Source organism: Vidua macroura, chromosome Z, assembly GCF_024509145.1.
Source record: "Vidua macroura isolate BioBank_ID:100142 chromosome Z, ASM2450914v1, whole genome shotgun sequence".
NCBI classification, from domain to species: Eukaryota; Metazoa; Chordata; class Aves; order Passeriformes; family Viduidae; genus Vidua; species Vidua macroura.
In genome coordinates, this window is record NC_071611.1 from 32,111,849 (window position 1) to 32,183,937 (window position 72,089).

At 41.4% G+C, this 72,089-nt stretch overlaps 1 protein-coding gene and 1 long non-coding RNA gene across 2 annotated transcripts; one reads left to right on the forward strand and one right to left on the reverse strand.

Annotated features, from left to right (window-relative positions):
- The first annotated feature begins 29,559 nt into the window (after positions 1–29,559).
- On the forward strand, positions 29,560–35,363 carry PLK2 (polo like kinase 2). Its single transcript, XM_054003942.1, has 14 exons — positions 29,560–29,816; positions 30,243–30,350; positions 30,508–30,624; positions 30,815–30,944; positions 31,229–31,316; positions 31,574–31,669; positions 31,874–32,072; positions 32,166–32,313; positions 32,712–32,809; positions 33,443–33,566; positions 33,808–34,048; positions 34,140–34,269; positions 34,358–34,468; positions 34,590–35,363. Exons 1-14 carry the CDS (start codon positions 29,604–29,606, stop codon positions 34,779–34,781), a joined length of 1,995 nt encoding a protein of 664 aa, XP_053859917.1. The 5' UTR covers positions 29,560–29,603; the 3' UTR covers positions 34,782–35,363.
- On the reverse strand, positions 33,948–38,160 carry LOC128822271 (uncharacterized). The gene is made up of 3 exons (XR_008441426.1): positions 37,909–38,160; positions 34,655–34,727; positions 33,948–34,034 (listed from the first exon to the last, which is right to left on the reverse strand). It is a non-coding gene; the product is annotated as an uncharacterized LOC128822271 (long non-coding RNA).
- Positions 38,161–72,089: the final 33,929 nt, after the last annotated feature.

The window sequence follows — 72,089 nt, forward strand, 5'->3', positions numbered from 1 at the left end:
CTGCCTCCTCAGGCCAGTGTCATGTGGCAACTGACCAAGCATGCTTGCATTTAAATCTTTGATGCTTACACAGAAAATTCCTTGACTTAAATTATGTACTACATTTAAGAGACTCAAAGGAGCAAGAGGCTTGCATGGATGAAAAAGGAGCTCCTGTCAAAGCTTAGACATAAGCATGGGATATATATGAAGGGGAAGCAGGGACAGACCACCTGGGATGAATATAGGGATATGTTCAGAGTATGCAGAAATGCAATGAAGAAGACCCAGTCCAGTCTGGAATTAAATCTGGCAAAGAATATCAAGGATCACAAGTACGGTTTATTCAAATAGAATTATGGAGTGATTTGGGTTAGACAGGACCTAGAAGAACATCTAGTTCCAACCCTCCTGCTATGAGTAGGGATATCTTCTGCTAGACCAGGCCGGTGAAAGCCCCATCTATCCTTGTCTGAACACTCCCAAGGATGGGACGTCCACAGCTTCTCTCAGCAGCCTGTTCCTTTCCATCACCACCCTTGCAGTAAAAAATGTCTTTCTAATATCCAATATAAGCTGACCTCTTTCAGTTTAAAGCCCTTCCCCCTTGTCCTGTCACTACATGACCTTGTAAAATAGCACTCTCCATCTTCTTTGTAGGTTCCCTTCAAGTACTGGAAGGTTACAACTGGATCACACTGAAGCTTTCTCTTTTCCAGGCTGAACAACTATAACTTTCAGTCTTTCCTCATAGGAGAGTTGTTCTATCCCTCTGGGGTTTTTTCAGGCCCTCCTCTAGACTTGCTCCAACAGGTCCCTGTCCTTCCTGTGCTGCAGACCCCAGAGCTGATGCAGCACTGCAGGTGGTGTCTCACCAGAGCAGAGCAGAGCAGATGGGCAGAATCCCCTCCCACACCCTGCTGGTTACACTGCTTTGGATGGAACCTTTTTTAAATACGGGTACAATGTTCCCCTTTTTCAGTCACCTGGGACTTCACCATTGGACTGTCATGAATTTTCAGATATGGGGAATGGCTTGGCACCTACAGCTGCCCTTTCCCTCAGGACTCTGGGATGACCATCTCACCAGGTCCCATTGACTTATATACAATCAGGTTCTTCAGGTGGTCACCAATCTGATCTTTACTTACAGTGGGAGGGATTTTGCTCCCCAAGTCCCCATCCTCCTGTCCATCCACTTGAGAAGTGTGGGAAGAGAGGCTATCACTGAAGCCCAAGGCAAAAATATTGTTGAGTATCTCAGCCTTTTCCTCATCCTTGTTACCAGTTTTACAGCCTTGCTCAATAGGGGCCATTACTCCTTCTTTGACCTTCCTTTTCTGGTTAACATAGCCATAGGAGCCCTTCTTGGTGTTCTTTGTGTTCCTTGCCAAGTTCAGCTCCAGCTTTGCCTTGGTCTTTCTGACCCCATCCCTACACAATTGTACCTCATGTCTATACTTTTTCCAGGACAATTGTCCTAGCTTCAATGCCTGTGCATTTGCTTCTTTCCTTTCAGTTTCTCCAGTAGGTCCTTACTCAGTCATGCTCTCTTTCCTTCCTTGCTCAATTTGTTCCTGGGGATTGTTAACTTTTGCACTCTGTGCAAGATCTCCTTAAAGATTTGTCAGCTCTGTTCCACTCCCTTGTATCTGAGGGCAGTGTCCTAAGAGATCCCACTGACTATCTCCTGGGAAAGCTGGAAACCTGCTTTCCTAAGGTTCAAGGACCTAATTTTACACCTCATCTGACCCATATCCCTCAGGACTGCAGACTCCACCAGTGCATGATCGCTGCAGCCCAGGCTGCCTCCAGTCTTGATGTCCCCAGTTCACTCACTGGCACTGGTGACCCTCAGGTCCAGTAATGCAACCCCTCCAGTCAAACTGTCTATTACCTGGGTCAAGAAGTCGTGCTTCATGCATTCCAGCAGTCCCCTGGGTTGTCTGCAGCTCACAATGCTTCTTTTTTAGCAGATGTTGGGGTAGTTGAAGTCCCCCACAGGACAAGGGCCTGTGAACAGGATCCTCCTGTCACTGGAGCAGGAGCACTTCATCCATAGGCTCCCCTTGGGCAGGCAGACCGTAGGGGATGCTGACCACAAGGTTCCCTTTTTTGCCTTGGTCTCTGATTCTTACCACAGGCTTTCAATCTGCTCATGGCTGCTCTTCAGTGCAGCGTGGGTTTTTGCTCTCCCCGGCCACACGCGGCTCTTGGGAGCCCGGCTGTGGCGTAGCTTCTACGTGCTACCGGGGTTTGCTGCCGCGGGTTCCCGGACACGGCTCCGTGTCTCGGGTGCGTGGGCTGGCCAACCGCTGTTACCATGCGCTAGGGACCCGGCAAAGAGGAAGGAATTTGTCCATTTACTCCGTGCTTGGCAGGAACGGTTTATTGGTCACGTGGCGCGGTTCGATGGAAAGACGCGACCGCTCCCAGCACTCGCATGGGAGAAAATGGCCTCTGACTGCCAGCGGGATAGGGCTTTATGGAGGGGCGGGGCGAGAGGATCCACGGCCTGCCGCCCAATAGGGGCGGCTGCCGTGGCGGTGACGCCAGCAACCGCGACCAACCAGAGAACCCCGCAGGGGCGGGCACCGAGCCGCGGGCTGAGCGGGATCGTGTGGCCAGCACGGGGTTTCCCGGGGCCGGATGGCAGGGTGGTTACAGGAGCGGCAGAGGGGTAAGAGCCGGCAGCAGGCAACATGGGGGCAGAAACCACGGGGGGGGACAACACGGGGGAAACGCGGGATTACAGAACTTGACTTATTTTAACATAAATTAAAAACCCTAATCTAAACCCAAACTCCGGGATGCAACATCTCCCCGCTTAATAAAATATAAAAAGAAAGCAGTGGTGCTGATTCAGTCTCTCAAGCGGTGGCCTCTTCTCCCAGCTTCTGCTGCTGCTGCAACTGCGGTGACTGCTACGCAGGTGGAGAGGGCCTGGAGATGGTGCTGGGGCTGGTTCTTCTTAGGGTGTTTAGGGATAGGGAAACTGGGACAACTTTATTACAAACATGGGGATTTGGGACACACAGACTGGGGCTTTGGGGAAAAACATTTTTTAAGAAGATTGTAGGGTCCTTTTTCTTTTGCGTCGCCTGCGGTTTGATGCAACCTCCCAATTGGTGGGGTCATCTGCCGCACTCAAAGGCACCCTGATGTTCTGAACTACCACCTGCACAGTTACTTGATAATTCACAACTCCCCTTAAGGTGCTGTGGCCTGCCTTACTTTTATCTTCACACGAGGCAGGTGCGCGTTGTTTCTTCAGTTTTTTGGGGGAATGGGATCTCCCTCCCCCCCTCTCCCCCCTCCCACTGTCCCTGGGGGTGCCCTGCCCAGAAACGGACATTGAACTACAAAATGTCCTCTTTGATTGCAGTGGAAGCACTGGCGTCTTGCTGGAGGCTGCTTCGGAACAGCATTCTTTGGAGGCACGGCATCCAAGGCAGCAGTGTTCATGGATGCCGCTTCCAGGACAAACTTGTCCTGAACCTCCGATCCCTCTACATGCCTCTCATCTGTCGGCTCGACCCATTCCACGGAATCTGGAAAATGCTCAGAAACCCACATCCCCCTGCTTCCCTCCCTCCCGGGTCTCCGGGAACTATGGGACTGCAGAGGCAGGGGCTCCGATTCCCCCCCCCCTCCTTTTCCCTCCCGCCCAGACGTCTGGGGCCCTGGGAACTTGGAGGTAGGGGTTCCCGTCCCCCCCCCTCTCCTCTTCCCTCCCGCCTGGCTCTCCGGGGCCCATGGGAAGATGGGGATAGGGGTTCCCGCTCCTCCCTCCCCCCTCTTCCCTCCCGCCCGGATCTCCGGGACCCATGGGAAGATGGGGACAGGGTACGGGCAATAGGACGGGGGCTGACTCCCTCAGGCAGCGGGGTGGAGATGGCAGAGCTCTCCCCGGTGGAGGAGGGTGGAGTCGATGACTCAGCAGGGACAACATGCATAGGACTGGAGGGAACACCCACTCGAGGGGGAACAATGGGTGAGGGAGTAACCTGACCTCCCGAGGGGGCGGCGCCCACGCCCACAGGGAGGCAGGTGGGGGTTGGGTCAAAGGCGGGGACACCAGGAACAAAGAACAGAAAGGGGTTGTGGGAAGAAGAGACCCTGCCATGTGGCCGCCCTCCATCTTGGGAAGACAAAGGGATCGACCATGTGGCCTCGGCCTCCTCAGAGGAACAAAGAAAGGGGTTTAAAGAAACAGAACTGCGCGGGGTAGCGCCGAAACTGGGATTTTCAACTGGGAAAAAGGGATTGGAAAAGGGGTTTAGGGTCGTGGCCTCAGCGAATCGACCGATCTCGCTAAGGCAGGGACGCCGGGGTGGCTTGGGGGAGCCAGAAGCACGATCCACGTTTGTGGAGCTGCCCTGCGTCTCAGACTGACGGGGTGCCCCCCCTCGCCCACCCGGGTTAGGGGAAGAAGGGGTAGGAGAAGGGGATGGGGAAACAGATTCAGAGGGAGTAACAGATTTTCCGGATGGTTCTTTCCTTTCCCCAACCGAGTTTCGCGTGGGGGCTGATTTTACTACATCTGTGATCAACAAATGGAATTTAGGGAAGCAGTCATCTATGGAGGGATCCCTACCGATCCCCTCTGCTAACCTTTTTCCCACTTGCTCCCAAAATTCTGTTTTGCGCGCGTCCTCGGTAGACAGACGGGGGAAAGCAAAGAACAACCACCGGACAAATTTCTTAACTAAATTTTTTGGGTATCGGCCCTTCACCAAAAGGATTTCTTTAACTTGGGAATAAAATTCCTTTTGCTGGGCAGATAGCACGGTCCCCATGCTTCTTCCACCCAAACCACCTCACCCCTGGGGCAGTAAAAAAGAGAAAAAAAAGCAAAAAAATGCAGGCGACTCCAGCGGCTGCCGTTCGTGCTGCGCGCCACACGTCCCAACCTCGGGAACACGGCCAGCCCTCCCCGTATTAGCTGGACACGTTTCCATGACTAATACTTACCAGACTGAAGTCTCTGCAAAGAAAAGCTGCCACCAGGGTCCGGGAGTCCCGGGAAGTGTTCTTTCTTCTGCCCTCCTGGCTGCGAAAGTTTGCACTTCCTGTCCCACGCAGGACACACTGTCTGGTCCCTCGTGGGCGACGGAGACTTCACTGACGTACTTTGGAGAGCCCCTGCTCTCGGTTTCCGTCCGGCACGGAGCGGTGATCCGGCGCGGATCGCTGCCCGCTCTGGCTTGGCGGCGGCGCTCCCCCCTTGGCGGCAGTGCGGCCCCTGGCCGGCGGCGGCGGCTCCCGGCGCTGTTCCTGAAGCTCCGCAGTGAACCTCCGTCCACGCGATCAGCTCAGCGCTGGCCTCGGCCCCACGTTCGGGCGCCAATTGCGGCGTGGGTTTTCGCTCTCCCCGGCTGCACACGGCTCTTGGGAGCCCGGCTGTGGCATAGCTTCCACGTGCTGCTGGGGTTTGCTGCCGCGGGTTCCCGGACACGGCTCCGTGTCTTGGGTGCGTGGGCTGGCCAACCGCTGGTACCGTGCGCTAGGGACCCGGCAAAGAGGAAGGAATTTGTCCATTTACTCCGTGCTTGGCAGGAACGGTTTATTGGTCACGTGGCGCGGTTCGATGGAAAGACGCAACCGCTCCCGGCACTCGCATGGGAGAAAATGGCCTCTGACTGCCGGCGGGATAGGGCTTTATGGAGGGGCGGGGCGAGAGGATCCACGGCCTGCCGCCCAATAGGGGCGGCTGCCGTGGCGGTGACGCCAGCAACCGCGACCAACCAGAGAACCCCGCAGGGGCGGGCACCGAGCCGCAGGCTGAGTGGGATCGTGTGGCCAGCATGGGGTTTCCCGGGGCCAGATGGCAGGGTGGTTACAGGAGCGGCAGAGGGGTAAGAGCCGGCAGCAGGCAACATGGGGGCAGAAACCGCGGGGGGGGACAACACGGGGGAAACGCGGGATTACAGAACTTGACTTATTTTAACATAAATTAAAAACCCTAATCTAAACCCAAACTCCGGGATGCAACACTTCAGACACAATTTTCAATCTCAGTCTTGATGTAGAGGGCAACCCTTCTGCCTCTCTGTCAGGATCCGGTTATTAAAGTTCTTAGAAATGCCTCTCCAAATTAAGGTGCAAATGAGACCATATGCCAGTGACAATAGTATGGGTTTTATTTGATAGTAAACACAAGAGAGAGGAAGAAGGAAAGAAATAGAAAATGTGGGGAGCAGGGGGAGACAGAAAAGGATTGACAGAGACAGAATAAGAAAAATATCACCATTCCATGAATCCAAATGATGCTGCATTAATCCTCTCCAGCTGGTCTTCTTGGTGGTGGAGGTACCCCTCCAAAAAGCATAGGATCTGACAGGTTAATATGCACTCAGGCCAGGTAGGAAAATCCAGGCACCACTCTGGGGGGCAGGGGGGAGTTTGCCATTGTCTCTTACAACAGACCCTGGGTTTGTTGCATCACCTGCAGTCCTGTGGTGCAAGGCCTCAGGAATGACTCTGAGGGCACTCTGGGGGGCCTTTGATGGATTCAATCCCCTCATCTGCCCCTCATGTCAATGTCCCATGGATGTGGCTTTCCCAGGATTGGGAGTTCCACAGCAGTTTGGGTAAGGGAGGATGCGTTCACAGCCCCTAAACAGAGGTTACAACACACTGAAACTTCCTCCCCCCACCTCAGCTGGGGGGGAAATCTGTGCAAACCTGCTCCCAGCAAATGGGTCTGTGGGCTACGGCCTCCCCGAGCCTGAAGCAAGGCAAAGATGATTCTTAGCATGCCTGCTGGGTTTGACTCACATTCTTGTCCTTGTTTATTTGTTTGTTTCAGGTGATGGAAGAATGGGTTTTCTCTTTGTCTAATCTCAGCAGTTTGACTCAGTCCAAAGTCCCAGTCAGGTATCTTCAGGGAGGCTTCTTTGGTTGTAGCTTCTTTGTACAGTTTTTGTTACAATGAGCAAAATTTTATATCAATGTTTGAGGCATGAACAATTTCAGTCTCTGAAACTCTCCTTCCTCTCCTATCTCTTCTGAACAGCCTGTACTCATTGGTATCACATTCCAGTGATGGGCCTCATCCCACCAGGTTTCAGTAATGGCAAGAAGATCATAGCTTTCTAGCAACATGGTGTCTTCCAGCTTGCACTGGCAACTGCACCTCAGCTGGGCTTCTCAACCTCAGCTGGGCTGTCACCTTCCTAGAGGAACATCTCTTAATCCCTTTGATATGTTTCCCTGATCTTTCCCTGTTGGCTTCTGTTAACTTGGGAGCCCTTGGCTCATCTCCATAAGTGTGTTCCAGTGTGGCCAGCAAATTTCAGAGTCACTGACAGAGGAACCCCACTAGCACCCTGTCTCTCTAACCTTTGCATATCATCCCACAGACTGCCAGGGACAAGTCTGATATTGTCCCCCTCCCCCATCACACCTGATTTAAAGTTCTGCCATGAGCCCTGCTAGTTTCTGAGCAAAGACTCTCCTCTCTTAGTGAGTAAAGTGAGTTCAGTCTGAAAATCAGCATGCATTGTGCTACATAGACCATTCCATTGTTAAAAAAACCCAATTTTTTTCCAGTGACACCAGCCACAGAGCCATTTATTAATAGATTCAGCCCATCTGTTTCTTTCTGTGTTGCTGCCTTCAAATGGAAATACAGAAGAGAGTATAACTGGTGTTCCAAATTCCCTTACCCACCCAACAAATGGCATAAGGAATACCAGAGAAAGTGTGGACTGGAAGTTGAATGGAACATGGTCCCTCTCAACAGAGGTTGCAGAGAAGGCTGAGATACTGAATAGATTCCTTCTTTCAGTCTTCATTGCCAAGGCCAGCCCTTGGTAATCCATGCCTCAGAAGACTGGGAAGAAGGCTTGGAGCAAGAGGACGTCTACAAGTCCATGGGCCCTAATGGAATGCATTCAGGTGTGTCATTGCTAGACCACTCTCAATCATCATTGAAAGGTCATAGCAGTCAGGAGATGTGTCTAAAGACTACAAGAAAGAAAATGTCACCTCAGTTTTAAAAAATGGCAGGACAGAAGACCCAGGGTACTACTGGCCAGTCAGTCACTTGAAAGTGATGGAATGGTTCATAGCAGCCATCTCTAAGCTCAGGGAAGACAGGAAGGTGGTCAGGAATAGTCCACCTGAACTTGAGGGAGCCCTTCTTTACTGTGAGGGTGACTGAGCATTGGGACAGATTGCCCCAAGGGGCTGTCTCCCTCCCTGTAGATACTCAAAAGCCATCTGGACACACTTCTGAGTCATGTTCTCTGAGGGACCCTGTGGCAAGCACATTCTCTCTCTTTCAGGATTTTTATTAGAGGAGCACAGAGGAAAGAAAGAGAAAACAATTTCTATTTCTGCTCCTTGTTTTTCTCATGTGGAATGTGTTTGGAGAATTTTTTACCTGGGATGATTACTTGATTGGATTCTGGTGAGGATTGTTTGAGCCTGATGGCCAATCAGATCCACCTGTGTCTGGACTCTCAGAGAGGGTCACAAGTTGTTAGTAGTTAGATATGGTAGTTAGAAAAAGTAGGTATGTAGTTTTAGTATCTCATTTAAATAGTATATTAATGTATTATAATATAGTAGTAATAAGGAAATCATTCAGCCTTCTGAACTGGAGTCAGACATCATCATTTCTTCCCACTGGGTTCGCCTACACTTACAATAGGACCCCATTTGAGAAGGAAGGTTGGACCAGATGACCTACAGTAGTCCCTTCTAACCTTGTCCCTTCTGTGAGTATGTACAGAGAGAACAGAGTAGCTGTTTTGTACATACTGTGTTTCTGGAGCATCATCTAAACTGCCTTTTCTTACTGCAAATTACATCAGAAAGATATGTATATTCCTTCTTTCTTAACAAAGCAAGATGTAGTCTTCAGTAATAAGACATTGATCATTTTTAGGCCTGCTTTGTTTCTTATTTCTCTAGAGCAGCAATCTGCTGGACATCACTAACAGTCATGCAAAATAGGGGGAATGTTGTTACCAGGAGGGTGGTTGATGACTGGAAATTGTTCTTTGTGTTGTTGGGCTTTTATCGATTTCAATTATGATTGATAACAGATAAAATTGTGAAGGAAAGAGCTGAGAAAAACAAGCTGGAAAATGTTATTTTAAAATGCAGATGTTAAACATTTTGAAGCCTGATAAGGAACATTGTGCAATGAATATTAGTGTATATCTCCTAACAACAGGTTCTTATATCAGTGTCCAAATGTTTGCCTGCTAAAAATAGTTTTCTTCTGCCTTAGCTTTCTTATAACAAAAAGGATGTTAACTTTATTTTTACTTTCCCCTCCTACCACTGATGGAGCAGCACATTTCCTTCACAGGTATGCCATCTTGACTGCCTCTGTGCTGGTTGCTTCAGGGAGGGAAAGATGGGGGTGGCAGTTCCCAGAAGGTCTTAGCAGATAGGAATCACTGAGCTCATCCTCCCGGGGAAGATGTATTTAGTCATGCTGAGATAAATAGAATTTTCTCTAAAATGGCATAATGTTTGCTGCTAGTTTTTGATCAAAACACAAGGAAATAATTAAAAAAAAGAAAAACCCAAAACAAAACAAACAAAAAAAAAACACATCAGGGCACTGGAGCTTTGATTAATGTTTGTATGAGGCAAAACATTGCATTCAATAGCTCACCAAAACTGGACACCCAAAAGCAGATGGTTATGCTCCAGTCCTCATTCTCATTTATAATCCACCTCAATAAACAAGATTGCACACATCAAACTGTGATTATCTTCTCAGATAACACCATTTAACGACATGCATTGAAACTGCTCTGTTTTGGCAAACAACGGTCATTACATGAACATTGCAAGTTTATGTTAGTCAGTGTTTTCCAAAGTGCTTGAGAACACTGGTGAAAAAAAGCTGTTAAAGTCATTATGTGTAGGAAGAGTTGTTGTGACTGCTATGATTGCTTTGGGCCCAGATTAAAAGGTAATCCCTTTTAATGCTACCTACTCCAGTTTCACATGGAGACTCCAGACATGGGGTCCCTTAGTCCACCATCCTTCTCCATCTGTGCCATGTCTTCCTGATGCCAATATTCAAATATTGTATCAGGTCCTCTAAATCTTGCATGTATTTTTTTCTCCTGGTATATGTTAAACTGTATGAGATCTATTGGAGCACCAATATGTTCAGACAGACAGATATTCAAAACAGAACTAGAAGTTAGCCCTGCTACTATCTTCATGTATTAAGAAACATAAGTGTGGTCAATTATGAGCCAAAAGTACAGCTGTAACACTATGCTACACCTTTTAATACTGATGATTGTAAAAATTTCCTTTAGTATTCTGCGGGGATTGCTGGACTCCAGGACGGTTTGGGTGGGTGCTAACGAAGGATCTCTGAGGCCCGGTCTTTAGAGCATAGGGTTTATTATAAAGGATGAAGGGCCCTGCTTAGAGTTGCTAGCCGCAACTCGTGGCAGGCCCGGGGAGAGCGGGGGGAGAGAGAGAGATGGTGCCAGGTGGGTGTCCCAGCAGGAAGGTCCGAGAGAGAGAGCGTCCGGTCCCTCGGCCACACCTTATCAGGGGGCTTCAAGGTGGGCTGGGACAGGACTTGGGCCAATGGGGTTACAGACATCGGATACTTCAGGGGAGGGTTACAGGTATGGGATGAACCATACATTGGGGGGTGAGACAGGACATTCCATTTGACCTTAGGATCTATCAGAAAGGGGGGATTGCATTATTGTTTTCGGGATGCTCAGTAATGAAGGTTTGGTATTTCAAACCTCGTTTTCATCTCGATATCTGTATTCTCTGATTCTTTTGCCAGGCCCTCATATTTATAGGGCCTTGCTATTTCATCTTCCCCAACATCTCCCCCGTTCTGATGAACAACTAAGATGCTAGATACTGTCTTACTCATTATGTTCTGCACACACTGAAGTATACAGGGTACTGCTACTAAAACTACAATTATCACTATCAGAATAATCAAACCTACTTTACAGAGTTCCTTTAGCCAAGGTGCAAAGCTCTAACCATCAAACAAATCGTCTAGCCAGGATGGATAGACAGATGGTATCAGAGCCTGAAGACTTGGCTAAAGCAACCCAGACATTCGTATTTGATTGACTTACAGGTAAAGCTTCACTACAAGAACTAAAACAAAAGAACAAAAGCAACATGTACGCGCGCAAACAATAAAACTTCATTCTTTTCTTGAGCTGTTCTTGGCAGATCACTTTCTCCTGATGATTCTGCGCAGCTCAGGTCTGGATGCTTGCTTCTTGGTTTGTACTTGTGGAAGTACTGGCTGATGTGAGGGTGTCAACGGGCTTCACGCTTTTTGCTGGGACCTTAGATGCAAGGCAGTTAGGATTTCAGTAAGTTTTTGGTCTCGTGCTTCTGCTCGTGCTGCCTGTGCTTTTGCTTGCGCTACTTGTGCTGTAAGAGCCCTTTCAATTTTCTCTCCTAGAGTTTCTCCAAGTTCATTTACTCGAACTGTTGCTACATGCTGTGGGCTCTCAATTTTGCTGCAGGCATCAATCATTTCAGGCACTGTAGGTCTTTCTTTTCCCAGGGCTTTGATGACTCTCTTGCATTCCACGTTTGCATTATTTTCAATGATGTCCCGTATCACTATTGGACGGGCTATATCATCACCGCATTGTCTTTCTGCTGCTTGGATCACCCGGTCCACAAATGAGGTGAATGGTTCAGATGACTCTTGACTAATTAGATTGTAGGCTTTTTCAAAAGTTCCTGCAGGCTGAACTTGCAAAAAAGCTTTGCGAGCCATCTTTTTTATGTCATCTAACACCATTCTGGGTAAATTCACTTGATTTTCATTCTGGTCATCAGGTGGATCACCTATTAGCTTAGACAGGGTGAGGGCACGAAGGTCTGCATCAGTACATTGTCTATAAGTGTTTAGTACCCCTGTAAGCAGTCTCTTCCATTTAAGTTCCCATAGTATATACTGTGAGTCTGTAAGAATTATAGCAGCAAGATTTTCACAGTCATTTGGTGTGAGTGTATGTCCTTCCAGGGTGCTTTTCAGCAGTTGTCTAAAATATGGAGAGGAGATACCATTGTCCTTTATTGCTTTTCGCAATTCTTTCATCTCATGAGATGGGATAGCTGTCCAAGTTCTGGGACCACCGGCTTGCTGGCTGAATATCACAGGCAGTGCTATAGGGTTTAGGCTTTCCTCTTTGCAAATGTCACGTGTTATTTGATTCCAGTCTGTCAGTTGAAGATTGTCAGAACTTTTCTGGGGATTTTCTAAATTTGTGATTGATGCTGGTGACTTTTCAGCATTAAGAGGGTTGGCATTTGGAAATGCAATACAGTTCTCCATGTGTGTCACATTCGACCCTCCCCCTTCTCGTTGCACGGTTTGTGTGCTTGGTTGTAGTCCAGTCCTGCTTGGTCCAGGTGCAGGATGCGGTGGCTGCAGCACGGTACCCGGTGGCGATGGAGGCAGGTGAAGGGTGGCTGGAGGCTGCGTCTGCGCAGGAACTGCTGGTGGCTGTAGCGTTGGGGTTTCCAGAGGCTGTGCGAGGCGCGCTGCAGTGGGGGCCACTTGTGATGAGGCTGTAACAGGCTCCGGCTGGGCTGGTGGTGTGGGCGGAGACACTTGTAGATGCGGTGATCCCGGAAGTTCTGGCAACGCAGGCTGGTGTCCTGCGGCTGGAATTGGGAGCGATGGTGCTGGCGTGGGAGGGCACGGTGATGTCGGCTGGGGGTGGACTGCAGCATGGAGCGTGTGGGTGCCGGGAGGCTGGATCAAAGGCGCGGCGGAGGCGGCGTGGGGGGGCGGCGGTGGTGTCGCGGCGTGAGGCAGGACTTCCGAGGGTCGCAGGGACTGCGCATGCGGGGGGCGTGTCACGGGGTCCGCGTGGTGAGGCATCATGGCGGCCGCCTCGGGGAGCGCAGCAGGGACCGTCTCTGTGGCCACAGAAGGGAACGGCAGGGCGCCGCCGCCCGCAGGAGGTGGCAGCGCCGTGGCGTGTAGCCCCAGGGCACCCCTACGCGATGGGGGCGGGTCGGGCCACGGCGGCGCCGCGGCGCTCCGAGCCGGCAGCGGCGCCGCAAACAGCGGTGCACTGGGGGGCTCAGAAGCAGGGGGCTGGGCTGCTGTCGCGGTTCCGGCGGTGGCCGCGGTCCCCGGCGCAGCTGCAGCGGTGGTAGGAAGGGGGGGGCTGGCCAGGGATCGCCGCGGAGCGGGGACAGGGCGCTGGGGGCAAGCCGGCGTCTGTGCCGCGGAGCTCAGCCGCTGGTAGCTCGCAAGCTGGGCTGGAGCAGGGGCCGGGCGGTCGGGGAGGCACGGGACCATGGCGGTGGGCGTGTCTGAGGGGGGCAGTGACAACGGTGGGGGAGCCACCGCGCGGGAGGCGCGGGGCGGCTTGGCGGGCTGGACCGCTCCGTCCCGCGGCACAAAGGACGCTGCCGTGTCAGCCTGCGCCGCGGCAGCGACGGTAGCATGAGCTGCTTGCAGAAACGTGGCCGCGTGACTCTGCAGGAGGCCGGCGATGGCTGTAGCCACAGAGACACAGCACATGGCTGGGGGAGCGGCGGGACTCGCGGGGGGGAGGGGGGGGTACAGTCGGGGCCGCGGGGGGAGGGGGGGCCGGGGCCGGTGCAGCGCCAGCAGCGGGGGGTGTTGCCGCGATCACATTGCTGGGCGGGCTCGCTTAGGCGGAGGAGGGGCCCGACACGGAGCGGGGGGGGGCGAACCGCGCCAACCGGAGCAGCAGAAGTTAGTGGAGTGGGGGGTGCAGGGATGGAGGGGGCGGCGGGAGGGGCCGCGGGGTCCGGTGGGGGGGCTGGGGCAACGGACGCCGCGATCACGAGGGCGGGGGGAGGGGCCGCGGATGCCGCAGCCGCGCGGCGCGGGGGGGAGGCGGGGGGCGTGCCCCGCTGCGGACTCGCGGCAGCGTGGAGGGGATTCTCGGGGACAGCGTGGCCAGGCTGAGCGGCTGCCGCGGGCGTTTGCTGTGCAGCAAAGAGCTCAACCAATGCTCTGCACGCCGGGAGAAGGGGAACGCCAGTCAAATCCCGGCGCGAAATATCATTAAAGAGTCTATTTCCAACTGAGTCCCAAAAGTCTCTGGTAAAGACGGCTGAACGGTCCGCATTCGGGAAATTAAGTACAGTCCATTCTAAAAGGTTTTTTAACTCTTGCTTAGGTAAAGTACTGTTACTGCAGCGTAAAGAATGCTTAAGTTCCTTATAGAGATCCCGATCAGGGGCAGAGTGGGATTGTCCCATTTTTACACCAGTGTAGCTCACCTCGATATCGCAGGGGCAGGGTCCTCACTCAGAACTCCGACGTGGGGGGCTGGCCAGGCACTCCAGTCGGCGCTCAGGACTCTGCTTGAGGTCCCCCTCAGAGCTCCGGTTTCAGGCGTCGCTCAGGAACGTCTTTCCGTGCTCGGGGCCTCCAGACTCCACTCAGAGCTTCAGTGCGGGCAGTGCAGAGCAGTGCTCGCCTGTGCTCGGTGCACGTGGCGGGGTGCCACGGCGAGGTTCCTCAGAGAGCTCTAGGTAGCTGCCGCACAGCAGCAGCCGCCTATGCTCGAGGATTGCCAGGCAAATTCCTCCAAGAGCTAGAGGTACTCGCTACCTTGTAACGAATTCCCCTGCTCGAGGATTGCCTCGGCAAAGTTACAGAGCTCCGGCTTCTACGCTGCTCAGCAACGATACGCCGTGCTCACGACACCGATTAGGAGGCTACAACTGGTTATTTAGTTACCGTCCATGGAGAAATCTCCCACAGGTAGAAAAGCTGAAGAGGTCTTCAGACACGTGGGGTTGCCGGTCTGTGGGGGTCGGTCTTCCTCGTTGGGCGCCAATCTGCGGGGATTGCTGGACTCCAGGACGGTTTGGGTGGGTGCTAACGAAGGATCTCTGAGGCCCGGTCTTTAGAGCATAGGGTTTATTATAAAGGATGAAGGGCCCTGCTTAGATTTGCCAGCCGCAACTCGTGGCAGGCCCGGGGAGAGCGGGGGGAGAGAGAGAGATGGTGCCAGGTGGGTGTCCCAGCAGGAAGGTCCGAGAGAGAGAGCGTCCGGTCCCTCGGCCACACCTCATCAGGGGGCTTCAAGGTGGGCTGGGACAGGACTTGGGCCAATGGGGTTACAGACATCGGATACTTCAGGGGAGGGTTACAGGTATGGGATGAACCATACATTGGGGGGTGAGACAGGACATTCCATTTGACCTTAGGATCTATCAGAAAGGGGGGATTGCATTATTGTTTTCGGGATGCTCAGTAATGAAGGTTTGGTATTTCAAACCTCGTTTTCATCTCGATATCTGTATTCTCTGATTCTTTTGCCAGGCCCTCATATTTATAGGGCCTTGCTATTTCATCTTCCCCAACAGTATTCCTTTAGTATTTCCTTTAGTATTCCACATAAACATTATTGACTAAGAAAAGACAATAAACTATTACACTGCTTTGGCAATAATCAGTCACCGTTTACATAATTCATGTGAAGAGATGGATAACATCAGTTGAACTCTTAGAGGCACTACAATTAGAAACATATCTGACCCATGGGCACTGGGACTATTAATTACATGAGAATGAGCCACTTGTCAAGATTAGGAATATACCTTCATCCCTCAGCCCTGCCAGCCAAGTAGCTGGAAGGCAACTCCCTGCTGCAGGGGGAGCACCACATGTTCTGCCTCTCAGTGCAATGTTCCACTTGAATGTATAGAGGTAGAACTGAAAAAAAGTTAGAATAAAAGGTATTTATTCATGCCTTGAAATGGATTTGAACTCAGGGAATTAAAGATGATAGTTTGACTACTGTTAGTCATGAATGAGTGATCTAGGTAGCTTAAAGAATCACTGGCAAAGGTGACAGTGAAAGGAGGCTTAATAAAGATTTAAGAGGTGTATCAAAGTTCAACAGAAAGTTTCACTGTATTACTTCACAGATGAAGAACACAGGAAAATAGGAGTAGAATCAATTTAGAACAATTTTCACAGAGACCAGGGATGCAAAGGCTGAGGGTAAACTAGGGATTTAGCAGCACTTAATCATTGACTAATTTAACATTTATGAAAAGATTCAATAAGATTTACTATAACCATAGCAGTAATGATCAAAATCTTAGATGACAATAATCATACTAGACTCACCAACTGGCATTTAAATCAATTCACACATGCATGCACAAAGACACAGAGAGATATGTATGTCCAAAATTCCCATCAATTTTAGTGAAATACTTACCTGTGCATTTCTCAGCAGGCAAGGATTGAGCTTTGAGGACTGAGGAGGTATCAGATCTGGCAACAGTCCTCTGAGTATCAAAACACTAAGAGCTGGTAAGCTCTGAGAGGCACCCCAGAAAGATGAGTCCTCATCTTACAGTCCTCTGTGGCCCAAGAGAGTTGGAGGTGCCTACGAGGTTGTGAGATGATTGGCTTTAGTCATCAGTCAATCTGTGCCCTGGCTGCAATCCAAGCCAAAAATTTTACTCACAAGTCAAATAACAGTAACATTGTCCCACTCAGGCTACCATTCAGACAAAAATAACATTCCAAGGCTATCTGTTGGAAAGCAAAAGCCTGTTAGGCAACAGAGGTTCCAGGGAATAGACAGCTTCTGATGAGCTCAAGGGGAGCTACCTGTCTGGGTGCTTGTGAGGCCTCCCCTGATTAATAGCTCTAAATCAGAGAAGGCCTCACAAGCAGTCCTGACATCACAGAGTGGGGGAGAAGATGCACGTCCACACCATCATAGGAGTATTTTTTCATTTCGTGGATTCCCTAAGGCATTCCTCCAGCCCTGGACTGACAGTTGTTCATGTATCTGTGCTGCACAGCATGGAGAAACATTGGGCTCCATCTTGGAAATAGGCATCTGAAAATACTCAAGCTTTGCTTAAGCTGCCTACCTTTCTTTACTGTTTCTTGGAGCCAGAGAGGGAGAATTAAGTCTGGCTCTCTTGCTCAGAGGCAAGTGCTGAGAAAGAGAAATTTCTAGTGTCCTCACCTTGAACATACCTATGATCTCTGATGAACTTACGAAAGGGAGGGTGGGCTAACAGAGGTACTCAACATCTCTTTCAAATGAATAATGGCAAGACATTTTTTAGAAGATTACTAGTAGCTCTGTTTGGTGCACTTAGTCCTAGGAAAAAAAAATAAAGAAGTATATTAATCATATTGGTGGGAGAGAAAATACTGGTTCACATTTGGAGTTATGGTTTTGAAAAGAATTTGTATGTTCTTTGGAGCTGAGCACAGATTAAATTCTTGTACCTGGGTGAGTTTATGCAAATGTACAGTTTTGTGGCATGCTTTGATGGCTTTTTAGTTACATGTTAAAGGTAATGTTAATGCTGAGCTTTTAAATGGTAGATGGATGTATTTATGATGAATGTAGGACTTGTTGGGAAATAGAATTGCCAAGCTTTATACATCTAGAACTGGAGGCAAAATGTCATACATTCCTCTTAGGTAACACTTAAAAGACATGGCAGATCAGCTGATATTAAAGCCATTAAGTCCAGCATTGGATATTATTGTTAGGAGAGAATCTGCAGAAAAATCAGTATGACTAACTCTCTTGGGGAGTGGGAATTAGTCTTATGGAGATTTTACTCTTATGGAGATTTTCATACCCCAAAAGGGTGGGAGTAAAAATTACAACTATTTACCTTTAAATAAAAACCACAAGCAGAATCTCTTGTTATTCTTTTCTCTTCTTTCCCTTTGTATTATGCATTTTTTATATTTTTCTGCAAAAGCATTTTTCAGTGTGCTTTAAGCAGGCTCTTGGGAGCTGCTGGCCACAGCCTCTTGAGGGAATGAACTATGAACTATGTGGGGAACCAGCTGAATGGTACCAATGTACATCAGTTCACTTGCAGGGAGAGGATGGGGGGGGGGGGTCATAGCTGTGAACCTGGAAGAAGCAATGCCCGAAGGAAAGATCAGACCTTTACCTGGTCTGGAGCTCAAAACAGCTATGGAAAGAATTATCACTAGTTATTCCTAACTCATACAGTTTGAAATAGTGTCCTATTTAATGATAAAACAGAATATTTTTTACTCAGCAAGAAGATCTGTCTTATCTGTCCACTGCTCAGGAAATTAACTCTGCCAATGTTAAATCCAAACAGTGAGAAGTTTCATGATTAATTCTTTTATACCCTCCATGTCTGGGGAGCTGTGCCCCAGTTGCACTGCACACACTCTCTGCCCCTGATGCAATGTATCTTAAATGTCCTGAGCAGATTGGTCAACACAACTCTGCAGGCACAAAGATTTCTCAATATTTTGAGAGGAAAATACTGGTTTAAGTCACTAGGCACACATACAACAAAATGAAATTCTAGATAAGCATCTTTGAACTTTTATTTCTGAAAGAAACTATCTTTTGTAGTCCCTAAGGAAGGACCTGTTCATAATTTCTCATAAGATCATAAAGCAGGTGACAGATTTTTTTACCCCTGTGACTAATTTGAACATTAAAAAATCAAAAATGTTGAGAGAAAATGCAGCTGGTGAGCATTGTCATAACTGTTATCTGGAGAGTCTCAACTCCCTCCCAGGCACTGCTTTGCTCCCTTGATAAAATGGCCATTTCATGAGGAACAGGAGAGAGAAAGCAGCTGCATATTTAGGGTGTTGTCCTGATTTTAAAAATTGTTAAGTTTTGTTTTATAGCTCTTTTGAAAGGTTTAAAGTTATCATAAAAATTCTTTAACCTTCTGATAATGTTTACATATTTCTACTGGAGTTCTCACGCACTGTTCATGTAAATAATGATTTGCATTCTTCTTTGTGGGAGGAGAGAATTGATAGACTATTGGTTTGACCAGTGTGGTTGGAGAGGTGGTAATTCCATCCTCCAATCCACAGTCACCTTTGGAATTGTATAAATACCAGATGTTTGAATGAAACTGTCTCTTTTTTCTCTTTTGAACTTCTGTGTACTGTTCTGTGAACTTCTGAAGCTTCTGTGTACTCATTTCGTGTCCAATAGCGACATTAGGGTTCATAGAACAAAGGGTTTTCCAGTTCCTCAGCCTGTTGCTGCTCACTGAGGTGTGCCCCCTCTCTCATCATAATATTCTTCTCCTTCTAAATCCATTGTAATTCAGTAAATACTGGTTTATACAGTACGACAGGAGGACTGTTGAAAAAATTGTTCCTTCTGAAAGAGCAGTGAGGGAGAAAGCAGTTAGGAGTTACTTCAGGCAAGATGACTGATCACCCATTTGATCCCAAATTTAAGATGCATCTGGCTTAGACTTTGGCATCAAGTTCTTGCAAAGCAACAACTTCTGATACAGTCTCTCTTCTGTATTCATTACATTGTTTTGCTCTTTCCATTGACTATACTATTTGTTACTCGCCCTTCCTCTCACCATAAGCTTAATTTGATGTTTGCTTCTACATGTTCTGTTTCCTGATGCTTGAAAAGTCAGTTCTGATCTTTCTCTCAAGACTCTTCTGAATGTTACTTTCTCTCCAGTAAAAGATAGTGGTTCTTTTCAAACTTTATCCTAGAGCAAAGTGAACAGAATTAATAAAAGTGGAAGAAATCCCAAGGCTCTAGGGAAAGGTTTAGGCTGTAGAGGATGGTTTGAGAGCTGCCTAAGAGGCTGACTCATAGAGGCCATCTTAACCTAAGAAATCAGTGAAGTAGAGAATACCCAACTAAAAATCCTAATAGAGACACAGTGACAAAGAGAAGAGATCAAATTTACAAGAGAGAGACGAGTCTGGGTCTAATGAAGTCCAACAAAGTCTGCAGTTCTTAATGCATATAGATTGGAGCATTTGCACTTCCTCATCAGAGAAACTTGTTAAGTAGTTGATCTGCTCTGTTTCTTTCTGTGCAAAGACATGCTTGGGTCTTACTGAAATCAGGATAACTCTGAATTGTCGAGTCATCAGTGTTGGAAGAGACATTCAAGATCATTCAGCCCAGCTGAGAACCCAGCACTACCGCTGGTTATCTCTAAATCACTGAACTTCACTCACCACTAGATCCAGATACCTCTAAAACACCTCCAGGGATGGTGATTCCACCACGTCTCTGGACAACCTGTTCCAGTGCCTGACCACCCTGACAGTGAAAAAATTGTTTTAATATCTAATCTGAATGTCCCCTGTCTCAGTTTAAGGCTATTTCCTCTTGTCCTCTCACTGCAGGGTTAGTTGAAGGTACTGGGCCCCACCTTACTAACAGCCTCCTTTCAGGCAGTTGTAGAGGGCAGTGAGGATTCCCCTGAGCCTCCACTTCTCGAGGTTAAGCACCCTCAACTCCCTCAGGTGTTTCTCATAAGACATGATCTCTAGATGCTTCATGAGCCTTGTTGTCCCTCTCTGGACATGGTCCAGCACTTCAAAGTCCTTTTTGAGATGAGGGGCTCAGAACTGAGCACAGGACTCTGAGGTGTGACCTCACCAGTACCCAGTTCAGGGAGAAAATCCTTGCCCTGGATCTGCTGGCCACACCATTGCTGATCCAGGCCAGGATGTCATTGGCCTTCTTGGCCACCTGGGCACACCCCAGCTCATGTTCAACTGCTGTCACCAGCACACTCAGGTCCCGTGCTGCTGAACTCTCAAGCCTCAAGTCTGTAAGGCTGCATGGAGTTTGAAAACATTTGTTCTAACCACAAATGCACTTTTTAAAGCACTCTAAGGTACTTAAAAATAACACTCACCACATTGTTTTCATCTTAGATGACCTTTTCCTGTTTTCTTGCAAAGCACATACAAGTGTGAACTGCTTGTCTTACTGCTGAAAGAATAGGAACCAGAGTTTCTCATGACTGCTCACTGTCTGCCTCTCTAAACCAGGACTGCTCTTCTAGAAGCAGCCATGTTTCCTTAACTACCATACATCTAACCAGATGCACCATCACCAAGGAGCCCAAGGGCAGTAAAACAAAATTCTGATTTTTTAAAAAAATATATATTTTATGCGTGTATTGGATGATTTCCTTCATACATCTCAATTATCAATGGGATATTATTTTGAATGCTGATCATACCTCTCTGTCACTACTTGACAGATAAGTAAAAGTTGTCTCTGTCTTTTTAAGTCAGCAGTTGGCTGATTCTATTTGTCTTAAATCTGTAATCTAACACTAACAGTAATGAGATAACTAAGAAAAAAATCAGGAAACTTCTAGTAGCAGAATCTCTGCCATGAGAATCTAAATATATAAACCAGACAGGTAGTATTTTTCATAAACTAGAGCTGACATATCTACAAAGAGAAATAGTTCTTGTAACACACCAGCCCTTCTGAAAGTCAAAAACAGAAGCAGAAACTTTTGAAGCTAAATGCAGACTCTGATAGGAGAAACCTCACAGTTCACTGTGAAGGTCACTGCTATACATTAATTGAAGGAAGTGGTCTCCTTTACTTGAAATGAGAGTTAAAATTAGCTCAGACTCATCCCAAAAATCCAATAATCCATGTTGTAGGCCAAGCTATCACATCCTGTTTCTAAACTTGTATTTGCAATGTTTTACTTCCTTTCCAAAGGCTCATCCCTTGCCAGATACCAAAACTTCTCTTTGCATTGCTGAGCTTCAATAACTACTTGTATTCTTGTTTTTACCTTGTTGTAAATTCTGTTGAGTGTTATCTTTCTATATCATTTTACATTTGCTCTGGGGCATTACTATGCACTTCAGACATGAAAGTGCAATGTATGTGTTACACAATAAATTTTCTATGGTTGATCTGTGCCAATAATAACTGCTTTCAAACCTTAAAACCTGTCCCATGTCAAGTAATACAGAACATTAAAGACTGACTGAGAACCCACAAGACAAAGCAGCATAAAATGTCAATTTGAAATAGAACTAAGGATTTGATAGAACTAAAATTTTTCCCAAATGTCCCCTGTGTTGGACAAAATAACAGTCTGTAGCTGTGGAACTGAATTTTTGTGTTCCCTTTGGGCAGTCCTAACTGCCTCCTCTCAGCACAGATGTGCAGAAAAACATCTGCTGGTGGTGCTGGGAGGTATACAGATTTTTTACTCCCCACTGTGTGTCTATTATGTCAGAGCAGTGACAACACCCAAACAGATACCCCATGGTCAGAGGCAATATTTACCCTTCTGGCTAGTATATTTATCATTTTGCCAGCAGGTTTTTTTCTCATATTTCTGGCTTTGTTTGCATTTGTCAAATATGTTCACCTGTAGGGTTTTTTTCCACTGATGAGTAGCTTTATTCAAGGTACTGGCTTCCATAGTTTAAAAAGCAGATGTCCAGTCTGATGTCTTTGGTCACTGGTGGACCATGCAGCTAAACTCAGGAAAAGGAAAGTACAGCACTGGCCTACCTACCTTCCCTGGGTGGCTGATGTTAACAATAGCTTTAATCAGAAAAGCATGCTGGAATGAAAGGATCAAAGTGAGTTGCTGAAAAAAAAAATCTAGTGGGGATTGTGGGGATTTTCATTTTCACATCTATTTCACATCTAGTTATTTAGGGCATTCTTTTTGTTCATCTTTTCTTTAATCCATTCTGTTTTAAATATCATCTGCTCTCATTTCTATTCTTAAAGAGGCCAGCAGACCAGACTTTATATGTCTCTCTTTCCTACATGTCTTAACTTTCCTTAGAGGCCATTGATCAGTGTGTGATCTATTTTCATTTGGTACACTGACTTTACTAATGACATGCTTCAACTCTTCAGGTCAGCAGTCAGGACAGGTGTAACTCCAATAAACTAAATTTAGCACCATCCACTTTTAAATATTTACATAAATGTAGAAAGCACTTTTACCTGGAAAAACTGGAGATATCAATATATAACACAAGGAAAGAAACACAGAAAAGCTTCTGATGTAAGACAGAAAAGAGCTTATTGAAAAGTGTGGTTCTTGGCTCTCCACAGAATCTCTGAATACATGCCTCTATCATGTCAAAACTTTGATGGTAACATATGGTGTTAAGCCTCCTTACTACATGCTTTTTTTAATCTTACTGTTTTTATCTTAGAGCAGTGTATAGAAGAAATCTATGAAAGAAATCTATGAGTGATTTTTAATTTAGTTTAATAAAGTCCCAATGAGAAAGAGAGGACAGATTAGTTGGTTGCTTCACTTGCCTCTGACAACAGCAGCTTTCAACCTACCTTTTATTCCTGAGCAGACTCTATTCTGCTCTATTCAGAATTGCTTCTGCCACATCTTGCTTTCATAGCAATGAGCTCCTCTTGTACCTACAGTACTAATAAGTGTTCTGGCTTATATCTAATTATGCAGTAACTAATTTTTCTGTAGCTCCTCAACTCTCCTACCTTAAACTTTAATTTTCCAGAGTTGCTGTATATTCAAGCCTTATTAAGACATGCATCACTGTCTTGTTCTGTTTGGACATCAGCTGCAATTGTTGAGGATTAAGAATAATGACTGGTACTCCTGTTTGCCAGAAAATTTGATTCTTTGTGTCTGTTTTGTTCTACAGTCTTAGTTAATTATAGAAAATGAGACACCAAAAGTTTGCAATTTCATAAATGTTCTCCTCTCTTGTGCTTCATGTTTATAACATATAATGAGAAGTAGCCTGTACATATCTAGTTACTAGCAGCATGCACATAAAAAACAAGTATGGTTGTTCTGGATAGAAAAGAGTGTCATAGAGACAGATAACTTATGACATAGACTCTTACATCATGTATCTCATAACTCTGTTCCTGTGTTGTCTGTGTTATCTGAGCCCTAGTAACACTGACTTCTGCCCTTAGGATTCAGGAAGCTGCTATTCTATCCATAGAAAGAAAATAAGCACTTCGTCTAATTGGTAAGCAACTCCCCTGTCCTGTATTCTGCAGTACTTGAAGACTGAAACTGGAAAGGGGAAGGGAGATTAGGAAGGGAAACATACTGACTGAAATACTGACCTCTTTGTTCTGTTTCGAGGATTTTGACAACCCTTTGGCATTATTTCCTTTAACAAGAAAGTTTTATGTGTAAGATATTTGGGCATTGAGAAGGGCTAAATGAAAAGAAAAAAAAAGCCAACACAAAATATTCTAGACAGTTCTTTTAGGGCACAAAACACTACTCCAATTGTTCCTCAATTTTGAAGCTAAGTGTCTCTAATACTGGGCATGAAGCTACCATCACACAGATCTTTGTTCCATCTGCATAATCGATGTAGTTGCATAAGGGACCTAGCAGTCATTTATACAGGAGGCAGGCTAATTCTGGCTATAACAGCTCCATCACCAGCATGTGGTGTCTCTAGACTTACAAAGTTCAAGTACCTTAAATGGGATGAAAAATCACCAGAAGTAGTGGCAGCTTCTGAAAAAAAGATGCTGATTCCAGACCAAGTGGTCACAGTGCCAGGATGTCTCCCTAAATGTCTCATGGATTGATGCTCTTAAACTAAGTAAGCACTTAGGAGCATTTACATTGCAGAAAAAAGCCAGAATGACTGTGATATCTACAGGACACTACATGAAATATTTGCACGTGTTTGTAGTCATTAGGTTTAACAGTTTCTTATGGATGAGTAATACAGTTTGCACTCTTGTTTCTCCTCAGTGCATTTAAAGGTGGCGAATAGTGGCCATAGAGAACTTCACTGAAGGAAGTTATGTATCTGATGATACTCTCTTTTAAAACCTTTAAAGGCAAGAGCTTTAGAGTCTTTTCTTTTGCAGTACTCAACATTGAGGTTAGTATAATCTTTGTTTTGGTTTGACATATGCAAGATAAACAAGCCAAGCTGTGACAAAAACAAAATGAGAAAAATAACACTGTGTGCAAACATGTGGTCTGACTTCACTTTTAGAAGCAGATGCTGTATGAAGCTGTTACTGCACTTTCTGAGGGCAGGGGCTATTGCCTGAAATAAAGCTGTTTGATATTATTCAACCCAGGAAGCACAGGGGAAGAATGAGAGAGTAGTGAGGGTTAAGAGAAAGATGAGTATCTTTGACATTGTCTTCACTTGACACTGACACTTGGCCAGAGCTATATTATTTTCATACTCTATCATTGCATTGGGGGAACACCTTCCAGAGCCATCCATCAATCTTGACCATGTAAGTATGCATTAAATTCAATGAAATAGAGTTTTGTGTCTTTGGGGACCAAATATGGGATCCTATAGCTACCATAACTGCAAGCCTGTCTTCCCGCCAGCCCCAGGGAACTTACACTGAGCAGGCAGGGAGGGAACAGACCTTGGCATCACCCCAGAAGGAACTAAAAGCTAACACAGCCTGTGTGACTGCTGCCCTAAACATCCTCCTCTTTTCTTGGGAGATCTTTCTGGGAAAACATATGATTGCCTTAAGCTCTTGGTAGTCTGCCTGCTTTTTAATTAGTAGATCATTTCAAATGAAACTGCAAAAGAATTTAGATCTTTGGAAACATTGCCAAGCTTCAAACAAAGAAAGTTAAGAGACATGAATTATAGCAGAAACAAATGTTTTGCACTAGCTATGCAGTGATTTAAGGAGAAAAAATGGTATTATACCTGTGTATATGAGCAATCTATGACAGTAAAATCATGTAAGGGAAGTGACAAACTGAAACTGCATGGCAGCATCAGAGCAAATGTTTAATTCTATACCTAGTCCAGCTTTCGTGTGTTTTATACTTTATTTGTAAAGTATGCCTATGCTAGAAACCCTAGAAATTAATACTTTACTGGAAACACAAAAATGAGTGCTCTGGAGAGCAGGGGAAGTGTGGAAAACCAGAGAACATACAGACCCAAATGGGGTGGTAAGGAAAGGCTGATGTGAATATGAAAATTAAGAGGATAAGTTAGGTAATTGTCCTAGTGTGACTTTATGATGCTTGTATCCCCAGTCATCTGTTCTATTTATGGTGGGTGTTAAGTTCTGCACCTTTAAGACTGGTTCGGAGAGCTAAGGGGGGGAGAAGAAGCACAGAGTTTGTTATCAGAAACTGCACTTATTCCCTGCAACCTTCTCACAGACTCTGCTGTCTGCAGCACAGACAGCAGAGAAAGCTCTCCTTTGCTTTTAGTTAGTTTTTAGCTGGCTGGGGCAGAGAAGTTCTCTGGATTGTAGCTTTTCCTTTTCTTGGAGATGCTCTGGACTGAAAACCCAGAAAAACACCAGGAGCTCGCACCTGTGGCCTATCGAGGACCAGGAGACAGCATTGTCCAGCATAGGAGGGACTGATAAGAGACCAAATGAGCCAAGATACATCCCGTGACAAGGACTTTCTGAATTTGCCATCTCTTCAGAACACTGAGAGGTTTTAGTGTTTGATATTATTTATTTTTCATGTTTGTAAGTACTTTGATAGCTAAATAAACAATTTTCTCCACAGAAATCCAAAGAAACCAGTAGAAGGGAGGGGCCACTTGAATTTTCTTTCTAAAAAATACTCATTCAGAAGTTTCCTCCCAAATTCACCCTAAAACAAGACAGTAATAAACTAAGAAGTGAGACTTAGTCAATCACTAAAGACTAAAGTGAAGTAAGATGAGTGATAGAATCAAGACAAGTCACAAAGGATCATGAAGAACGTTGTGTAAGAGCCCCGATTTTAATAACACATTTTCTATAGGGTGATGTTCTAGAAGTAAGCTGCTTATATATGTTGATATGCAATCCAGTGAACACGCTATTCATTGAACTTTGTTGTTTGTCCCATCTTTAAGTAGAATACACTTCTTTTAGGACAGACTGCCATAACCTCTCTTCAACAGCTGAGGGCACTCCATGACCAGCTAAATGAAAAACATGGGTCTACCAAAAGCTAACCTGAAGTAGGAGACCTACCACCTAACCTGACAGCAGAAATCAAATTATTAAGCCAACCAGATGAAAGGTCAGGGCTGCCTGCTAAATAAGTGTCCAGTATGAATTGTGTAGGAGCATATTAAATTAGCTTAGACTGGCATATTGGGTAGGGAAATCATATTACTGGCACCAAATATTCAGAAGGTTCAGCTGAGAGTCAATCTGGAAGCCATGTATATAGTGTTGGCCCTGATTTCATATAAAGCTTTGGTTTCCCTGGCAAAATCATGCTCATGAATACAGCGATGAAGCTCCATAATATTAATGAAGTTGGAAATCCAAGATTTAATGTTCTTCTTTCTGGAAATTTAAGTCTCTGAACACCTCACTTTCATAATGTTAGGGTACGAAAAAGAGGTTCTTGACAAGACCTTCTTCCCACAAGCCTGTGGTTGGACAGCTTCTAACTCTCAAATTCCCATTCCCCATCTGAACCAGGAATTTATGCACACCCCATCTTCCCAGACCCTCAGTAATATGGCTTTTATAAACAGCTGTATACTTGTGTCAAAATGGAGCTGTAGGAATAAGTGTTTGATCTTTTTTCTAGAGACAGAGACAGAAGGAATGCCTGACGCCTGAGGTTAGGCTAGGTTTGCACTGTGTCTTGGCAGGGAAACTGTAACGCTGTATACTGATTTAGCTACAGAGTTGCTACTATCTTAGCCAGTTTTCAAATAAGCTACTTGTGCAGGCTGCAGGTACATTTGAGCATTTTGCTAATGTAATTTGGAAGAAAAAATGGGGGATTACACAGCACAGGCTAGAATGGCTTTCCTTTGCAAAATATAGAAAGGTCAGTTTCAAACATTAACTGCAATGTTATTTTATCCAAGAGATTACCTTTAGAAGAAAATAAGTTTGCTTTGTAAAACCTCACAATAAACAGTATGGTGAACTTGGCACCTTGAGATAAGTCCTAGGTAAATGCTAACCATTTACCTAACTATGCGAAAGTGAGAAAATCACTCTTAGAGTAACTGCTGCGTGGGACAGCCCGGCAGCCTTATGGCCTTTTGTAATTCAGAGGCAACACCGCTTAAATACTTTGTTTCAGCAAAGTAGGTACAAATAGTGTCAGTCCTGCTTACCAGAACACTTTGTGTACTTTAACCACGTGCTTGTGTCCTTGTAAAGTTTAACAATCTTCTCTAAATCTTTACCAGACAAAGCTTGTTTTTCTTACGTTTGCTTTTTACCACGTGCAGTACCACTTCTTTCCAGAAGAGGGAAAACGTGTACTTCCATTCTGCCTATTTCCCCTTTCCCCAAAAGCCTTTCAGCGCAGCAGACCAAAGCAATGTACTGACGCTAAACAAAGGAAAGAGAAATCTCGTTTATTTTTAACTTATTTTGCAAAAATAGGTACTAATTTGGAGAAAGGTAAGGTTATGCGAGGGTAAAAAATATTTGTCTAGGAAGTCAGTGCCTGTCAGACAATGGGCTAAGGGGGCACAGGACTGAATAGTGTCTATGTATCCCAATTTTTCCTTCTTTTTCTTTTTACCTCTACCTCTATGGTTAATGACGAGCAATACTAATGTGATTTGACTAGGTGTTGCAGAGTGAGTTAGGAAGGCACCTGAATGCAGCAGCAAATGTCCATTAAATATTGCAGACAATGAATGTACACAATCCAGTATACTTAACACTTCAGCACTGTTACCTTCCTAAAGCAAAACCTATGGAGAGAAACAAATAAACAATGGTTTTGGCTGGGGGGACTGCTGGGCTGTGTGTTCTGTTAAGGCATGCATTCTGTTGTTGGCACTCTAAAATAAAAATATTCTGTTATTTTAAGATGTGAAATGAGAGATTTTTAAGGGACTGACACTGAAATAACTTACAATTACATGCTCTGAGAGCCATTCCTACCAAATCAACTAGTCCTTGATTTTTACAGCAACGAAAGCAGGTAGAAGTATTTTGTCTGCAAATAAGAAAATACTACTTCAGCAATGTGTAACACTAAGAAAATGATGAATTTTGGCATTTTTGCATCTACAGAATGGAGAAATGCAAAACTGTTTCACGTATCAGTATTTTTCTCCCAGACCACACTTCACTTTCTAGCAACTGTCTGTACAGAGGCCCTATACTACAATTGCCTTCAGGTGCCTTCCAACTTGATTTATTTGCTGCTTATGAAGAGATTTTAGAGCTGTTGCCAGACAGCTGTGGGGGGTGTCCCCAGGCATGAGCTCTCCTTACAAAGGGAGGGACACTTGGCAGTGGGGGATTCATGACAGTGATTTCTACCACTTGAGCAAGCCCATGGGCCTCAGCTCCACGCTGGCCCTGTCTCTCTGCTGTGGTGGAGCTGCTTTAGCATAAGCGGGTCAAATTCCTTCTCTTCCTCACATGCAGCAACAGCTATGCATTACGGGGCTGCTCCTACAGCTCGGATGGTCCATCACCAATCCCCACTGCCCTGCACACAACAATCTTCGGGCGAGGAAAACACCTCTTATGCTGAAGTTCTCTTTGTCGAGCTCCCACACGGGACGGTAGCGGCCAGAGCAGCCTCCCTCGCCGAAGGGGGACAAGAGCTTGTTCGCCCAGCCGCTCCGCTCTGCTCCCGCCACACACCTACCTGCAAAGGAGGGCAGAACAGGTCAGCCCGGTGCTGTTCAGCTTTCCTCGGGCCCTGCCGGGGCGGGGCCGGGCCGGGCCGAGCCGGGCAGGCGGAGCGGAGCCCGGGCGGGGACCGCCCCGCAGCGTTGGGGCGGAGCCGCCAAGCGCTTCATAAAGGGCGAGCCGAGGAGCTCTCGGCGTCGTGAGCAGAGCGGGTGGGAAAGGGTAGGGCAGGTGGGGCAGGACCGAGGAGGGCAGGCAGAACGGAGCCGGCGGGGTACGGTGATGGAGCTCCTACGGACTATCGCCCACCCGCCGGGTGGCGGCGGTGCCAAGGGCTGCGAGGCGGCGGTGGGCAGAGCGGCAGGCGGCGAGTCGCGTAGGAAGAAGGCGGAGGAGCCGCCGCACCAGCACGGCCACCCCGCAGCCGAGGTCTCCCGGATTATAACCGACCCCACGACGGGGAAGCGTTACTGCCGTGGCAAGGTGCTCGGAAAGGTAATGGCCGCGGCGAGCCCTGTGCCCTTCCGAGACGACGGCCGGTGTGCCCAGCTCGCCGCCTTTCTCGGCGGCGCGGCCGGCGGGCGCTGCCCCTGCGGGGCTGCGTTTCCCCAGAGAGCGCCGCGCTGCCGCCCACGACCTGGCCAGCGCCGCCCGAGCCAGGCGCTACGGGTCCGAACGCCCTTATTGCCCCGGAATCGTGCCTTCGGCTCGGGCGAGCCCGCGGGAAAGACTTGGATGTTGCATGCGGGGAGTGGGGTGCGCGAGCCTTCCGACAGACGATGAACACAGGACCTGGCCTTAGAAAATTGCCCTTTGCTAAGGAAGTTGCGCTTCTTGACTAATACATTAACTGGTGAATGACTAAGTGCGCGACTGCATTTATACCTGCTATAATTGCCTTTTTCTCCTATGTCTCTGTAGGGTGGATTTGCCAAGTGTTACGAGATGACAGACTTGACAACAAATAAAGTTTATGCTGCGAAAATTATTCCTCACAGCAGAGTAGCAAAACCTCATCAAAGGGAGAAGGTATGTATGCATGAACGATTTTTTTTTTTCTCGAATTCTTTGTGTGCTGGATTGCCTACCCCTTTCCCTGAAATGGTTTTGATAGAGCTGTCTGTTCAACCTTGTGGAAGTAAGACTAACAGCACCTTTCTTCTTTCCCACTATTTTGTCTTTACAGATTGATAAAGAGATTGAACTGCATAGAATGCTTAATCATAGACATGTTGTGCAATTTTACCACTACTTTGAAGACAGAGAGAATATTTACATTCTTCTGGAATACTGCAGTAGAAGGGTGAGCATCAGCTGGGAGAAATCTGGTATTTACTTACCTGGAATCTGCAACTAATTTAAATGTGTGATGTGTAATAGTTATTTTTTGTGGCTTTAGTTGTTTTTTCTCTATGTACTCATTTACTTTTGCTTAAGGTGAATCTTGTGCATGAATTGTCAGTGACATTTCTGCCTTTGTTTTTCCTCTGCAGTCAATGGCTCACATCTTAAAAGCGAGGAAGGTATTGACAGAACCAGAAGTACGATACTACCTCAGGCAAATTGTGTCAGGGCTAAAGTATCTTCATGAACAGGAAATCTTACACAGGGATCTTAAACTAGGTAAGTTCTCTAGATTGCCAACTTCAAAACATACTCCTCCAGCCCTGTTGGCATTGTACCACTTTACCCTTGTATGGTGATAGTTTGTTTAATAGAATCAGCTTAGTCTAACTTTACAGTGGAAGCTCATAGTGCTTAAGGGATGACATTACGCATTCCTAATTAAAAAAAAAAAAAAAATCTTGCCTAGCTTCTGGCTCTGAACAAAGTATGACTCAGCACCTGTGGCAAATGCATTCCTACCTTGCCAGAGATGCACTGACTGGAATTTCTTTGTCTGCCAGGTAACTTCTTTATCAATGAGAACATGGAGCTGAAGCTTGGTGACTTTGGCTTGGCAGCAAGGCTAGAACCACTGGAGCACAGGAGGAGGTAGGAGCATCAAAAAATGTATAGTCTAGTAGTAAATTAAACTAAATTCATATGAAAATTAGAAGTCATGTTCCATAGCAAAAGCTAGTTACTGCCCCTCCAGTATCATGAAAACAAAATGAAAAAACATCTATGCTATTAAAGTTCCTACAGCTCCTCTTTAGATGTCTGAGAGGAAAACCTTCCCTATGAAAAATAGCTCCTTCCTCTTTCTATTTGAAATATTAACTAGTTCTGTGGTGCCTCTGATTTTTCAGAACAATATGTGGCACACCAAATTACCTCTCTCCAGAAGTCCTCAACAAACAAGGGCATGGCTGTGAATCTGATATATGGGCCTTAGGCTGTGTAATGTAAGTACTTTCCTGCCTTTGAAATGTATTATAACTATCACTGGCTTAGGCTTTTGAGAGTTCAAAGGGGACAGAGCCTTTTATACATGTGTAGCTCAGTGCAGAAATTCTTCACGTTGGGACATAGACGAAGCCTTTTTTTGTAGCTGTAGACACAAGTATGGTGGGTGTATAAAATAAAAGTTTTCTTTTGCCTTTAAACAGGTATACAATGCTGTTGGGAAGACCCCCATTTGAGACTACAAATCTTAAAGAAACATACAGATGTATAAGGGAAGCAAGATACAGCCTGCCTTCATCTCTCTTGGCACCTGCAAAACACTTAATAGCTAGCATGTTGTCAAAAAACCCTGAAGATCGGCCCAGTTTAGATGAAATAATTCGACATGAATTCTTCTTACAGGTTTGTACTGTCTGCTATTAGTGTTTTAAAAAACAAAATCCACACAAAAATGCACTCTGTGGTCTAAAATTTTTTTGTGTTGCATTTCCACAGGGCTTTACACCTGATAGACTTTCTGCAAGCTGTTGTCACACCGTCCCTGACTTCCATTTGTCAAGTCCTGCTAGAAATTTCTTCAAAAAGGCAGCTGCTGCTCTCTTTGGGGGAAAAAAAGATAAGGCCAGATACTTGGACACACATAGTAAGTTTGAAGCCTAGATACAATCCACTTATCTCTTGCATCAGTTTCATATTGGTGTACATCTGTGAGATAGCAACAGAACACTTATATCTGTGTCACAGAGCTTTCCTGGGTTGGTTTTGACTTTTCTTGATAAGTACAGATGGTAGTCTGCCCACCTATGCCAGCTTATGTATCTATATCTATATTGGTCATCTGTTAGTTTGTAATGTCTGTTGAAATTTAGTCTCTTAGAGTGATTTGTGTATAATGGCACCATTTCTCTGGGAGACTATGGCAGGCTTAGAAGAAGCTGCTAGAGAGAGACAATATGTTTTCTGCAGCTAACTTGTTATGCTTTCTATAATTTAATAGCACTTCCAAATTCAGAGTTAAATATTTTTTTTCCTATGTTGCAGACAGGCTAGCTAAAGAAGATGAAGAAATCTACAAGCTCAGACATGATTTGAAGAAGACATCGATAACCCAGCAGGCCCCCAAACACAAGACAGATGAGGTATATGCAAGTGCAGTTCAAATCTAGTAACTGTTGGGTGGAGTAGCTATAATTAAATTATATTTGACTTGGATATCAGAACTGGAGCTGTACGCAGCATAATCAAGCTTAAATGATTAGCAGAGCTGCTTTAAGAGGGCTTAAACAAGCATGACAAAGGTATGGTAGCCTTTGTAGGGAGACTATAAATTTTGGCTTTTGAGTAATTATAGTATCTGCCTAGACTCCATTGTTGCCTGTGCGTTAACTTGTCTGCCAGGTGCTATTTCTCAATATTCCAAATACAGAGCTTCAGTTCATGATTAACTAGGGCTTCTTAAAAGAATAAATTGCTGAAATCTGTCTTTTAATATTTGGTGTTCGGACCTGCACCCAGCTGCTCCCTTGCTAGGGCAGGAGAGCAGAGAACTGATTAATAGCCTGTGAGATGCAAATTGAAGATCTAAAGAATGGAAAGACCTGGAGTGCTGCTCTAAGCTAAGTCTAGCAGCAGCTCCCTTGTGATCTTTGTACATGAATACCAGTTTCCCTAGAATTTATCATTTGTTGAGAAATAGGAGAGCCATGTAAAACTTGTATATAAGCCTTGACTTGTGTTATGTTTGATGTTTACATGTCTGACATCTTTTCTAGGAGACTCAGCCTCTTATCACAACAGCGGTGAAGCCTGGAGCATTGCCAGAAACTAAGCAGATTGGAGACTCCATTCGGATGATAGTCAGAGGAACTTTGGGAAGCTGCAGCAGTAGCAGTGAATGTAAGTGCAGCAAAATGTGATGTCTGAGTCTGAATCCCACCTTTGTTTTCCTCATATCGTAAAAGATTGAAGCAAACATTTGCTTTTATACTCTTATTTTTGATGTTGTAAAAGCCAGCAATTTTGAAAAATTTAAACTAGAAAGTCATTAAGGCTAGATTTCTTAAAGTCTACATAACTCAAATGTTTAGAATGCAAATCTTCTTGTGTGCTTGTCAGTCTAATAATACTTCCTTTTCAGGTTTGGAAGACAGTACTATGGGAAGCGTTGCCGATACAGTTGCGAGAGTATTGAGGGGATGTCTGGAGAATATGCCAGAAGCAGACAGCAATCCCAAAGAACAGCTGACAGCATCCTTCCAGTGGGTTACAAAATGGGTGGACTACTCCAACAAGTATGGCTTTGGGTACCAGCTGTCAGATCACACTGTTGGTGTCCTCTTCAACAATGGGGCACATATGAGCCTTCTGCCAGACAAAAAGTAAGAATCATTACAAAACCAACAACTCACAAGGCAATTTAAACATGAAATATATGTTTCTTATCACTAACCTTCTTTTTTTTGCTTTCAGGACAGTGCATTACTATGCTGAGCTAGGCCAGTGCTCTGTTTTCTCAGCCACAGAGGCCCCTGAACAGTTCATTAGCCAAGTAACTGTGCTGAAGTATTTCTCTCACTATATGGAGGAGAACCTTATGGATGTAAGTTCAGCACCTTCAGAGTCTCAAGCTGTAAAAATACAGACTAAATGTAAACTGAGTGCTTAACATAGTCTGTTCCCTTTCCTAGGGAGGAGACTTGCCCAGCCTAACAGATGTACGCAGGCCCAGGCTTTACCTCTTACAGTGGCTCAAATCTGATAAAGCATTAATGATGCTCTTCAATGATGGCACTTTTCAAGTAAGTGTGGTAGCATCACCAGAGAAAAATGTCTTAAAAAACTTTATTGCAATAAAACTAGATAAATCTCAGAAACTGAGAGGAGAAAGGAGACAAACAACAACTTAATTCTCTTTTACAGGTGAACTTCTACCATGATCACACAAAAGTCATAATTTGCAATCAGAGTGAGGAATATCTCCTTACCTACATAAATGAAGACAGGATTTCCACAACGTTTCGTCTGACAACTCTTCTGGTTTCGGGATGTTCATTGGAACTAAAATACAGAATGGAATATGCTCTGAACATGCTGCTGCAGCGATGTAACTGAAGGAATTGACTCTCTTAAACCAAATGGACTCTCTTGTTCACTGTGAATCTACAGTGGAGATGGTGGAGCAACTAGTATGTTGATGATGGATGTGTGGTGGTACGAAAACTGGACTGTCCAAGTGTGCTGGGCACACATCTATTAGAAGCCTAAACTTAAACATGTTGGAGTAAAATGTTGTGACAAGGAGTTCTTCAGATCATAGTTTTCCTTGCTTCATGTGTGTTAAAGATATAACTTGACTTGAACTCGGAGCAGAGTGTGTCTGTTTGCTCTGTAAGAGAGCATCTCTGATGGAGTTAAACTGTGAATACACATCTGGAAAGTGAGGAAAGGGAGAGCTCCGTTTTTGGGGATAATTGTAACAAGCAGCTTCTGGCTGCTTAACTGTGAACTATGGCCATACTGTTTTTTTTCCTTATTTTTCAAAAATACCCACACTTGTGGCTGGCAAAGTGCATTCCTTGTTAAATTTTTTTTTAATTTATTACAGCCTAAAGTGAAGTATTTATTACTTTTTTTTTTTTTGGACCTTGGCATTTTGAATATAAATCTGTTGGCAATAAAGAATGGAAATCTGAAGCATCATTCTCTACTCTTTCTCCAGTATAACTGAGCATGCTTTACTTTGCATTACAAAAAGTCTCGCAGATTTGCTTTCTATATGCTATTTTTAAAGAGTCTGCTAGAGGTCTGGATATGAAGGGTAGGCAGGTGTGTCTGTGTCTATGCCCACTTGCAGTCACAAACACCAACACTGCTATTGTTAATTATAGCTGCTATCCTAAAACAACTGCTGATGGAGCTTACAGACTAATGATGTAGGCCTTGACAGTTATTGTCCTAAGAGCTTAAAACAAAACTATGGATCTCTTCAAGATACTACATCCCAAAATTTATATTTAACACTGACTGAAAAGAACTCTTTCTTCTGGGTAGTATGTTGGAGACTGAAGGATAAGAAGCCATGTAAATTCTCCTCTGCTTGCTGGGAAAGCATTGCTCTTATCAAGGGGATGAGAATCCTGATACCTCAACAGCAGAATGAATTGACCATACCTATCACTTTCCAAAGCCTCTACTGAGCTTTATTTTGTCTTTCTACCCTTGGTTAAATAGTTATCCCAGTAAAGTAAAATCAAAAGGGTGAAAAAATTGACTTAATATATACTATAAATCATAATTTGTCTTAGTAACACTTGTGGCTGTTTAAAGCTACCAGTTGGGTAGACTAAACCCAAAGCCAAAGCTGTCACTAAGTTTTCTGAGACCAACATAGGGATGGCCTGCTGCTTTCTGCAATCCTACTCCTTCTAAACATCCACTTATGTGACTAATGGCTTTCAAAACTGAAGGCAGTGCCATTTGTCAGTTAAAACCATGCAAATAGGCGCAATTATGGAGAAATCATGGACTCCAGGCAGGGGGAAATTGTCTGACTTGAGTACTGGGCTTATTTTTCTTAGATACTGCATAGCACCTGGACCTGTATAAACATAGAGCTGTCTTCAAGTAACTGTTCTGATGCAACAGCAAGCAGTTAATTGCTCACTTAACCTATTGTTCCTATAACTGAATGAGGCCTTTTCTGAAAGACATCAATAGCCATTCAGTGTATCAATCACAGCAACTGAACTTAAGGAACAGGCAGAGTAATAAAATGCAGACTAAACAAAGTACAGATGTCAATCTGAAATAGTGAGCAGAGTACTTATCACTGGCTTGCTTCATCTCACAATAAGCGTATATAACTGTGATGGGGTTTGTTGTATTGAATACCATGCATTAGGTATTATTTATTTACTTCTCAAGTCTAGACAGGAAGACCCAATTGAGTTCTTCAGATGGATTCATTAATGTAACTCTAGGCAGTCCAGTGAAGTTAAATATATACTTGCTATAGTGAGCAGAATTCAGCTTCCCAGCTGTCTCCTTTCTTCAAGGGAAAATGGCTGATTTTATTCCTGAGAGGCATGACTTACCTAATTCTGCTGCACACATACAGATACTGTTGTGTTCTTTTCCCTAATAAGTAAAATCTCCCTTTTTGTTTATGACACCAGTAAACAAACAGTTTGCGTGCATTTCAAAAACAAAATTTACTAGAGCTATAGTATTTCACATGGAAAAAACACTTTTTGTTCAACTTTGTGTGCTAGAGAAAGTGCAAACCTTTATTCAACTGCTATGATTTCTTAGTGTAGCAAAATAATGTTTGTAATTCAGGCTCATGTAAGCAAATAAACCAGCTTTTAATGCAGAATATTTAAAAATGTATGTAAAGGCTCCAGGATGCTATTTGTTTGTGGATGGTTGATACCTCACTAAAATAAGTTAAGTGACTCAGCTATTTGTATACAGTGTTTATGCTCAGTGGTTGCTAAATCCTTATGTATCTTTCTGCTTTGTGCAGCTTCTGCTCTGTATCCTTACCTCACATTTTATTTTCATATTGTAAAAAAAGAGAGATGTTTAGATCAGGTTAAGGAGAAACACGCATTTCAAGGTACCTTTGTTCTAGTCTCTGAGCCCAAAGAGGGAAAGCCATTTTAAAATTTTCGGTATAAGAACTTGCATCAGGAACGAAGGTTCTGAAATTCTTTCTCAGGGTGGATACTGTCTGAAATAAGATACTGTAGTGCACTACTTGGCCTTCTTTTCTTAAACACGTAACTCCCTCTTTTAATTCTGTATATAGGAAAATAAATATTAGAAAGGGACTTGTCCATATCTTCTATATAACAAATGTCTTACCATCTCTTGAAAGATGTGGTCTGCATTTTATGCTGGTCCAGTAACTGTTCTATTATATTGAAACCAAGAGGAAACAGCATAAAATCTAGTTTGGGAGTATATGTACTTGAAAGGAAATGTGAGGATTAAAAGATAAATGAAAGCACAAAGGTTTGTCAGGTATGAATGAATAACAGGTATCAATGAAATAGCATTTACCAGGAAAAACAAAATCTATTGTACTCTTATTAAAATATCTTCATGAAGTTTGAAAATATATTTTTGCAAGTATACATACATACTTGTATGACTGAGTGCACTAATCTGCATATAGCAAACAAGTCAAGAAAATTATTCAAACAGGTCATGCTTCAGCATTAACAAAATGCATTACCCATTGATGCCACTAGTAACTCAAGTATTCTAGGGCATTATGTAATCCTTTCCTGAAATTATTCCATTTCATTAAGTTCCTGTATATAAGACATGTGAGAAAAAAGAAAACAGTTTGGGTATATGATACTTTGCAATATTGAATAAAGTTCCCAATATTCTCCAGGTTACTTAGGAAACTAGAAGAATATTCTGTTACTTTAAAGCTATTTCATTACTTCTGAAAATAGTCGTATCAGAGAATGATCCTTCAGCTGCCCATCAATAACACGTAATTTTGTGCCTGATTAAATGGATTCTAAATGTAAATTCAAATTTTTATAAATTATAGGTTTTTATAGGTATTTATGAACCCCCAACTTGACGCACACCCAAGGAATCAACCAGAATAATGCATGTCATGTGCCATCACTTTTTAAAATTTGGTCTGGTTTTATAATTTTTATGCCTTATGGACATCAATAGTGGCAGAATTGCCATAATGTTAGACTAGGACATACAAATTAAGAGGTTAAACTCCATTTAAATATACATTTAAACATATATATATATATATCTGGAAACAAATATCATGGTGTTTGGAAATTAGGATAATAGAAAGTAAAGATTTAGCCTCTAGAATTTATCCATGTAAATTAGCTTAGGTATGGGAACACAATTGATTTGAAAGATTCTGTTTTACTGGTTATACTTGAAACCATTGCATTTTTCTTCTCTACTGTGAAATTATGGGTAAAAACCCCCCACATTTTCTGTTGTCCATAGCAAGTAGATATCATCTGAACAGGAGTAAGGCATTATCCTGATAGACATTTTTAATGCCCTTTCCTGCTTACTATTGAAATAAATGCCTTAACCCTCATGCTGAAAACATAAAAGTACATAAAATCGACATGAGGCATTAGTACCAAACTGGCCCAGGTAAAGAGTTATTAAACACTTTTTCATCAGAGGTAAAAAAGCAATAAGATATTTTACAGTTACCTTCACTAAGGATTGTGAGTAAAGACCTGAATGAACTCACCTATCATTTTGGCAGTTTGTAGGCTGATGTCTTTTGTGGCAGGCCAGAAACAAAGACTAATCCACATTCTGCCTTCCTTACATATATTGAATGATCATGAAAATGACTGCCCATTTTATGCTGATGGTTTCAAGAATTACATAAAGGAAAAGGTGAATCAAGCATTATCCAGAAGTGAGTGGATGGGTGCATGGGTGTCTCTCCCTATACTGACAATCTTAGGCAAAGGTGGACTTTTTTTTGGCCTCATTTCCTGCCCTGAGGAATAAATACCAGCTCATTTAAATTGCTTACTTGGAGTTGAGATTTTTGAGACTGATAACCTATCACACAACTAGGTCTTCCTAGACAATGTGCTCTGAAGTGCTAAAGTAGCACAATTACCCTTTAGAACCTGGTCATCTAGGACACCATTCTCATGTGCACCTTTCTTCTGAAGGATTCAGTTCCGGGTATTTCACATCAAATGACCACAATAGCAATGGTGTTAACACAATGAATAAAAGAAGCTTTGAAGTCACCTTCTCAGTCTTACTGCCAACTCCGTGAGACCTCACCTACTCCTGGTCAAGCTCCATGGGTTTCACAGACACAAGCATTAGAACCAAACTAATAGTAAACTCTGACAACTCATGGAAATTCTACACATATGACATTTTATGCTCATAAAGTAGCCTCTGATTCATAGCTTATGATACTTTTTTTCCTTATTTATAAATAATAAATTTTAATGTAGTTTTATTGTTTTGGAATAGCCTTCACTGGAGGAATGAAAGTAACAAGGCTTTTGTATTGGGATTCTGGATCCAGTGGATTAAGACTATTGGTTTTGATGGGAGAAATGGGAGGCATAATGCATTATAAAGTAGACTGTGGCAGAGGAGGAAAGTCAATGAGAGTGGAAGAAAGGAAGCAAGGCTATGCCATCAAAGCAAGTTTAATCTTCTACAGAAAGAAAAAAAAGCAATTTATGTATCATCCTCAAGGCCAGCTTCTCATGCCTGCCATTGCATTAAGTCATGGATAGCTGCAATAAAAGATGCATGAGAGGTGCAGTTAGTGGGCAGAACAAGGGTGGACTTTTTAACACAGGAAAATTCACGACAGCTGAGACAAGCTCATGGTAATTTAAATGCATTGTAGTATATATTAGCACAGGCTGCAACAGTTATGGTTGATGTTGCTTTTGGAAAATTTTGGAAAATTTTAAAAGCTAGTCTGATTTTCAGATGCCCTTACCTCTGTTAATAAGGTAAATGAAAATGGATGGTCTCTGCTTCCAATCAAGGTTAGATATCTCATAAAAGGACACAAGACCACGATAGTGTCAGGCAGTGGTTATGGAAAGAGGAATGTACACAGAATGATTATAGAATTATTCTGTAGTATTTGATGCTGTTTCTGTCTCTCTAAGCATTTTCACTGAACTCATCCTCACATCTGATCATCTCTACTTAATGTCAGTTCCTTCTTGTTATTGTTAATTACAAATAATTAGAAGGTTAGCTAGGGAAGGTGAGTCATGGCACAAGGGGTATGTGGGAACACGGGTTTACAGTGGGGTTCTGGAAAAAGTGAGGGAGCTCTTAACACCAGGAGGAAGGGAAGGTGCTGGAGAGCTGTGACTTGGGGGAGGGAGACCTAGGATGGAAACATGGGGGAGAGAGGGCTGGCTGGGGCACCTGGTGGAGAGGATATTTTGGGAAGCAGAGGCCCCATTTTGAACTCTCCCCCGGAGCAAACATGTCGTGGAGGAAGTGGTGGCCGCGAGGCAGGAGGCAGCCGGACTGACGAGGTGCGGCGTGTCAGCAGGCAGCAGAGCTGAGTCAGGGCCGCGGCAGGCCCGGAGGGGGCCAGGAGCTGCCAGAGGATGGCTCCGGCTGCGGGAGCCGGCCCCAGGCACGGCCAGGGCAGGCCCCAGGTGCCCTCGCAGCAGAACCTGTAGCGGGGAGCCTCTCTTTCACTCACACGGACGAGGTCCATCACTAACCTGGGGAGAGGAAAGGAATGGTCTTCGAGATAGAAAATAATAGCAATTAGAAGCCATAGAAGTTTCTTGATCCATGATAATTGACCCATTATGAGTCAATAACAGAGGACTAAGTGAGAGCTCATATTTTTGGAGCAGGGGAGTAAGCTCCAGTGTTATGTCATAAAGTGCATCAAAGAAAGATGTTTGAGGGGATGTGAGATGACAGAGAAGATGGCCAGTATGCTCTGCCAGTGGTAAAAGCAGGTATGAACCTGAGGTGAAATACTGAGTGTTGTGACCAGAGAAAAGACAATAACAGGAATCAAGACACAACAGGGAATGAGTCAAGTGCAGAAATTCAAAATCACAGCAAAAATAAAGTCTGGCCACATTAAATGCAGCTGAGCAAGAAAAGGGAGACACTTGAACTTACATATCAGCATCTTTTGCCAGGAGAGCCAAGAGAGCAGTGACAAAGTGGGTCAAATGGAAGATTAGCAGTGTGAAAGTGAAGGCAGTCAAAGCAGGCATCATACTCACACGAGGAGACAGGAGTGGAGATGGACAGGTGAAAACAAAAGTCATGTTGATAGAGTGAATTCCCCTCCAAGTAATGAAGTGGCAGCACACTTATTACACACAACACGCATCTCTGAGGAAATCAAATGTGAAGTAAGTGTTAAGAGAATTTTCACATTCTCAGTAAAACAAAGGATTAACAATGATCTGATCCAGTTAGATTAGTGGTGCCAGCACTGAAGACCAGTATTGCAAGACAATGCATTACTCTTCTGAGTCACTGGTTTCATTCTCACATGGGCCTTTATTAACTGCAAATCTTTACCTCCTGATGGTTGCCTCATGTGAAATGACTTGGTGGCTCATTCCTGTTCATACTGAGAAGGTATCCACGTTACAAAAATCATCACTGCTAATTACAAGCTATTTGCATTAATTGGTATCCATGATGGAAGTCTTCACAGGGAAGAAGTGTAATTACTAAACAGCAGGCATGGCAGTTAAAACACGCTGTTTCCATGAAATCGCTCCTGACTGGTCAGGGATTATGTGGGGTATTTGGGGTGAGTCACCAGGGATATGGCAGTTGTCACCTGATGTGTGATATATGGATGGCCTTTTTAGAACCAACAACTGATTTTCTGAGCCGAAACTTCCAGCAATGATGGTGATTTGTGACTTTTGTATGCTACTTAGTCGAGAAGAGCTACAGAATAGAAGGAGCTTCCCATGTCCTAGTACTTTACTATGGTTTATTTTCTGCCTTTTTTGTCATTACTGTTTTCATTGGATTGCCCACTATCTGCATAATGACAAAGTGAATTTCTATTTTCTAATTTGTCCACAAAAAGTGAAATTAATGTCTTCTTAATAGATTACTTTTTTTCTCATGTTTACGTTTTCCTATAGTTTCAGATGTAGAAGTGCAGTAGAAAGTTCCATTCTTCAATGAGACAGACTAAGCATTTTGAACAGGCAAGCAGCTGGTGATATAATCACTTTTCAGGGAAATGTATGGACATTGGAAATGTTATCTGAAAAGGGTAACAACTTAAAATGAAATAGGGATCTTGGCCAAACTTAGAGCCTGTAGCATCATTGTCTCTGTGATTTACAGTCTGGTTTCCCCCTCTTAAATGTTGTATCCATCTAACTCATACCTGAAGTGCTGTAGATCCCAATGGGGTATCTCTTCTGTATTTAGGTGTTCTTCTGCAGGGCTTTCCATTTCTAATTATTCCTGTTCCTGGATACTAACACATTGGATGTTATATGGAATATGGCTGTCCGATAAATAACATTAATACATCCATTTTACAAAAATAAGACAGCACACAGAGGGAATCTGTTTACCAGCTTAATAGCACTTTCTCCAGTGTTTCTCAGACATTCAGAGTTTTTACTGGTGCCAATTTCTCCTCCTCAGGAGGAATGCTCAGCATTTCTCCAGGTCAGATCTTGGGGTCCCAAAGTAGGAATTTGGAGAGGAGGGAGCTTGCAACTAGTGATGACCTTGCTTTTGGGCAGGGAAAAGAAAAAAACAACCAAAGCCATGTAAGGATCCTATAGAGAGACATGGCATTTTCTCCTTTACTCTGATTCTTTCCACAAACAATTGGTTTTATTATGCTATGGACTTACTGAAACCAGAGTCTTGAAAAAGAGAATTCTGTAATTGTGTATCCAGTTTATGGTGTATGAATAACCTTTGGACAATACTCTTGGGCACATGATGTGACTTTTGGTGATGGTGCTGTGCAGGCCAGTACATGTACTCAATGCTCCTTGTAGATCCTTTTCCAATGCAGCATATCCTGTTATTCTGTGATTTCCTATGGTTGAGTCCTGGACATTGCAATTCTAGTTATGCTCAATATTAAAGGTTTGTAAATGCTGTTTTTGGCTAATTTGGACTCTTTTAAACTAGAAAATAGAGGACAGTGTAAAGGACATTGTAGAGGACATTGTCTAACATTTAAAAGGTCTTTAGATAATTTTTAAAAAATTAATTCTGTCTTCTGTAGCCTTAAAAAGACAATTTTCATATTTTTAATTTCAATAAGGCTTATAAAAGGCTTTCTGAATTCACTAGAGAGAATCCAGTGTTTTATACTAGTGAACAGATGTAAAGCAACCATAAGATTCTAAGTCCTTTAAATCACATGCTTTCAAGAATGTTTACAAAGTAAGATTATAGCACGCTCACAGAACAAGTAAAATAACTCTACCTAATATTTTCTTAGGGTGATTAAATCCCTAACATGAGTATAAGTTAAATTTAGAAGAAACCTTATAATATTCCAGGTACTGCACAGCAAATTGCACTATAGAATTTACTTATTTTCTGAATGAAGCCATAAAGAAATGTAGAAATGTAAAGAAATTTTATAATTTTGGCTCAATTTGATTAACTGGTTTAATTTTAAGAAGGAATCTGTCTATGATTAATGCTTCTCAAAAATAAAGGGATGTGAAATCACTACTTAATATAAATGAAATAGACACAGCTTATTACATTAGTTGCTTATTATGGGTAAATCATTCTCATCTGGGTTATCTTTAACAGTTCCACTGATACCTTGAGAACTGCACTGAGAAAGCAAAGATGTGGTGGTTTTTTGTCAGAAATATCATTAAGTAAGAGCCTGAAGCAGCAGGAATGCAGCTAGTTATGATGATTTCTGCGAGTAGATAAGTGTCTTTCTGAAGAGAAAGGAAATAAGATCCCTTCTGGCGGGGTTTCCAAACATTTGCCACCAGTGGCTGCTGTCCCCTGCAAAACCCTTCTGATTTCAGGAAATGTTCAGATAGGCCCAAGGTGGTGAGTTAGTATCTCTTGTTGCAGCAGTGTGAACTAATTCTAGACACAGAATAATTGTTGGGTAGTAAGGAGGTGAGGAATGACAGAAGGAGCAACAATAAGATTATGTGGTCACTTGCCAAGGGATGGTGCTTGGTATAATGCAGTAATAAGGCTTGTTTATTTGTTGTTTTAATCTAATTAGTGTGCATGTCCTATTTGCTAGTATTATTAGTGTATTGTGAAAAAAGTATTTATTGGGAATTGACTTAAGAGAATTCAGGACAATGAACTTGCAGAATGACTCAGGACAGGCATTCTGTACAGAGGGCATGATATAGAGAAACAGAGATTGTTGTTGGACTAAGATAAAGAAGCTGATGGCATTATCAAAGAAAGGAACATAGGCCACCAAGCCACACACTTGGGTAACAAGACACAGCAAAGTGGTGATATGTCCTGCTCTGACACCAATAAAATTAGTGGACCTTTAACCTAAATAAAAAGCATGATCAAGTCCAGAGACATCACACATAAGAAAATGTCTTCATTGGCAGAAGCAGATGGGCCTGAGCTCACATTTCTTTTGCTCCAAGTCTGCCAAAAGCAGGCATATGTGGCCCTTGTAGCTGTCATCCCAAGTACACCCTGACAAAGGCCACTTTGTTATGGCATAGCTATATGGCTTCTGGATGGATTTGGCTTGTACATAGGCTGCTTGGAATGGGCAGTGGTGATCACAGCTAGAGTGTCCGTCTATGTAAAATTACTGGCTCTGCCACTAAATCTGAAATGTTCTGTTCCACATCTAGAGTGTTTTCCTTCAATGTTTAAATTTGCAACAAATGGAAAGCTCTAAATATGTCCTCTGAAGTGTGAATTTTCATTCATGCATACCACCTGGGAGCACACTTCAAATAATGTGCTTTCCCACTCGCATGCCAATAGCATAGCTTGAATATGCTGTGGGTGAGTTCTGGAGCAAAGATTCAAAGGCTGGCTTGTGAAAATCTGAGAGAGCTACCACAAAACTTGCCATCTCCTGTGAGGTGCATGACACTTGCCTTTTCTGAGCTATGGAGAGTGATGATAGCTGCTTGTACTTGACCTGTTTCATGAATGCTCCTGGTTTTTACTAATCCTCCTAATTTTGGGCTCGTCTTCCTTTTGTTTTTCCCCAGAATGGAAAAGTGATGTGGAGAGCTTCTTAACTCACAAAGACAATAGTTGTCTAAATTCCCAGTGTTAAATTTTGTCGGATAATACAAATTCTCACTCAGGTGCAAATTCCTGATAAATCTTTCCTTTCTGTGCTGGTTCCTATGGTAGGTCTTCTGACTCGCTCTTCAAAGCCCCCTGGGATATTTTGGTCTTTCTTATACCAAAATACAAGTTACATGGAAGTTAGTCTATTTCAATTTGGCTCCATTTCCTTTTTATTTTCTGCTGAAGGAATGTTATATTATTCAGACAATTTGAAAAATCTGGTTTAAAATTAGAAAATAATTGTCTTTTTTATCAGAGCTGCATAGCATTTGCAGGTGTTCAAGTGAGAGTCCACTAAGAACAAACATACATTACTGTAATCTGACTTTGATTTATTGTACAGAAAATATAGTAAACATCCTATCTCTCGGTATCAATTAGGTAAATGCCAGTACTAGACATTGGGGAAAAATAGGCAGTTACTGTGACATATGAGAAATCCCTCTGTGGTTTTGGGATTTTTTATTTGTTTGTTTGTTTTTCTTTTAATTAGGTTTTTAGAGTCTTTTAATTGTTATTATTATTCCAAGAAAGACCTGGTCATTTAATACAGGATGTCCTGTTACTGTGTAGAATGACCTAAGAAGCATGGCTGTCACCCTGCCTCTTCTGTGTTTCTTTATCTGGTGTTTTCCTTGTAATTTCAACTGATTCTTACTTTGATGTTTATTCTTTAGTTTTTGTAGTCTACCAACAAAGAGGTCACACCTCTCTGATCTGAATGCACATCCTTTGTCTTCTCCTTCATCTGAACTTGCTGGGATTCCTCAGAAATCACTTGGTTTGTTTGCCTGCCACAGTCTTATTAGCTTCTCTGGTTTGCTAGTATTTAAAGTAGAATTGGATCAGTGCAGATCTGGACCATGAGTTAAACAATTCTTCCCTGCTAAATTTGGTACTTAAATGCTATGCACAGTGTTATTCCATGCTGAATTGTGAAAGCATCCATGAGAGACCGGCATAGACATTCCTGGATGCTGGCCAGCATAGTTTCTTTCTCTTTCTGCAGTGAGATAATATAACAAATATGTTATCCCTTCAAAGACTGGAAATAGTGTTCTCTATTCTCTGTCATGCTTTGCCAAACTTCTCTAGTTATGGACAACTCCAGCGTTATTAGGTGTGGAGAATTATACACAGTCCGTGCTAGTGAGTCTATGCTCCACTGAGCTACATATTATTATGAAGTGCTTTTTTTTATCCAATCCATACTAGTACTTGACAGTCCCTTCTGCAAGAGAAGGACAAAATTGTTCTTAGTAGAAGAAGGAGAGTCCTCCCTCAGTAGGTACAAAGTCAGCATCTGAAGCCAGTGGAGAAACTCATGGTAGATATAACTTTGATACATATCTGGTGTTGAATTGATAGCAAACAGTCCAACTTTTCTTGGTTTGCTGAATTATTGGCACAGAGAGGGAAGCTACTGGTAGAGTTTTGGGAGAAAGGCTGCTGTAAACAACTACTTTGAAGTGAAATTTCAGATCTCTTTATGTTCAGGAAACCAGAAACATTTCTTTGCAGTTTGGGGAAAGTTGTCAAGTCCTTTAGGATTATGAAGTTTAACACCTGTCCTTCTCAATATTTCATGTTGGTGAGTTTGACAAGCTTCTATGCCTGATTATAGGAGTCCCTCGTCCTCTTGCTTACCGTGGAACTGTGGGCCACTCTTGTGGTAAACAACTAAGGATTGAACACTGTTCAGTATTTAAATGCTTCAATCTATTTCAAAGGTTTTACCTCAGATTACTTGGGACCTTTTTTGCTGATCTGAATATATGAAGGAATTTTAAAAATTGTGTCTAATTTTTACATTTTAGTGGCTCAAGCTTGAAATAAACATTCACTATATGATCAGAATATTAATTAATTTGCCTGCTTGCCACTGACTTTTAAGCTTCCTACTATGGCAAACAAGCTGATATTTATTTTACTTGATACTTAGAAATAATAGAAAGAGGAATTTCAAAGACTTTTAATAAACATTGCTGTGAGTTTTATAAAAAACATTGTACTAATAAAACAATATTTCCGAGGTCAAATCTACTGTAACATCATATTGTCTGTGAAGATACAAGTGATTTTCATGTTCTTTCCAGTACATGCATCTGGTTTTTAACAGTCTGGACCTTTTGGAATTACCCTGATATACAAATTAACATTCTCCAATAGTAATGCTGGGAATATATTAATAATTTTATTCCTTAAACACTTGATTTTTTTTATACTAAAATACAGCTATTCATTAAATAAAGGTAAACTACTTCATATTTTGTCTTTGTTTTTTAGGTTAAATTTCCACATTTGACAGTTTTCCTGTGCCAAACTGACATCAACATGAATAATGAAGTGTATCACAGTAATATAATTCTTTACAACAACAACACCAATACAGTACTTTTCCACCTTCCCTGACCCATTTACCACTGTCTTCCCATGCACTTTTCTGTAGAAAGACTTGTGAACTAACTGAATATTCATAACTGGTATGTTATGAAATACAAGGCTGTTTGCAATTTCCTGTATTTTATGGACATTATGTTTGTTATAATTTATAGAGATAAACTGACCAATCTTCTGACATAAGTGGTACAAACTGAGCAAAAGGAACATAATTTCTATGTGTCGTACCTGATACTGTGATTATTTCAGGGCTAGGATTACTTCTTCAACATTCTTAATGGAGTTAGCCGAAATTGTGGAAAAAAATCTAAGATTTTAGTCATTTTTCTCTAGCCAAACTCCTAGTGATGAACACAGCAGATTCAAATAGTAGTAGTACTAGTACTAGTAGTAGTAGTATATTCCTAGTAGTTATTAACTGTAGAGTTCCAATGTGAATTTAGCACAGTAAGGGATATTTAGTAAGGAAACATCTTGCTTTTGCACAAGCTGGGGGTTGAAACTGCCTGTTGCACTTGTTGTGCAGACTGCCTCAACAACTCAAACCAAAAGAAAACTGAAATCATCTGTATTTATGTTGTAAGCATCTCATCTACCAGTGAAGCTATATACATGATAAATTATAACAACATAGATTTTACAAATAAAACAGTAACCTGTTTTATTTTGTTGATACATGGTGCTAATTTCAGAAAATATTTAGCTTCTAATTACAATATTTAAAAAAATTATTTTGTTCCTCTTAACACAGGACTTCATAGATGAGTACCCCGAAGGAACATGAGTCCTTAAGTCAACCTATGGTAATCTGAATGGATTATAAATCACAAAATGGAAAAATTAATGATTTTATTAAATATCATATGCTTTAAGTAGCTGCTACTGAAAGTAAACTGTTAGGAAAGATTGTAGAGAGCTGGACTGGAAAAAGAATGTAGCTTGTTTATATCATCTGATTTGGAGGGATGAAAAGGTGGCAGCAGGAGCAGAAGAAGGAAATTCTAACTGCTCTGCAAATATAATTGCTATTTTGCAGGGGCAGTTGAAAACCATCAATTTATATGTACATTTAGTCTCAACAGAGCACTGTGGCAAAAGGTTTTAGTTGAAGTGGTGAATGCCTGCGTTTGAGAATTACCTGTGAGAATTTAATTTCATTTACATTCCTCTATGCATATTTAATGAGTATTCGATCTTATTTAAAGTGTAATGATAAATATGCTAAAGTATTTTTTTGTTCTTCCCCCAAAGTAATTAAACATCTTATTGCTGTGTTCTGGGCTAGCACAATGTGAATATCTAATGCAGGAGTGCATACATTCTTTTATTTAAACAGTCTGGACACTGCTTATTTAGACTGAAGCCAGGCCTGGCACCCAGCAGATCCTTGATCTTTCTAGTGCTGCACTAGGCACATTTCTTGGCTGGCTACACTGGGATGTCAGTTCCTTTACAACACAGAACAGTATATGAAAAAAAGTTAAGTTACTGTAAAGTTACTGTATAAAAGCCATTGGACATCTGAGGCAACTCTAAGCCAACTCATCTATGAGCTGGTAGCAAAGGAAGCATCTTGCAGGTAGAGTTGTAATTTAGGCTATAATCTTGGGCTAGGAGCTGTTATGCTTCAGTTCTACACTGCCACTTCCAGTCTGCTGGATGCTGTGGCATGCAACCACAAAGAGCAGCTCGGGAGCTGCTTTCTTTAATGTTGCTAATTAAGCTGACTTCTGATTACTTCCCAGAATGCAGGAAAAACAGCAACAGCAAGAAGTCAATCTGTCTATTTTAAATTTTGGGAATTTTTAATTTCAGATAGTTTCAGAATATTTCTAAAGGGGGAGGAAAAACAAAGTGCTGTGTCTGTGACCGAGGCTGGCAGATTTTTTCACCTGGCTGCTTTACCAGTTCCTCAGAATTAGCAGTCCCTCATCTATTCTTCAGATTTCTTCTTTCTGTTACTAAAGCAATGATACAAATTGAGGTAATAAATTTCTTTGTATCATATATCTGAAACTTGAGATCATATAACTTGAAATAGCTGCTCTAGATGAAGAGTTGGGTAATTAAATACTTTATTTAATGTTTTGTGTTGTATTTTTTAAATTTATATTTAACAATTATCTTTGAAAAATTCCTTTTGTAGGAAACACTTCAATTCATATGCAATTTACTCATAAAACACATGGTGTCTCTGCTATAGATTTCAAATACCATATGGGAGTGAATATATTTTCTTTAACTTCTGTTCAACAGTATTCAATGACTTTTTTTCTTGTTTTATTGACCTGCCTAAAAATATATTGCAATATTTTTCCCCTGATTACATTATTGTCCTCTACCCTTAGAACTGCATTTCTCAGCTGATTGATTTGATAGTTTAGGAAAAGGGTAGAAATTATCAACTGAAACTAACAAACTCATGTTATTTGACCAGATTTTACTCTCTGTAGAACAATGTGAAAAGGATGACCCATTTTCTCTTCCTGCCAGGATTAAAAGCCAATACCACAAAAATCTTGAAACTATCACTAATTTGCAGTGATTTCTATGGGCCAGAGATGCTTCTGTTTATATATTGCACTCTTTGCAGTCTGCTGCCTCTTTGATAAAGACTTCCCTACTTTGCTATAAAATGAATTATTGACAAAGATGGGAAAGCCTGATTGAAGGCAAACAAAAAAGTAGTCATTTGTAGAGAAACACAAGTTATAAACATGGTCAATTTTTTTTCAGTGATCCACATGCAGATACACCCTTTAGCTGATGAGGTCAAAGCTCCTTCAGCACTACTTGGTGCAGCAGAATATCTTCCACATGTGTGCAGTTCTTCTTACCTTCCCATTCACATATAACGTCAATAAAGTCAAATGTTGTGTTTCCATCAGTGCTTCCTGTGACTCACAGAAGTTTTGGAGCCATGCTAAGTAGTCTATAGCACTAGATGTGTTTTCCATGTGAATTTTGATGGCAATGTTGCCTAGTAGCCTACAGAAAATGATGGTCATCTTAACAGTTTAGCAATTAGTCTGTAAAACTTATATTTTTTTGTTGTGGCCTTTCTTGTAACTGTAAACAAAGTAGTGTAAACTGCCTGTTATGGCTATCAGTAGCACAGAGCCCAGCAAGACTGCAAGATCCCATTGAGTGCTTGGTATATTTCAGTGATTAATCTGTTTGAGTTCTGTACTTCTGGCACTTAGTAAGCAGTAGTACTGCTGCTACCCTTTCAGTAGGAGAGAGTGTGTGATGTTTGTAAGGAAAATGACATTGGCCTCGTGTTTTACCTGATCTAATGCTTAATACGGAGGGTGGAAGCTGTGACTTTTGTAGTGCTATGAGGTCTGTAGAAGTTTTCTGAAATATTTAATAATCTGGAATATTTAATAATCTGAAATTTTACCAATCCCTGCACATATATGGCATGTTGGTTCAATTTAACCTTAGGTCCGTGCATATTCTGCATGCCAAAGCATTGCAGAGAGAAAAAGGTGCAAAACCAGTGTCCATTAATCTAGCAATGTAAATACCTATTTTAAAACAACTATAGTGTTGTCTTGGGTCTTATATTCTCAATTTCTGTACTAAACTTTTCACAATTTTAGATTTCAAATCAGCACTTCATCTGCATTTAAACAATAAAAAAAACCACCCAAACTCATTTAAATATAAAACATTACAACTCTGTGAAAAGGTATCATTCCTTCCAGTTTGATTTTTTTTAATCACCATGAAATTTTCACTGGTGGTTTGGACTTTTCTGTACTTTCTACCTGCAAAAACATGAATGAAACTTGACAGAAAGTTTTCCTATTTTCAAAAGATTTCAAATACATATCCCCCCCTCCCAAAAAAAGCCAAAAAACCCCACAAAACACCTGAAGAGACTACTAGTAATATGAGCTGTCAGCATTTTGAACGTCAGTTTTTCCTGACAATAGACTATAAACTGTTATACACTAAATCTTTGAGTTCTCTGTATGGTTCTGTTCATTTTATGCTGATATGAACTAAAAGAGAGGCTCAAGTCTCTTTTTTTTTTTTTTTGCCTGAATTTAAAGGGGTGTTTATTCCCCTCCAGCAGCAGCATTTATCTTTGCCATGTTATCCTCTCTCCCACTTTGTCCTAGATATGTGGGGTTTTTTCCCTCTAATATATCCTTCTTTGTTGTTTGAGGCATAGTGTTTTCAGTGTGAGGTCTGACACTTTGGATATTTATAGCAGGATACATTAAAGCCTACAGCCACAAGGCCTAAATCGGATTGTCCAAGAGGTTCTTACTACCTGCCAGGAGCCTCCTCTCCTTTGTCACTGCTCTCTGCTGAGGAGGCATGTACATATTTCCAACTCTTTATAAACAACATTCACTGAAGACCAGATTCTGATCCTCATAAATGCCTTATTTTAAAAACTGGTCTACTGAAGAGAAACTATGCTATGCTATGAAAAGGATCTAAAACTGAATTTCTCAGCAACCAGATTTAGATCTAGAAGATAAATTTTAGCCTATCATGGTAAATTCCCTAGTAGTATGCTGTCTGAACAGTAGACATTTGTTATTGTATCTCATGGATTCTTATGCTGTTATATGCTTAAGGCTGAAAGATAAAAGGAAATAAAATTACATTTAAAAACTTCTCTACCTGTAGAAATTGCTCCAAAATAGCCATTCAAAGTGGCACTTGTAAGAATAGAACAGTACAAAATACCTCTTGTGGAGGACTTGTTTGAGGTTACTTCTACGTGTCAGCAAATCCTTCCAAGTTTATATCCAAGCAGGGATTGCTGACTTTGCTCTTGCTGTCACCAGGCCTGCAGAGAAGAAAACTAAAGAGCAAGGCTAATGTCCTGTTTTGTTGTCTTTTTTCTTCGGCAGAATGTATAATTGTCATTTTTTTGAAAAGGATTCTCTTTATTTTCCCTTTCAGATTAATACTCACAGATTGACATGTTATAGTATATTCATGTGGACAGAGACAACTTTCTATTATGACTGATCTTTGATAACTTTTATTTATTTTAAGTGTTAATTATTGTTAATTGTTCAATTATTGTTGAGCAGACAATGAAAATATTACCAAAAAACAGATCTCTTTGAACCTCAATGCAAGATTCCTCATTTTATATACAAAAGAAAACCCCAAACCACCATCTTAAAATCTCAAATTCTTTCTAAATTATTACAAATCTAGAGACATCCACACAGATGGTGCTTAATTTCAAATCTTCTTGATGTAGAGCTACATGGAGTATGTGACATATCCTAACAACTACGTATTATTGAAATAGCTTCCTTTTAGAGTTTGGAAAATGTCAGCAATTCTTAGGCAAGAAAACAATACTAGGGAGATGGTAGAGATAGGAATAGCTGAGTGAAAGTAAATTGTGTGGTCCTATTTCCTAATCAAGGAACTTGCCATGGGGGAGAGAATTCAGTGATACTGAAATTGCAGCATAAATTAGAAAGGGAAAAGATATTCAGCCTGGGAAACTATTTGCCAAAAGATGTAGTGAGGCCAAGAGTTGGAGAAAATTCAAAAACCACTTGGCTGTTCTACAAACATAATAATCCCTAATGGTATATTTTTTAGGGTAGATATAAAGATTGTTGCTTTAGAATGTGAGTCAACTGATAATTGCCTCAAAGTGGAATGAAATTTCCTATTGGAGAAGTTGTTCCCCCACTGTCTGTAACAGAGTTTCTCAGACCTATAGAATGTCTGGTGCTGGTCATGGTCCATGACAAGGCATAGTCTGCATAATAACCCATGCTTATTACTAACATTTAGGCTAAAGAGAACTCAGAGATGATTACTGAAGTATTTATGTAAACACTGTTGTATAGCAGATTTGCAAAAAGACCTCTTAGGTAGTTCATCTAGGTGCCCACAATGCTAACTATGCACCACTGTGTAACAAAGTATAGCTATTGAAGCAATCTCCACAGGACTGCTTTGTTACTGTGCCACTCTTGTATGATCACAGAATACATAAGTGGCTAAACCTCTGCAGAGAGCCTGATCTTGTCTGGAATCAAGGGTACTTAACATAATCTACTACAACAGAAGGACTTCCAGTGTCCTTCCTTCAGGTAAAACAGCATAACACTTGGCCCTTTACATTTAAAAGAAGGTTGTGGGTACAGATTGCAGGATGTCATGGGGCCACTCATGCCACAGTGTCTTTGCCATTTCCTTTCCAATAGTGTACAGTGCTTGCAACAAGACAAAGGCATATCTTATCTACACAACAGAAACCATTTGCTTTAGGAAGCAACTGGTTAGCAGTTCTGTGGCTGCATCACAGAGCTCAGTTCAGACTGCTCAGCCTTGCTAGTCAGGGTAAATACACTTATCTAGCAGTTTGTATTCTCACTAGTAGATTGTTGGACTTCTCTATACAGTTAAATTAAAAACTGATAGACAGCAGTCCTAGGCATTGTTCCTACTGTTAGATTTGGGCACACCTTTAACCCAAGCCAACCCAAACCTTTATCTCTGCACCAAACAATTCCTGAACATGGCAAGGGAATTAGTCATTTGGGATGTGATCATTACGTTTGGAACACTGAGTGACTTTAGTATTAGGCTAATATCAGGTGATGAATTTCAGCCAGTTAACTTCAAGTCTCAGTGCTGGGAATGACCCAAGGTGCACAAAAATTGACAGAGTAGTTGCTTTTGATTTAGCTTGTTTAATGGTGGCTTGGGTATACATATCTGTGCAAGGAAGACTTGCCTAGCATTTTACCAAAACTCTAATTAAAGTTAGAGACACAAGGAGAGAAAAAAAATAATTTCCCTGGAGGTTTTACCACAGAGAGATAATCCACAGGGGAGTAGTTGTCTTCAGAGTCCGACCTTCTTTAGGGGAAAATCTTCCATATGTGATGCTCGGGATGTAAAATTCCATGTTTAAAAAAAAGCCCAAGCAAAAGATTTAACCCAAAACACTTTTGATACAAGTTGGGGTTTTGGGTTTTTTTTTTAATTTGGATTCTTGTTTTGTTTGTTTGTGGGGTATTTTTTTTTGTTTAGTCAGGATGTTTTCGCTTGGTATGAGTTATGCTGCCTGACAGCATATGCTGCTTGAAAGCGTCCAGAGGAGAGCAATGAGGCTGGTGAGAGGCTTGGAACACAAGCCCTGTGAGGGACTGAGGGAGCTGGGGTTGTTTAACCTGGAGAAAAGGAGACTCAGGGGTGACCTTATAACTCTCTACAAATTCCTGAAAGGTGGCTGTAGTCAGGTGGGAGGTGGTCTTTTTCTCTAGGCATCAACTAACAGAATGAGAGGACACAGTCTTAAGCAGCACCATGGGGAAATATAGGTTGGATATTAGGAAAAAGTTTTTTATGGAAAGAGTGATAAAGTACTGGAATTGTCTGCCCAGGGAGGTGGTAGAGTCACCATCCCTGGATGTGTTTAAAAAAAGACTGGATGTGGCACTCGGTGTCATGGATTAGTTTAGGTGTTAGGATATGGGTTGGACTCAATGGTCTTAAAGGTCTCTTCCAGCCTTGTGATTCTGTGAAATATTGGCAGAGGATTGATTAGAAGTAGTGTAAACATTCACTGGGTGTCTTTCTAGAAGGACAATGTGTAAAAAGGCCAAAAAGGATACCCTATAAACTTCATGAAGATGTGAAAAGGCATCATCTTCCAACTTCTTTTACTTTTGTTATTAGAAGAGTATTGCTGGCTATTTGTTTAGCAATGTTTAGAAGTGGTAGTCTGTTTAATCTTGTATGTCTTTTCAAAATCCCTGTTTCAATAATAAAAAGTTGGGATAAAAAAAAAAAGAGATCATCTTTTATCAGGACTTAAGCATATGATAAGATCTATGATGAATTGTAACTTAAGAATAGGACAGTGAAGAATATTCTAGTGTTCTCTAGAAATGATATTGCAGGGTGTTCACCTTCCAGTTCAGCAACAGGCAGAAGTTTCTAAGCTAAATCCAGAACTGGATGCAGAATTTCTGTGTCAGCAAAGCACTACACCCTAATCAATCAGCCAAGCAGAGTTAGGTAAATTATCTCCAGTAACACTATACTAATGTAACTCTGTGTCTTCTCAGCCACATGTTATCTGAGCTGTGTTGGATCAGGTAAATGTTTCAACTTGTTCAGTACCCGTAACTTCATCTTAGACTGCATCACACAAAACATCTCTTGGGTGTCTGACTTTGAATGCCAGGATCTTTGGACAAATAACCTAGGTTTGCAAACAAACTTAGAAAAAAATAAAGGACTTCAGAAGAAGCAATCTTTTAAATATGAAACAGAAAATAGAGTTTCTGAAATGAAATTCAGTGAAGCTTTTTGCATCACAGATTCTGCATCTATTTGTGAGTGTGCTAAAGTGTTTCTACAATACATTACCCCATTCTATTCAGTTAAAATCCACAACAAAACAACAGCTCTTCATCTGACCAAACTGCATTGTCTGTGGCCAAAGAAAGCACTTTTTGTCTTTCGTGAATAAATAGACCCTGCTGCCATAGACCACATTACATATTAAGGGAACTCAAAATAAGAAATTAGGGAAATTCAAGACCTGGTTGAATTATAGAAGTTTTTGAGTGTCTAGTGGAAGAAAAACAATTTGAAAGGACCTACAGAAACACTTTTCAACAACTTTACTTTTCATCCAGAGGGTGGTTGAGCACTGGTACATGCTTCCTAAGTGGTCACAGCACCAAGCCTGAAAGAGTTCAAGAGGTTTTTGGACCATACTCTGAAGTACATGGTGTTATTCTCGGGGATGTCCTGGCAGGACAGGAGTTGGACTATGGTGATTCTTGTGGGTCCCTTCCAGTTCAGCATATTCAACAGTCCTGTAAAACATGAAACCCACCAGACCGAGGTTCACATTTTCAATTCTTCATAGATGAGATATCCTGAAACACACTGGGCCAAACTGTATCCTCGATTTTTGAACACATTATGCACTGGCACACATGGGAGATACATAGGCATGAGTTTACATCACAGAAGACTGATGCCTTTGGTGCTCATTCGAACACTGCATTTGTGAATTGTGCACTGAATTATTTTCAGTCTTTCAAGCAGCAATTAAAATATTTCTTACATGCTTTTTCTTCTTTCTTGTGTTCTGTTTCTTGTCTATGGATATAGGTTCAAAATATCTAACTATATGGAAAACTTACAAACATATTATGGTGTTCTAGTCTGAATTCTAAAAGAAGTGGAGCTTGTATAGTCAGCTTCTACCAACAATTTTGAATGCTTTGGCCAACATTTTTTGGTTTTAATAGTGATGTAGAATATTTAGAGAGACTGAAGTCTGTCTTCCCTTATGAGGTAGTGGCTCACCATAGAGTATATGTTCAGAGACAATCCTGTTCTCCCACTGGCAGAAGTGCTGCAGTGTTATCATTTCCCATTTTTGTTAGCTGAAAATCAAATAAGCAATATTTTGAAAGTAAGAAAAGCATCAGTGAGATCTTGCTTTTTCTTGGGAAGAAACTATCCATACTACAGGAAGCCATGGGCAACCACATTTTTCCATTCCCTTACTTACAGAACTTATTTTATAAACCCCAAGATCTTCAGTGCAGAACTATGATACAGTAAAGTTATCACTTGGTTCTCAATGGCTTGCGGTTTGACACCTGATGGTCCATTATTAGCAATACCTTTGTGATGGACACCTCCAGGGTGAATTAGCAATTTCATAGGAAGTTTTGATTTCTAGATGTTGGTGAAGTGTTGACAGAACAGAAGACTGTAGGTAAGGCACTTGATAATGCATTATGATGACAGGATATCTTCAGGCACCCTGTCTGTTGATGCAAGGAGTTTTTAAGAGGCTTGCTAGAATTATGATAGTTTGCTTTCTGTTGTCCAATTTTAACCAGACAAATTTGTTTTACTTATACTTCTAGAAGTTATTTTCTTTCCTCTGATCAAATTACAACAGCAAGGTGATTTTTATAGTCCCTTGTACTAGCAAAGGTTGGGAGGAAATGCTTGCGGCCCATCCTCTCTCCATTTCCTAGTGACATTTCAATATTTTCTTACAAGTTCTGCTTTTTTTTTTTTTTTTTTTTTTTTTTGCCAAGGTTTAATATATTGTGATCAAAATGAAAAATTACTCTGTCCTGCAGTGTTTCAGATGAGGACAGCAATACTAAACCTCCATTTGAAAGAAAAGAGATAGTCATGTATGGTGTATACAGTAAGCATAATCCATAACAAACAGTAATATTTTTTTCGTAGGAAACAAAAGCCTGCAGAATTTCTAAAAAAATATATTATTTTGTGAAATTATATGACTGAAACTGAATCATTTATATAAGTGGCAGATTTTATCTTTTCTAGCACAGGAGAAAGCATGGCCACCTTTTCCTAGCTGGGATACGTATGATTATTTCAGTTTGCATGTGATGCCTCATCTTCACATTGTAGGGACTAGTCCTCTGGCAAGATATATGTTGTTTTGGCACTAAAGTGCAGCTAGGGAAAATGCTTTAAAGTATTTTAGCCTCTATATATAAGTATAAAATACTAAAGTATTTTAGTATATTAAAGCCTCCTTTGAATATTGAGCACAACTCAGTACTGTGACTTCTCTCTTGCTTTTTGTCCACATGTAAATAATTAGGGAGTCACCCAAATTTGCAAACCATCTGCTTCTGTCACAAGGATCATGGACAGAGAAAGAGGCCATAGCACCGTGCTGTATAAATGTAGGAGGTACAACCTTCACTATGTGCTTGTCAATTCTCAGGAATGTCAAACAATGGGTTTTCTCTGTCCTGTCATTCTGGACAGGCAGGCAACATGAACACAGTTCTAAGGGTAAATCCCAAGTCAATTGGTAACAGAAAGGCATTGAGAGAAAAAAAAAGAGATCTTCAAAACAAAAATTTGCATAATAATAAGCTTCCTTTTGTTTTCCTTCGAGCTTCTTGATAGTGATTCTGTCATCTCCAGAAACAAAACACAATATAACATGAACGACTGGAATAGGGAGATGTAGGAGTCATCAGCAAAATCTTGCCCTGTACAGGGTTAACACAGCCTGCTCTTGATGGTCTCTGTTATACAGCTCTCCACATATTGCCACTTAGATCCTTTCCCCATGACATTGTCACAACATATTAAAGACCCCATCCTGCAAACACTTCACGCATGTGGGTAGTCAGAGTTAATCACATGCATGAGTGTTTGCAGGACAGCAGCCTGAGAGATTAAAATCTAGAAAAGCAACCCTATTAATTGACCTATTTTGAGGAGGAAGAGAAAGGGACTGAACAAAAATTCTTTATACCTGACTTGGATATAATGTTGTAAGATATGTTATGCCGTACATTTTTTCACAACATCTTTCTTTCCTACACCACCATGTCTAAAAGCATAGCAGCAAAACCTGAAATGTGAAACTGGCACTTTGCCAACACTTTAAAACTGTTGATGTGGCCATGACATGGAAACCCAGATAAAGGAACCCCTGTCTGGCATGGGAGTGTCCTCGACTTGTTCATTAATTAAATTCCCAAACAACATTTGTCACAAGTTCTGAAGATTAGGAGTTGTGATTCTGGAATAGTAACACAATGAAAAATAAAACAAAGGTAGAAAAACAAAGAGAAATGCTGTTAGTCGCTAATTGTTATGCACTCAGCAGCTTCAACAGCCTACTTAGCACCTGCCTCTTTAACAGGTTTTAGCAAGAAGGCTGGGACCAGACCCTTTTTTGTTGCAGCAGTTAGTTCAGTTAGTTTGCAAATCAGCCCTACCGCATTAAAAAAAAAAAAAAAAAAAAAAAAAAAAAAAAAAAAAAAAAAAAATAGTCTTCTTTAAATGTTTAACTAAAAACTAAGGTACTTTGCGGCCGGGCACTACATTTCCTACACGTTAGTAAATATGTTACATTTTGTTGCTAGACAAAGCACAGTGCTGCAGGAAAGAAATAGCAGCTTTTTCCGAGCAATTGCCAAACTACTCTTAATTTCCCTACTATATCATGCCCTTCTGAACAAGGCTTCATTTTTCATGCCTCTTTTAGACTAATTCTATCTGACATCTTTGAATCCCATCACTTGACACTGATGTGGAGATGGAAATGTAACACAAATTATGAAAGTTAATATGATTTCTGATTGATATTCTTCTACCCTCACTTTTTCTGTCCTCTTTTCACAGCAAAGGCACAAAATCAAAGTAAGCAACTATTGGATTAGGGACTACATGGAGACAGAAATCATATTGTTGTCTAAATTTATGTGTATTAAACCACAAATGCTTTATTCAGTCTGTGCAAGTGATTGGGGTCTGTGGATCCATAGGACTACAGCCCATTGTATTTTAACTTAGAAATAACTTTCTGTGTCTAGAAACAACTCTTTGGATGACCTTTCAATTACCATCATTTACAGCTGTAGTGTGACATAGACTACCTGTTCTAGCGCTGAAAGCACTAAAAAGCATTGGGCTTCAGATAATGACTAAATTCTCAAATGTTTGAGTTGCTAGGATCTTCCTTAAGATGCTGTAACTTGTAACTGGTTTTAATTCTTTGGAGCACAATCTAAAGATATTTTTCTATGAGTTACATCAGAATCAGAAATACTGTAAGTGACATTTTTGCCTTTGTTTCATATTTCATCTTGTAGTTGCAGATGGGGAAAAAAGAAGAACAAATATATAAAATATGTTTAACGAGCAAGGATAACCAACAGTCTAACCAACAGTCGAAAGCTTCAGCAAATTTTTTTTACAGTGTCAATTTTACATCTTGGTTAAATGCTATGAATGCAATTGCCACTGCAGGAATTCCACTGTGGTTAGCTTTCATGGGAATCAGTGTTGAAATTTGGATGTAGCACCTGAGGTATCTGTTGTAACTTGCCTTAAAAGAAAAAGCCGTTGAGAAAAATTCCTTTTCCATACACCATGGCTCTTAATGCCTCCTTGATGGCATGCAAAGTCTCTATAATGAAACTTGAGGGATTTCTTATTGTGTAAATTGCAGTCTGGACTTGATGCAATCATTTTTATGTTATCCTTTCTCATAGCTTCCACCACTAGAGAGAAATGTGGGTGAAGCATTGTTAGGCTGGGGTAGTTTTTGACTGAAAAGCAACATATGAGGTCTCTAAGGAGACATTAGGGAGATGCAGTGAGGAGTTATCTTGCCTTAATGGTGAGCAAATACGTATAGTTTCTTAATGTTAGACTTCTTCTCAGGCCCTCTTGGGCTAAATTTTCTGTCCTGTGTCTCCTAAGTTGAGCAGTAAAAAGTACACATTTCTATCACTCAGCCATAAAGATGTACTGGGAACATGGCAAAAATTGTTCTATAAGGAGATAGTCAAACATAAGCAAACAAATGTGTTTTCTATGATGATGATGACTGAAAGAAAAAGTGAAGCAGTTCTTTTTTAAAACTTTATAAATATACCAAATACAAGGGTTTTATTGTGCCAACAGTATCCTTTTTAAACTTCCAATTATTTGATTTATTATTGCACAATTATTATAGGTAGGTAGTTTCCTAGACAAAGGTGTATTGGATTTTTTCATATCACAATGATAATTCTAATTAATGCAAATTTGAGTCGCATCTACCCATCAAAAGGAAAGCCTGTTTTCAAATGGTCATTGAAATTTAATTTTTTGAGGTACCTGTTTGTATCAGTAAGCAGTGCTATATTCTCTGGAAGCATCTATAATTTCTCCACTTGAATGACCTAATCATAATACCAGCCATTGAAAATACAGTTAGGCTTTCATTCTTTAGAATGTGTTGAGTTTGCAGGAAGGGCTCTGATGCCTTTTGTTTTGTGTCCTGGATGGATACTGAAGATAACCACACTAACCAAAAAGTCTAACAGAGGTTACAGCTATTATCCCTGATCCCTGTGTAGTCAAATATGTATCTATTCAAATGTAAAGATTTGTGGCATGATCACTCTGCATTTGCAGCAAAAGTACAAAATAATCTTAAATGTCAGTAACATCTCATTTTCCTGGAGGTAAGTTACAAGTCTTTAGTTGCCATCTGAAAAGATTGCCGAATAGCTCTAGGGACATTGTTTTAAAATCATGCTGCACTACACACATTTTAATTAAAATTAATTATTTAGTTTATTTTAAAAAGCAGTATGTAAATTAAGTAATAAATTTGCCAAACATTAATTCAGGTACTAACTGAAGTCTTTTCCTCAGAGACTCTACTGTGCACATCACACTGCACAGATATGGAGGACTTATCTGAAAAGCCATGGAGGTGATGGAGAGAAACATATTGTAAATGTCCTGCAGAAAGATGAGGCACAAAACCTGAAGATTTGTAGCTAAGAAGGTTAAAGCTCAAGATTTTTTTCTATGTCCAGAATAGAATATTTTGCTCTCAACCCTTTATTTTTCATTATAATTACAATGTGACCAGCCTAGTTGTTATGTTGTCATTTGTTCATGTGTTTTGACCATGATACCTCTGTTTAATTAGGGATGTGTCATTAGGAAGTGTCTAAGGATGCTATGGTGGAGGTTGTTTTTGAGATGAAACTGAAGAATGCTCTTCCCATTTGTATTGTATTGCATGCAGGAACTCTGAGGTATATGTGTTTGCAGTAGAATAGTAAGATGAAGGAAGTCTGTCCTCTTCCATGTCCTTGCTATCCCTGGTACTGCAAAAGAAATAGACTCTACCCAGCTGAGAAGGCTTGTGTGGTGGGATCCTTTGTGAGGATGGTGCTGCCATAGTTACCACCTCTTCCTTTCTCTGCAGGTTCTAGCACAGGCAGTGAGAAGAGAATCACATAGAAATGACATTTCATGGCGTATAATTCAGGGTGGAATATAATTAGTAAAGGTAAGTTATAGCTGTTTTCCTGCTACGCTTTTCCAAACTTTGGGAAAACTTCAGCCTATCAGTTAACTTGGTTGTAGATCTGTGTAAGAACTACTTAGCTCTGCTAAGATCTACTTAGATCTGCATTACCATTATGTCTAGTAAAATGGGTGGTCCAGTGTCTGCTTGTATTTAGCAAGCAGTGAGGAGTCAGAGCTGCAAAGATCAGATTCTCACAGGCACAGATGGAGAATCAAAGCCCAACCCAGTCTCTGTTTCAACCTTAGTGCATATGTACACAATGAGATGGTATTTGCATAGGAAGATGATCTGCTGTAAGAAATTAATTCAAGGCCTAAGTGCTGGATGTGGCATTCAATATCTAGCTTAGCCTTCTGTGTGAATCCTTCACTTCCTTTCTAAATTCAGTGCAGCACTTTAATATTTTATTCATAGTTTATTTTTTTAAAGTTGTGAAGGTGAAACCTGTGCTCAGGCTGAGACCTTTCCAGCTGTTACACAGCAGTGAATTTTTCAAGCTGAGCTATGAGGCGTAAAGATTTTTAGGAGAAGCCTGACACACTGTTGAGGAAAGCAGAGCTGGAAAACTCTTACAGATTAGAGACATATCCATAGCGATATGTATTTCTGTAAAGCACCAGAACAGCTTTGCACTGCATGTTCCTTCCCACCTCCTGGAAGAACCAAGGCTCTGCAGTGTGAAAAAGGAATTCTCAGTATTTTAAAAATTGCTCAGACATGTCCTGGACCTTCTGTTAGGAAATCATACAGTCAAGTACTTACTAATACAGAGTGACTAACTCTCCATTGAGCTACCAGTGACACAGGCTTTGTGTCAAAGCTTTCACTGTGCAAGCATGACCTATCATTGTTACAATTGCCTGCTGTGAAATTTTCCCTATCATTGACGTTGCTTAATTATTTTCAACCATAGTTAAATAGGGCAGTTTTCCTTTCTGATAGGAATATTTCTTTTCAGAGCATAATTATTCCATGCAATGACTGACCTAAATAGAGCTGAGTGTCTACCAAACGGATAACACTAAAATAAAGAACTGATAGGGATGCAGAAGAGCTCCAGTTGTCCTGATACTGTCCTGGTCAGCAAAAGCACTCATATTCCAAAACAATCCATGGGTTAGAAAGCTGTAGCAGTTAATATGGTGTTAGCTGTTTATTGAAGTGTTGCAGTTTCAAAGCTTTGCTGTCTCATTACTTCTTGGTAGATACAGCTTTGGATTTGTCCTGTTTTTAACTGAAACCATGGTATTTTGCAAGCCTGTGGGTGTGCCATTTTGAGAACTTAATCTTTTGCAGATTTGGGTATCAAAATTCAAGTCTTCACAAACATTCTCTTGCTCACAAAAGTGAAGATATGCACAGTTACAGAGATATTTATTACCATAAGAAATTTTTTGTCCATTAAGACACCATAATCTCTTAATGAACCTATTGTTTTATGGTCATAGAGACATTAATTTTAAAATGTGACAGAGATTGCCTTCCTTTTCAGCATTGCAATGCTTGTCTTTCATGCCTGATGGTACAGGGGAATCCAAAGACTTGCATTGAGTATCAATACTGTGTAGATGGAGTAAACTCTTAGTGATGATATTCTGCTCAAGGTAGAGATGCAAAAGATCCCTGGAGTCCTCTCATGTGAACCAAGATAACAAAATTATATCTTAAATCCCATGAGTCACCAAGGGGTTTTAATCTTCATTAGTGATCTCTGGCATTCCTTCATCCTTCAGGGATCAGAACCTGACAGCCTGATAGATAATCATAACCTGATAGAGCAGGGTACTTAACCTGATCTTCCAAGCCTATTGCTTCATGAATGCAGCATCATGCTCCAGTCTGTAAATAGGGCAGGGAGGCTAAATCATGGGCCCAGACCTTTCCTCAGGACAGATTGATTTAATGTTGAACAATCACTGAAAAAACCACAGAAATTATTTTGGGCACCCAAGGAAGGCAGAATTCACACCTGCCTGGGACAGCAGTAGTCCGTCCTACACAGGAGTGTCAGCTTGTTTTCTTGTCCAATGAATCTTTATTCCCTTTGCCTTAGAAGAGCTTCAGTTGGAGTGGGGTGTATCCTTTTCACACAGAATGTCTTGCAGTTTGCTGTAGTGAGACTCGTTGAAGTGAATTTTATATACCTCTTAACAGTGAACATCCTTACTGCTTACTCTCTTCCCCATGTAAAACTTGTCTCCTCAGTGTTGATAGCACAGTGTGATCTCAGTATGGGCTCAAACACCAGAATTCTAGTCTTGTGATAATTCTGTAAGCACAGAATTATATAACTTTCCAATATAATTTTTAAAAGCTAATTCTATGACTATCCCACATCAGATGGCATATTAATAAAAAGTCTGGGATCAGTAAAAATAAAATAAATAAAATCACACTGGTCTGATTTTCTTATTAATTTCCACATTTACTTCAATAAAATCTTAATATTTTACAGCTCTTCTAGAGCTACCATGTGATTACCAGTCTTAGGGACTGAAGGGTGTCAAGGAAATAAATTGCAGAATCTTAGGATTATAGAATCATAGAATGGCCTAGTTTGGAAGGGACTTAAAGGATCATATAGTTTCAACCTCCCTGCTATGGACAGGTACACCTTGCACTATACCAGGTTGCTCAGAGCTCCATCCAACAATTTCTCAACAATTAGAACTTCTCTGGGCAGCCTCTTCCAGTGCCTCACCACCTTCACAGTAAAGAACTTCTTTCTAATATCTAATATAATTTCCCTCTCTTTCAGTCTGAACACTTGCCCTTTCATTACATGCCCTTGCAAAAAGTCCCTCTCCATCTTTCTTGTAGGCTCCCTTTAGGTACTCAAAGGCTGCAGTTTGGTAACCCTGAAGCCTTCTCTTTTCCAGGATGAACAAACCCAGTTCTCTCAGCCTTTCTTCATAGGACAGATATTTCTTCCCTCTAGTCAACTTGGTGGCCTCCTCTGAGCTTGTTCCAGCAGTTCCACATCCTCAGTGTGCTGTGACCCAGAGCTTAATGCAGTGCTCCAGGTGAGGTCTCACCAGAGCAAAGCAGAGGGGCAAAATCCCCATCTTGGCCCTGCTGCCCACACTGCTCTGGATGCAGCCCAGGACATGTTTGACTTTGTGGACTGTGAGTGCCCATGGCTGGGTCATGTCAAGCCTCTCAGCCACCAGCACCTTGAAGTCCTTTGCCCTTCCCATAGATACACACAAGACTTCTGAGGGAATGGAGACAACTTAAACACAAGTGTGAATGTCATTTCAAGATGCCTGAAAAAAAGAATAAACTTACACTTTTTGAATGTGTTTTTAAGAAGAAGCCATGTTATATCATTGCAATTTTTCCTCGTCTCATTTGAATTACTTTCTTGTTCATCATTGTTCAAAGCTTCAGTTCTCCCACTGAGAGCTCTTTGGCTCTGCTGACACATGTCTTTAGGTGTCCTTTGCTGATAAATAATTAGATTAGGTAAAAATCTCACTCAGTAATGCTGTATTCTAACCAATTGTGAAATGTCAAACAACCACAGAAAAACCAGATCACTAGACCAAAGAGATTACAGTAATAAATATGTTTGTCATTCCCTCCCAAATTTGTTTTCCATTCAAGTAAAATGTTGGGAAATTTTTTTTTACTAAAAGGGCAGATTTTTATATGGTTATCAGCTGAGAATTCAGATTTTAAAAATACCTCTGAGTGTTATGAATAGGAGTCTATGTATGTTTGTGGTTAAAATGAATAATTACCTAGTGAAGAGCTGTTGGAAGACTGCTGATATGCCTTGAACTTAGAGAGACATTTTAGTTCCAAAGGCCCTTGATACTGTGGGTAGTCTGGCAGGCCTGTAAGACCAATTGATCAGTGACCTATAATGGCACAATGAGCTACTGTGACCTTGTCACAAACTCAGGAATATTATTAGGCTTTTAACTTTATCCTTAAAGGTGACTTTTACAAGCATAGGTGATTGCTTTATGGGTATGATTACATTTCTCTTCATATTACTCCCCCATTTCCTTTAAAGTGAGCCTCTGTCTCCACCAGTACATTTACTGTTTTGCAGACTTTCTCCACTGTGTGTTTATAAAAATGCTGGACATTTTTTTGTATGTTTGTATGTTTCTCATGCTGTGCACACTACTAATTTTGATATGGGAGTTCTATTTGAGAGAGTATTTGAGAGAGTATTTGAGAGACTGAGTAAACTCTGTTGAAGAAAAAAGCCCCATACACCCCAAAACCCTACCACAAAATATCTTCCATCTGTCGGAGATGCTAAAACTGGCTGTTTTGTTGCTATGTATGAAATGATAAAGTCCTCTGAAGACTTTTTCCTTTCATGAACTTGTAAATATCAGAGTCTAAACAAATCATGCTAAAATACTTTGTAGGAAGCACAAAAGAAATTCTAGGTGCACAAATGTAACATTGCACTATGCTCTGACACAGGTACATCTTTCTAGTCCTGTCACGATGAACCTGACAGAAATAACTGGAACACGTGCTGTTAATAGCACACCATTTCTTAGACATCATGGAGGTTAGAAATGGGGTGAAAGGACTTGTCAGTCCTATCTGTCTGGCACATACAAGAAATCCTGTGGGTAAAGCTTGGAGTATCAGACATTCTCCTGATTAAGAACATGTTTGTTGAGAGCATGTTTTTTAGCAAAGTGGAAATACTCTTACCAAGAAAGCTGTTAGTGTACATTCTTCCTGTATAATAACAAGTTTTGGGAATTGTTCTGTACAGGGCAGGGTACTGTATCTTTCTGAGACTCTGGTACAAGCTAGATTGATGTGACATGCTGTGAAGTTAGCTGTGCTGGGCGGGGTTTAGGGTCTTTGTGTGAACTTGGCTTCTATCAGAGGCTTGTCTCTGATCACTGAGCAGCACTGCAATACAAGCCTCTTTGCCAAAGAGGCTGGGAAAGGACTATGAAGGAAAGAGTAGAAGGAAAGAACATGAGTAACATGTTCATGAGTAACATGTACAGAGAGCCATGTGCTGCTGTGCTCTGCATGAGGCCCAAAACTAACTTGAGGTCTCCTATCAAATTCATATGTGCCAAGAGTGGCTCACTGCTTATAAAGTAGCAGGAAGGGTCCACATTTAATGATTTTGGGATTTTTCTATGGTCTATATGAAAAGTAAATTGATTTCACCCATTTTCGTACTGAACTCCATCAGAAATGTGAGAAAATATCCTTTGGTAGAGATTTCTCTCCTAGCTAGCTTTGTTGGCTTGTATGTCCCATCTGTGCTGTGTAGAACATGTCTTCAAACTGTCATCTGGTCCATTTTCTATCTGTCCATTCATTCCTGAAGTCCTTCAGTCCTAATCACATGGGAGGCAGGCACCACAGCCAATTTTGCTGGCTGGTGTTCACCTCCCTACTGTGCTTCATCAATGAATGAAGCAGAATATCTTGCACTGATAGCTTGCCAGCAGATCAATTGCTCTCATGACATGTGGTAACATTCAGTAGGGAGTTAATTGTAACCTTTCACAAAAGGAGGACTGGGGAACACAGCATCTAAAGTTACACTACTGTAAGCGAGGACAGGTTCTAATTTAACTGAATTAATCATTCACAGCATAGATCCAGGTTTTCATTTAACAATTTGAGAGCCAAAACATCACCCCAGATCTAATTCTTATGTCCATATTTGAATGCTGTAGGAAGCTTTGCCTTTCAAATACACATGACTGAGAATCATTTCCTTATTTCTACTCAGCTGCAATTTGGAAAATTCATGCATTAGCCTGACACTAATCACAGCTATGATTTTGTTTTCATGTTGTTGATGAAGTGTAGATCACACTTATTTATGAGACTTATACTTCTACATTTTTCTATAAAATTCTGTGATTCATTTGTTGTGTAAGACATCATGTGCAAGCAAAAATAGCTTTTTCTGGCAAGAGTTACAAAATAACATCATGTATCAACAGGACTCCTTCCACTGTAAGTGCTGAATGAGCTTTCTTTTGTTACTCTGCAGAATGTTTTCTATACCTGTACAATCAAACGGAAGACCCATAGCTATATTATTGGGTTTGGTTGCACTGGTCTTTCCAAGAAAAAAGTGTTTTTCAGTTTCATAAATCAAACTATCAAAATAAGCATTTGGCTCAACTGCTACGTGATGGTAGTTTTTTTTAACTTCAAAGACAGCCTGGTCTCTTCAAGATATGTCCTCAAAAATGACCCAGAAAATTATTTAAATGTTTAATGATGTTTCTCTCTGTCACATTTCAATCAGTCAATCTGTCACTGAGACACATCTTACATTCAATATTACATGAAAGACAAATGATCTGAAAAGAAATGCATCTCTACAAAAGAAAATTATTCAGTCATTCAGGTATCAGGTTGTCAGCAGCAATTCAGGGTCATTTTTGTGCTTACCCACACTGTCAGCTGAGTTACTTACTTATGTATTTATTTAAGGACTTGCAGAATTTCTGACATCAACATGTATCTATATTCCCCCCACTTTTTTTTTTTTTCATTCTATCAACATAGGATTTCTGGGGAATAAACAATATGATTTTCAAGCATGTTGAAGTATCTGTTAAGTTCATTAATCTCTCCCAGTTTTCTCATTATTTTTCTGACTCTCCTCTGTATCAAAACAGCTGACAACACTGGTGTACTCTAGTAATGTGTTACTAATGTTTTATATAAGGTAAAATTGTGTAGATCCTATTTTCAATCAAGTTCCTACTTAGGAACTTCTGATTTTTGTGTCTTAATGTCTTAGCTCCTACTTTCTCACTTTTAGGACTAGTAGCTAATTTACCGATGTCTTTGGCGTTCAAGTGAGGTTTTATTGCTTTTCCACAGGATCATCATTACAACCCTTTCATGAGTAACTTTCCAAGATGCATTCACTCATTCTATGCATGTGGTTTGCACCCATTTTTCCTAGGAGCTGTAAGGGATTTTACTTTCAGCTATATATAATGTATTTTAATGAATCAGCTTAATTAGCCTTCAAGATTACACTGTGGGACTGTCTCACATAAAAGGACATTTGAAGACATTCTAAAATAAATCAATATAATGAACACTAATTACTTAAGGCAGATGGTATTCTCTGTATAATTTTAAAAGAACTTGTAAAATTGCTGAACTGCCAACTGTGATATTTAAATAATCCTTACACTGTTCTAAATAATCCTTCACTGTTCTAATTCACTGTTACTAGTGAATTAGAAGATGGTTCACACACCACTAATTTTAAAAATATTTCAGGAGTAGTGGAAGGAATTACAGACCTATCAACTAAACAGAACAAAAACTTAAGAAAATTTAACATATTTATTATTATTATATGATAGCAAATAACTACTACTTCTTTTTTGTAGCAAATCATATTTAATAATTGTATCAGAATTCTTTGAAGAAACTGTTGATGATGTAAATTGGTTGGCAGAAATAATATTTATTTGGATCATTTAATCAAGATCATTTAATATTTATTTTATTTGGATTTGAAACAATGCTTTTGACACAGTTCCTATCCAAAATCTTTTAAGGAAACCATAGTGTTATGGAAAGAGATCTTCTTGTGGACCTATGAGATATTAAATTAAGGAGTTAAAAGAAAGAAGGAAACTGTGATTTTTCCAGTTGGATGCATTCTCTCACTATAGTCCATAAAAAGCTAGGATAAATGTTATGCCATTTTAACATAGTCCAGAATAATTTGAGAACAGGGTGAATAGGATGATGTGTGATTCAAAAAAGTTACAATGAAGTTCCATAATGAGTGGGTGCACTGTAAAGTGGCAAATGAAGCTACATGTTGATAAATGGAATGTAATGTGTTAAAAGAAACAGTCTTAAGAAGCTTTATATAATGAAAATCTTTGTGTTAACTAATATCACTTGCAAAAAAAGTATTTTGAGGACATTGTAGACAGCTCATTTAGAACTTCAGCTCAGTGTTCAGTAGTAATCAAAAGCAAAGGAAAAGCCTTCTGTCTTGGTTTGAAAAGACAGGAGTCTGTGAAGGAAGGCAAGGGCCTCCCTTGAAATGGAAAAGGTAAACCCCCTCCCTCCAAATTACCACAATTTCAAAATAAAAAGGCTCTCAGGCAAAGATATGGGAATGGGAATAACAGTTCTTTACTAGGAAAAAAACTAAATTAAAAAAAAAATGTAATTAGTACAAACAAAACTACTGATAGAGTCAGAAACCTGACACCCTGAGGAGTCAGGGTGTTGGTGATAGTCCAGTTAAATGGTGGCTGTTCCTCCTGCTCCTGGAGTGGCAGATGAAATGCTGCTGAAGTGATGATCCTGTAGAAGGGTGTAGTTTTCTCTGAAGGTCTGGTGATAGAGTAGATGGGCCTGGTCTTCCTCTGGGAATCCAGTGAAGAGGCTCAGTTGATGTCCCAAGAAATGCTGATTTTATGCAGGTAGGGATGCTTGGCTCCTCCCTCTGGCTGGAGCATCTCACAATGGGATGATGTAACTTTCTTAGTCATGTAGTGATCCATTCAATGGCCCATTAACAGAAGATATCTCCCCGGAGGAAGACATTGTTCTTGGAAGAGATAAGAAAACTGCCCAACAGAAGATACCTGCCCCACCTCCAACAGATGGCAAAGAGAATATATAGTTATCTTACAAGCCAGGACACCTACACAGATAGAAATGTTCAGAGAAGAAATAATCAAACACACACAAAACATTTCTTGTAGGAATCCATGATGCACATATTCTTTGAAAACTCCCTATAGATCCAGTTACCTGTCCCACTGTCCCCAAAATGGTAAAGAGAAATGAAAATACAGGAACAGCAGGAAAGTAAGCAAAAAATCCTATACATATATTGTCTAGCAGTATTTGACTTGGGAACAAGACATTTGAAGGAAAACACACGTGTTTATAAAATCATGACTGTCAACAAGATGCCAAAAAAACCCTTCTCAGATGGAACTTTCAAAACAAGAAAAGGATGTAATTGTCCATATAACATGTAGGTAATCTGTGAAGTTTGGTGCTGTAAGATACTCAGATTGTTAAAAAATTCCATACTTTCAGAAACCAGTTAGAGAAAACAACGGAAAAAAATCAATCAGAAGCAATTAATCATGAGGACAAGCAGTTCTGAATCAGCAGTCTCTTAAACTGGAACTGGGAAGCACGGTGTAAACCATCACAGTACATGTACCTTATTCTTAGGTTTGGTAGGCATTCACTGTGGGTCACTGCATGGAAAAGGATACAAGATTATAATCACATTTGTCTAACCCAAGGCAGTTGTTCCTATACTGCACTTCTAATTAAAGGTTTCTGTATCACTCTATATATTAAATGCT

What these genes read in the sequence shown, in the direction of transcription:
- PLK2 (XM_054003942.1), top strand. Translation starts at nt 29,604, where the DNA reads ATGGAGCTCCTACGGACTATCGCCCACCCGCCGGGTGGCGGCGGTGCC. An exon ending in CCACTGGAGCACAGGAGGAG is followed by an intron (nt 31,317 to 31,573) that starts GTAGGAGCATCA and finishes CTGATTTTTCAG; the next exon opens with AACAATATGTGGCACACCAA. An exon ending in GACATGAATTCTTCTTACAG is followed by an intron (nt 32,073 to 32,165) that starts GTTTGTACTGTC and finishes GCATTTCCACAG; the next exon opens with GGCTTTACACCTGATAGACT.